Source organism: Triturus cristatus, chromosome 7, assembly GCF_964204655.1.
Source record: "Triturus cristatus chromosome 7, aTriCri1.1, whole genome shotgun sequence".
NCBI lineage: Eukaryota > Metazoa > Chordata > Amphibia > Caudata > Salamandridae > Triturus > Triturus cristatus.
The window spans coordinates 1118662793-1118734881 of record NC_140590.1 but is presented as its reverse complement, the minus strand read 5'-3'; positions in this window follow the sequence as shown (position 1 = coordinate 1118734881).

Here is a 72089-nt window from a genome sequence, read left to right as displayed (position 1 = left end):
GGAAGGTCATCGCCTCTCTTTCACAAGATGTCTCCAAGGCCACTGCAGATCGAAGGAAGAAGTTCTTGGACATGCGACCTCAATTACGGGCCCTGAATGCTAGATATGGACTACTACATCCTTGTCTCTTCAAGGTCACATTTAAAGACAGAACAACCACGTATGAAGATCCTGCAGCCTTGCAGGCGTTTCTCCAATGACAAGGTCCAGATGTTATGGATGTAGCCAGACCTGGTTGACAAGACCTGCTACTTCTTCTTGGAACTTGTTGTGTTATGAATCTGTTCTCTCCATTATCGCTGATGTTGTGAATCCCCTACTGTCTCTTCTTCCGACAGCCGTTTCACTCTCATGTGTCCCCTCTGTAGTTCAATTGTAGTTTGTATTTTCATGTTTTCCCTGTGACACGTTTTTCCCTTCAATTGTACATCTCTTTTGTTTCTACAGACATCTCCTTCCTCTCTCCTACCCTGTTGTGCCATGCTACTTTCTATATGCTGCGTTTTTGGATCCATGGTATTTGAGGTTTGTTGTCTGCTCTGGATGTTGTCATCGCTGTCTCCTGGCGCCATCACCCCATCCTCGTTCTTGAGTTTTTCGTTCCGTAAGTATGTTTTTCAGTCGTTCGTTTTGAACATGTACTGTCTTCTTGTTGGTTTTTGTTTCTGTCCTTTTTCTACACTTGTTTCTCTTGCCTTTCGCTCTTTCCCCTCTTTTTTCACTTTCTTTCAACTCCCATTTCCCCTTTTTGTTCCTTCCTTTCCTTGTATTCAGTATTATTTTCATAGTAGTTCCTTCCTTCTTTTCCTTTCCTTTTTTTCCTCTTTGCTTTCTCTCCTTCTTCCCTCTCTCCTTCATCAATTTGTTACAATTCTCTCAGTTTTCTCAAGTTATTTTTTCTGCAATAATAAGCATGTTGCTGTTAGCTTTTTTTCTTTGCTGTTCCATTCCGTGTTACATCGTGGAACGTTAAAGGTTTAAACAATCCCATTAAAAGGCAAAGGGTTTTATCATATTTAGCGATACTTAAGTCTTATGTTGCCCTCCTTCAGGAGACTCATCTCTCTGAAAGGAGGCTCTGAAAGTCAAGCGTTGTTGGGTGGGTCATGTTTTTTGCTCCCCCACAGCTTCCAAGAAAAATGGTGTTGTGATTTTATTACATAAAAAGTAAAATGTTTCCTCAATTTCTCACGAATGTGATGTTGAAGGTAGATGGGTTATTGTTACACTGCTTATAGATAATATTCCTATCACTCTTTTTAATGTGTAGGCCCCAACTGGGATTGACAGATTATTTTGGCCCTCTATTTCAACTAAGCTGTCCTCCCTGTCTGGAGATTACATACTTCTCGGGGGAGATTGCAACCAAGTTGTTGATCCCTTCCTCGATAGTCACTCCAATGTTAAATTTGTCCCCTCTGGGATGCACTCTCAATTTGTTAACACCTTTCAAAATAATGCCTTGGTGGATATCTGGAGATTATGTAATCCTGATTTTAGAGAATAGAGTTTTTACTCCCCTCCACATCAATCACAATCCCGCATTGATCATATCTTCCTTAGTAAATCCCTATCTCAACACGCTATATGCTCTGATATTGGTTCCATCCTATACTCGGACCATGCTCCGATTCATGTGGACCTTGACCTACTTCCTTTTTCCCCTCACTCTGGCAGATGGCGTTTCAACAATACTTTGCTTTTGGAACCTACTTTTTGTTCTGAATTTACTGCCTTTGCAACTGAATTTTTCCTTCTCAATCACACCCCTGATTCCTCTTTTGTTTCTGTTTGGGATTCTTTTAAAGCAGCCTCTAGGGGTTTTATTATTAACTTTGTAGCCCCACGAAAGAAACTTCGAGAAGCCAAATCCGAATGCATTTTAGCTAATATTAAGACTTTAGAGCTTGATTATCATACTTCTAAATCTGAGATTTCTCTTAAAAAGCTTATTGATGCGAAAATTTCCTTCAATAAGTTTTCAACTGATGCTGCCTCTAACCTTTTGCTAAAATGTAATTCCAGGTATTATGGGGGTAAGAACAAAATGGGGAAACTTTTGGCCAATTACTTAAAGATAAGAAAGGAGCGTACAAAGATTGAGTCTGAAGAACCAGAACCTTTTGGACCTGGCGGCGCAGGGTACGCCCTCTGTCTTCGGAGTTCACCTGCTTCGCTACACAGAGACACGGGACACTCTGTCGGCGTTAGAAGATTGGATTTATTTAGCTGCAGCTAGTACAGTTATCCTAGAAGTACACAAAGTAGGTTCTCAGGAGACTGCCACTTCACTCTGTGGCGCATCAGATTAAATAGCATACAATACATAATTATTAACAAGACATACGCCCCAAGCATAGAATAAAAGAGCCAATAGGGTAAGTGGAAAACAAAGCGGAGCCAGTAGAAAAGGTTCGAAAATAGAAAAATCAGATGACTCGAAGAGACCTCTCCTCCAACTGTGTTTGTCATCCCACCCCCGAACTAATTCATTAACAGATTATAACTAACTTGCAGGTGGTGAGATACGTTTGTGTGTATTGGAGGACAGTCATGACACAAGAGAATGCTAGCAGGAGACAGTGAAGGCCAGTCGATAAGATATGATCGGGAAAGAATAGCGTGAGCCTACAGATAGTTGAAACAGGGATTAGGAAAGCCAGACAAGGATTAGTGTACTCGGCTAGTCCAAACACCAGCTCCACAAATAAAGGCCGAGGATGTATTTCGACACCAAGCTACGGGAAAAGCAGAATAGACTTTGTTCGCCGTGCTGCCTGAGTGATGGCAACACCAAATGGCGGCGGGTTACAAAATGGCGGGTCTATTCGATCGTGATCGAAAATAGAAGTTCCTCAAGTCCATTAAGACTTCCACTGGGAACTCTTGCTTTAAAGATAAAGACATTCTTTCTGAGATTGTTAAATTCTATGACAATCTTTATACTCCCGAACACATCACGGATAATACGGATCTTCTTTCATATTTTCATTCGCTTCCCTCCCCCCCGGCTTCTCACGTTGATTTTATTGCCCTAGAATGGGACATTTCGCTTTCTGAAATCTCCCATGCTGTTTCTAAATTGCGGCACGGTAAGTCTCCAGGCCCTGATGGTTTCACTATTGAATTTTACAGCCACTTCGCCTCTCTACTTCTCCCTAAACTGTTACTATTATTCCAATCCTTCCTTGCAGCGGGCTCTTCCAGTGGTTCCTTCCAACAGGCTTTAATCTGTTTAATCCCCAAAGAAGATAAGGACCACTCGTTATGCAAAAATTACAGACCAATTTCCCTGGTCAATACGGATTATATAATTCTGGCTAAAATTTTGGCATTGCGCATGGATCCCCTTTTACCCGATCTCATTAGCCCTGAACAATCAGGTTTTGTCAAGGGCCGTCTCTCATGTGACAACTCCCGTGTTTTTCTTAATATACTTAGCAAGGCTTTCCTCTCTATTGCTTCCCTTCGCGGCTATTTCTTTAGACGCGGAGAAAGCCTTTGACAGGATTGGGTGGGATTTTATGTTTCAGGCCTTACGCTGGATCGGCTTTTCTTCCAAATTCATCTCTATTATTTCTTTACTCTATTCTAATCCCCAGGCTTCCATTTTTGTCAACTGGATGACCTCGGATTATTTCTCGTTACACAGGGTTGTCCTCTATCCCCCCTACTTTTTGTTTTAGCCTTGGAACCCTTTCTTACCAAAATTCGTCTGGACAACAGTATTTCTGGTTTTAAATTTGGTTTGCGTCAGGTTAATCTCTCGGTCTATGCTGACGATATTCTTTTTTACTGCTCTGATCCTGTTTCCTCTATTCCCTCTTTTCTCCAGCAGGTGTCTTCCTTCTCTGCAGTCTCTGGTTATGGCTTAAATGCTGATAAGTGCGAGATTCTACCTTTAAACCCTATTTGTCAAAAGCATCTTTTTTCCCAAACATGTTTCTCATGGCAACCATCTAAGATCAAATATCTGGGTGTTTGGTTCGCTCCTCTCTTGTCTGACACGCTCAAATTTAATTTTGATTATGTTCTCAAGAAAATGGACACGGCCATTCAACATTGGAATCCGCTCTTCCTGTCCTGGTGGGGTCGGCTCAATTCTATAAAAGTGATGTTATCCCCTCTTCTTCTTTATACCATTTCCATGCTTCCAGTACACATTCCAGTTTCCTTCTTTAAACGGATTGATTCCTTGTTGCTGAAATTCTTATGGAATGGCAAGCGGTCTCGGATAGTTTTGGCTTCATTGCGCAAGGATAAGGCCCAGTCTGGTGTGCGCTTTCCGGATTTCAGAGAATATCATCGAGCTTTCTCTTTGAAACAATCGACCCGTTGGTTCTCTTCTGATCTTCCGCACTATCCGCCCATCTGGTTAAGAATGGAATCTTCCTTTCTATCCCCCTTTACCTTTCGCGAGTTCTTATCCTTCACGTCTTCTTTAGTTCGCTTTCGTACGCCTGTTATTTCTCATTCCCGTACTCTCCTTCTCCCTTACATACTATCATCTTAACCCTCCCTTCTTTCCATTCACGAACAACCGATATGGCACAACTCTCTTTTCAAAATTCGTAATCGCACCATATTTTGGAAAACATGGCATTCTCGAGGATTGTGTTGGATCTCTCAATTACTTTCCCAAGATACTCCTCTCTCATTCCAGGAACTTCAATCCTCTTTCTCTCTGCCTTCTTCTGCTCGATCGCAATACCATGCCCTTCTCCCAGTCCTGATCTTATATCTTCGCTCTTTGGCACCATCTACCGATATTCCTTTGGACTGCAAAGCTACTTCTTTATTATTGGAGAAGTCTCCATCAGCCTCTGCTATTTATAACTCTTTCCGATACTCCACAGACAGACTAAAATCTAAAATTGAGAATGCATGGGAATTAGATCTTTCTCAGGAAAGGCCAATACCTTTTTGGGACAAAATATGGGCTAAGCTTCATAAAGCCTCTAGAGCTGCTAATACTACCGAAACCTTATATTTCATTTACAACAGAACTTTATGTACTCCACATGCTTTATCCCGTTTTTCACCTGACACATCCCCTATTTGTTGGTCCTGTTCCTGTCCCGTTGCAGATCTTAAACACATGTTGTTTGAATGCCCTCCTATCTCCAAGTTCTGGCACCTAGTTTGGACGCAAATACAAAAGATATTCCAACTTCAAATTCCCTTTTCTCCATCACAAGTTTTTCTACGTTCCCTATCACCGTCACTCCCGCAATCTCCTTCCCATTATCTATTACTTGACCTTCTAGTTGCTGTGGCTTTCCATACCATTACTTCTAATTGGAAGCAGGCTGCAAATGTCTCCTACCATTCTTGGTGGAATGCAGTTTGCTTCCATCATCGCCTAGATACTAATTACGTATCTCCCGTTTCCCTAGCGATTAAACGCGACCTGATTTGGCTCCCTTTGGTATCCTATCTCTCCTCCTTTGCTCCAGCGCACGCTTCTCCAAACCCTGACACAGTTGAGGTGCGTAAGCCACCATGATTTTCTTGTTTCTTTAATGACTTTTTGCTATGAGATTACGTTCTACTATATTCTATGGTATTTTTCATTCCTGTACGTAGGTTCTGTTCATGTAAACTTCATGCTTGTTATATTTGCCTTTATTGAGAGTTTCTATTGAACTGCTTATTCTTTGTATATGCTTATCATGATGATTATACCCTGTTCCCCTCCCTTCTCCTTCCCTTCTTTATTTCTTCAAGAAACTCAAACTTAAAAAAAAAGAAAGGTATATGCAGTGATGCAAAACGGATTTTGCGCAAATAGTAAAACCCCATGTACAGCGGTCTTCCTAATTGCGACTAGTCGCAAAAAAGGCATTTAAAAAATACAATTATCATCAAATCGGATCTGTTAGTAAGCAGGTGCAAACATGAAAAAGGCACTCAAAGTGCGTCAGCATCATTCCCAATGTCAGCTTTGAACATTCTGGCAAGGAGGATGAGGATTTTGGCTCAGAGGCAGAGAAGGGGAAGGAGAAATATGACCTGCTTTATTTGTGTTCATGTTTTCATAGGGGAACACCTATTACAATGCAATCTTTACCACACATGCCAATACAACTCATATTTCTACCATATTTCTGCTTGGTCCATAAAGCGACCTCTTTTTTAAATGGTGTAAATCCGTTCAGTAGTTTTGACATATTAAAGGAAAAAAATATTTATATATCTGGGCGGGATCTAACTATATAAGCACGAGCTTGGCTTTAATTGGCTGCCAACACTTCAATCCAGGAAGTGTTGGCAGCCATTTTTGTGCAATGCTTTTTAGGTCTCACCTAGCGACGCAGTGCATGCGCTGCTCACTACACAAACACCACTGCACTGCCCTAAACCCTAAAACACTATCCCTGCACGACCCCCTACACTGCACGAACACCACTGCACTGCCCTAAACACTGAAACACCACCCCAGCACAACCACCTACAGTGCCCAAACACCACTGCACTGCCCTAAACCCTGAAACACCACCCCCAGCATGACCCCCTACACTGCCCGAACACCACTGCACTGCCCTAAACCCTGAAACACTACCCCCAGCAAGGCCCCCTACACTTAAGAGGTAGTTTTAATACCCCTGCCCTATTATATACTAGGGGCTTACAGAGGAGGTCATGCTAATAACAGGGGTACCCCAACGCATAGTGTTCCCTAGTGTATGTAGGTGTTTTAACTGTATTCTAAGTGTCTTTTAGCATAGCACTGGCTCTAGGACTGGTTAGTCAGAGTCATTTACCACCAGTACCTATCTGAAAAAGTTGAGGGTACAGGATGATTTTGCAACAAAGACTCTTTCTCCTCCTCTGTTTGTTCTTTCTGCACGTCTTCCTTCTTCCGGCACTTTTCTTTGTCTTTGACGACTTCTGTAGCTTCTTTCTGCATTTCTTTTTCTTCTTTCTGTGTGTTTTTTCTTCTTTCTTCACATGTCCTATCTGTGTAAGCATAGTTAGAAATTAGCATTTAAAAAACCTTTGAAATTCACTTAAAAAAACATAGGTTTCAGGCATGCTATACTTAGGAATTAGCATTTAAAAAACCTTAGAAATTCACAGGAAAAACCATAGGTTTCAGGGGTGTTTTAGTTAGCTGGACATTTCACTCGTACAAAACCATAGAAATTCCCCCGTTATAGTTAGTTCAGCTAGTGTGTGTGAGTGTGTGCTTGTATCATTGATTGTATAAGAGCGTAAGAATCTGCTAGTATTTGTATGAGTAATTAGTTGGTGTGTGTATAACTGTATAGGTGAGTAAATGGCAGTATGATTAATTATTTGCATGACTGAGTAGGTGTGTGAGTACCTCTGTGGATGAGTGGCGGTGTGTGAGTGTCTATGTAGGTGTATGAGTGCATATGATAGTCCTGTACTGTGTGACCATAAGTATGAGTGACTGTACGGGTGAGTGGATGGGTGTGTAGACCTAAGAATCAGTAAGTGGGTATGTAGTTATTCGTGTTGGAGTGTCTATGGTTTAGAGAATGGCAGTCTGTAATTTAGAGTGGGTGTATCAAAGGTTATATTAGGGTGTGAGAAGATGCATCAAATTATCACATGGATTATGTCATCAGTGATGTCATTTGAGATATCATCAGTGATGTCACTGACCATGTCATGAGTGATGTAATATGTGACGTCATCAGCAGTGCATTGTGGGGGCGCGAGTTATAGTTAGCTGAACTAACTATAACTGGGGAATTTCTATGGTTTTGTATGAGTGAAATGTCCAGCTAACTATAACGTTCCTGAAACCTATGGTTTTTTCAGTTAATTTCTATGTTTTTTTAAATGCTAATTTCTAACTATAACGTGGCTGAAACCTATGGTTTTTTCAGTGAATTTCTATGGTTTTTTAAATGCTAATTTCTAACTATAACGTACCTGAAACCTATGGTTTTTACAGTGAATTTCCAAGGTTTTTTAAATGAAAATTTTTAATCTAATGTAACTCAATCCTATGTTTTTTTTATGGATGATGTCATCAGTGATGTCATTTGAGATGTCATCAGTGATGTCATCAGTGATGTCACTAACCATGTCATGAATGATGTAATAGGTGACGTCATCAGCAGTGCATTGCGGGGGCGCGAGTTATAGTGAGCTGAGCTAACTATAACGCTGGAATTTCTATAGTTTTGTACGAGTGAAATGTCCAACTAACCATAACGTTCCTGAAACCTATGGTTTTTTTCAATGAATATATATGTATCCCATTATTCATTTTGCTTCTTCCACCCCACATGGCCCGTGATAAATGGAAATTTTGTTTTTGTCAAGGTCCAAGTAATTACGCTCTCTCTGAACAATCCAAGTGCAAAGATTTTATTACCAGTTACGTGTTTCAAGGAACACAGTTCCCTTGCTCATATATATATATATATATATATATATATATTTATATATATATATTATCTACTGGCGGTCGCCAGTAGATAGTTATAGTTAGTACCTAGTTTCCATAGGACAAGCGCTTTTTCATTTCCCAATAACTTTGGCGCCGATGGACGAATCTTCGTAAAATTTTCAAAACTTGTGGCCTGCTCCGGTCAGCTCCTATCCTGAAAGTTTCTGAGTGATTCGCAAAGAAGGGGCTGAGAAAAAAGGGGGTTCCCAAAACGTGTTTTCTCCATGGTATTTCCCATAGAAAACTTTAAACATGACTACAGCCCGAACTGCTGAATGGAATTACACCAAATTTGGCAAAAAGGTAGCCCTTTGTTCATAAAGAGACCATTTTTTTTTAATGGTGTAAATCCGTTCAGTAGTTCCTGAGAGATTAAAAAAATAGAGGTCAAAAAATCAATTTCCCATAGGACACGAGACACGGTTACAGCTGAAACTGCTGAATGGAATTACACCAAATTTGGCAAAAAGGTAGTGCTTGGTTCATAAAGCGACCTTTTTTTAAATGGTGTAAATCCTTTCAGTAGTATTCGAGATATTAAAGGATTTGTTTTATATATCTGGGAGGGACCTAACTACACAAGCACAAGCTTGGCTCTAATTGGCTGCCAACACTTCAATCCAGGAAGTGTTGACAGCCATCTTGGTGCAATGCTTTTAATGTCCGCCTCGCGACGCAGCGCATGCGCTGACACTACACAAACACCAATGCACTGCCCTAAACCATAAAACACTACCCCAGCACGGCCCCCTACACTGCACGAACACCACTGCACTGCACTAAACCTCAAAAAACGACCCCAGCATGACCCACTACATTGCCCGAACACCACTGCATTGCCCTAAACCCTGAAACACTACCCCCAGCATGACCCTGTACACTGCCCGAACACCACTGCACTGCCCTAAACCCTGAAACACCAGCCCCAGCATAACCCTCTACACTGCCCGAACACCACTGCAGTGCCCTAAGCCCTGAAACACCAGCCCCAGCATGACCCCCTACACTGCCCGAACACAACTGCCCTGCCCTAAACCCTGAAACACCAACCCAGCACAACACCCTACACTGCCCGAACACCACTGCCCTGCTCTAAACCCTGAAACACCACCCCCAGCAGACCCTACTACACTACCCAAACACCACTGCTCTACCCTAAACCCTTAAAACACTACCCCAGCACGACCCCCTACACTACACAAACACCACTACACTACCCTAAACCCTAAAACACTACTCCCGCATGACCCTCTACACTACCCAAAGACCACTGCACTAACCTAAACCCTAAAACATGACCCATACACTACAAAAATATAGCTGCACTACCCTAAACTGTAAAACACTACCCCAGCATGACCCCCTACACTACACAAATACCACTGCTCTACCCTAAACCCTAAAACACTATTCCTATACTACACAAACATCGCTGTACTACCCTAAACCCTAAAACACTTCCCCCGCACGACCCCCTAAACTACCCAAACACCACTGCACTACCCTAAATCCTAAAACACTATCCCAGCAGTACCCCATAAACTACCCAAACACTTTTGCACTACCCTAAACCCTAAAACACTACCCTCAGCAGTACTCCTACACTACCCAAACACCATTGCACTACCCTAAACCCTAAAACACTACCCCCAGCAGTACCCCCTACACTACCCAAAGACCACTGCACTACCTTAAACCCTGAACCACTACCTCAGCATGACTACCTACACTACACACACACACCACTGCACTACCCTAAACCCTAAAACACTATCCCCAGCATGACCCCCTACACTACCCAAACACCACTGCACTACCCTAAACCCTACAACACTCCCGCCAGCACGACTCCCTACACTACCCAAACACCACTGCACTACCCTAAACCCTAAATCTACCCCCAGCACGACCCCTATACTACCCAAGTACCATTGCACTACCCTAAATCCTAAATCTACCCACAAGATGACCCCTTACACTACCCAAACACCACTGCACTAACCTAAACCCTAAAACAATACCCCCAGCACGACCCCCTACACTACCCAAACACCACTGCACTAACCCTAAACTCTAAAACACTATCCCCAGCACGACCCCTACACTACACAAACACCACTGCACTACCCTTATCCCTAAAACACTACCACCAGCATGACCCCCTACACTACACAAACATCACTGCACTACTCTAAACCCTAAAACACTACCACCATTAGACCCCCTACACTACACAAACAGCACTGCACTACCCTAAACCCTAAAACACTACCCTCAGCACGACCCCTACACTACCCAAACACCACTACAGTACCCTAAACCCTAGAAAAGTAACCACCACCCCATGCCCAATCCCCCTTACCTCTCACTCCTCGTGGTTCCTCTCTTCTCGTGGTTCCTGCTTCATGTCGTCTCTGAGGGGCGGTGCACGTCATTGTGAGGAAACGGAACAGCCTCTGTTTTTTTACAACGACATGGATCGTCTACCTTTTTTTAGAACTCATGGTACATACCATTACAACAAAAATCGTTATAAAGGCATGCGTGGTAAATAACCATGCGTTCCAGAAAAAATGCGTAGTAATGACTTTGCGATGTACAACGCATGCGCGGTAATGCATGTGTTGTAATGGTATCATGAAGTAAAAGATTTGGCACAGAGAACAGAGCAACGTACCTGTTTGTGTTTTCCATCTCTAAGCAGGAGGTGGGACTGGTCTCAACAATGAACCAATGGGATTATAATTGTGGAGGGCAAGGATCAGCGGCTCACTACGGCATAAATTTCGCCAAAGGACTGCATTATCCGGAGTGCATAGCGAGCACACGCCCAGTGGGGCGGGAGAAATCTTGAATATCACCTGAAAACGTATAAGCTGCTCCTTTCCCCCTCTAACGCCAGCCAGTGAGAAAGGAATTGACTTCCAAAACGCATATGGCAGATACGGCGCACATTGATGTTGCAAAGACTCATTCCTGCCCACTGCTGCCTTCAGAATAAAAAAGGGTAAACGAAACTTCACGTGTGGTGTCTTCAACTGGGAGAAGTTTCGATTGGCATATATACATATATATGTATAACTATATATATATATATATATATATATATATATATATATATATATATATATATATATATATATATATATATTACCTACAGGTGGTCGCCATTAGGTAGTTATAGTTAGGACCTATTATCCATAGGAAATCCGCAACATTCTATTTGGAATAACTTTAGCGCCGGTTGACGAATCTTAACGAAATTTTAAAAACTGGGCGGGCGCTCCAGTCCGCTCCTATCCTGAAAGTCTCGGGGTGATTTGTCAAGCAGGGGCTGAGAAAAAAGGGGGGGTCCCAAAACGTGTTTTCCCCATGCAATTTTTCATAGAAATCGTTAATCGCAGCTGCAGCCCGAACTGCTGAACTGAATTACACAAAATTTGGCAAAAAGGTAGCCCTTGGTTCACACTCGTGCCTTTTGGTTAAATGGTGTAAATCCGTTCAGTAGTTGCTGAGAAAATCAAAAGTAAAATCATAGATATATCTGGGCGGAGCCTAACCACACATCTCATCGTGAGATCTGATTGGCTGTCAGCACTTCATCCAACTCTTGGGAACAATATACATGATAACACCTCATGCATTGCAGTTAATAGAAAGGTTTTAAGACTTTAGTTACATTATAAATCATTTGTTGATGGTAGCATACTCATTTTAGGAATTGTGGTGTGCTCTAAGGTGATTTTACCATGTGAAAAAGCCTTCTGCTGGGATATCATGAATCATGTTTTAGAGAAAACTATTTTCTCATGCTTTTACCACAGAGGTTTGGAAGGTGATCTATAAGCTGAGAGCATATTTTCTGTAAATTCACATTATCTTTCTCAGTCATGTGAGAATGAAGTCTGACATTCTCAGTAAAACATGTACATCCAAGAAGGGCAGAGACTGTCAGTTGATTCCTTTGTGTTCTGCTACAGCTTCCCAGAGTATTCTAAAGAACAACTAGAGAGCTAACAGTCCTACTTATGACAAACGTATGACACACCTGAAGCCATCTTGATTGGAATAAAGTGGTAACTCTTACAACATTTAATTTAAAAAGGAACAAAATGAGGGGGTTCATTTTGCCATAGAAAGTATGATTAGTGCTGCCGAAAGAAAAAAATAGGGCACATTTTGAGTGACTTCTCAAATCCTCTTCTATTTCATTAAAAAATTCTGTAGTAGAGCGTAGTAGAGTGAGTAGTTGAGAGTAGTAGAGAGTGAGTAGTAGAGAGAGTAGTAGAGAGTAGTAGAGTAGTAGAGAGTGAGTAGTAGAGAGTGAGTAGTAGAGTGAGTAGTAGAGAGAGTAGAGAGTGAGTAGTAGAGAGTGAGTGGTGGAGAGTGATTATTAGAGAGCAGTAGAGAGCGAGTAGTAGAGAGTGAGTAGTAGAGAGTGAATAGTAGATTAGTAGAGAGTGAGTAGTAGAGAGAGAGTAATAGAGAGTGAGTATTAGAGAGTAGTAGAGTGAGTAGTATAGAGGGAGTAGTAGAGAGAGAGTAGTAGAGAGAGAGTAGTAGAGAGTGAGTAGTAGAGTAGTAGAGAGTGAGTGGTAGAGAGTAGTAGAGTGAGTAGTAGAGAGTAGAAGAGAGTGAGTAGTAGAGAGGAGTAGTAGAGAGTAGTAGCAAGTGAGTAATTGAGAGTGAGTAGTTTAATTTAAAAGGAACTCAATGAGGGGGTTCATTTTGCCATAGAAATTATGATTAGTGCTGAAAAAAAGAAAAATTAGGGCACATTTTGAGTGACTTCTCAAATCCTCTTCTATTTCAATACAAATTTTTGACATGCAGACTGAAACATGCACTTTCAATACCAGCAGCAGACTTCCCTGGTGAGCAGTAGCTTTAGTACAGTGATCTAATAAGCAACTAGAGTGCTAACATTCCGAATTTATGGCAAATGTGTGACATATCTGAATGCCTTTTTGATGGAATCAAAGTAAAAATCTGAAAGTATATCCTACTGAGGAGACAGTAGTAAATGAGGAAATTAGGAAACTTCATAACAAATAAGCCTCACAAGATGGCCACCAAAGACAAAAGAGCCCAAATGTTGCACAAATATCACCTAGATGTAGCCCAAGTATAACCCAATGACAGAATGTCCCAGAGTGTTATAAAGAACAACTAGAGCGCTAATAGTCTTACGTGTGACACGAGTATGGCACACCTGAAGCCATCTTGGTTGGAATAAAGTGGTAACACTTAAAACATTTAATTTGCAAAGGAACAACAAGAGGGGGTTCTTTTTGCCATAGAAATGATGATTAGTGCTGCAGAAAGAAAAATTAGGACACATTTTGACTTCTCAAATCCTCTTCTATTTCATTAAAACATTCTGATATGCAGACTGAAACATGCACTTTTAATACCAGCAGCAGACTTCCCTGGTGAGCAGTAGCTTTACTACAATTGATCTAATGAGCAACTAGAGTGCTAACATTCTGAATTTATGGCAAATGAGTGACACATCTGAATGCCTTCTTGATGGTACCAAAGTAAACAAGCATTGAAAATGCAATAGGTCTCGCCCTCGTTTAAGTTAAAGCAATTCAGTTTGTAATCTGGTGGCTTTTTAGCTTTGCTTTTATTAGTGTTTTTCAAACTTTCATGTACATAACATGCATATGTATGCATATATGTATATGTATGCATGCATTTATTTTTGTATTTATATAGATATGCAGATGATATATATGTTTCTATGTGTATGTATATATATATACACACATACATATGTATACATGCATATGCATATATATGCATATATATGTGCATATGTGTGCATGTAGAGAGAGGTAGAGAGAGATAGAGAGGTAGAGGTGTAGTGGTAGATGTGAAGATGTAGATAGGTAGAGGTAGAGAGGCAGAGGTAGAGTGGTAGACTTGTAGAGAGGTAGAGGTGTAGAGAGGTAGAGAGTAGTAGAGAGAAAGGTAGCGAGAGGTAGAGAGGTAGAGAGTAGAGAGTGAGTAGTAGAGAGTAGTAGAGAGTAGTAGAGAGAGTAGCAGAGTGTGAGTAGTAGAGAGTAGAAGAGTGAGTAGTAGAGCGTGAGTAGTAGAGAGTGAGTAGTAGAGAGTAGTAGAGAGTGAATAGTAGAGAGTGAGTAGTAGAGAGTAAGTAGTAGAGAGTAGTAGAGAGTGAGTAGCAGAGTGAGTAGTAGAGAGTGAGTAGCAGAGAGAGAGTAGTAGAGATAAGTTGAGAGTGAGAAGATGAGTGAGTAGTAGAGAGTAGTGGAGAGAGAGCAGTAGAGAGTAGTAGAGAGTAGTAGAGAGTGAGTTGTAGAGAGTGAAAAGTAGAGTGAGTAGTAGTGTGAGTAGTAGAGAGTGTTAAGTAGAGAGTAGTAGAGAGAGATTAGTAGAGAGTGAGTAGTAGAGAGTAGTAGAGAGCAAATAGTAGAGAGTTGTAGAGAGTGAGTTGTAGAGAGTGAGTAGTAGAGAGAGAGTAGTAGAGAGTAGTAGAGTAGTAGAGCGTGAGTAGTATATAGTGAGTAGTAGAGAGTAGTGGAGCAGTAGAGAGTGAGTAGTAGAGAGTAGTAGAGAGTGAGAAGTAGAGTGAGTAGTAGAGAGCAGTAGAGAGCGAGTAGTAAAGAGCAAATAGTAGAGAGTTTGTAGTAGAGAGTGCATAGTAGAGAGTAGTAGAGTGAGTAGTAGAGAGAGTAGTAGAGAGTGAGTAGTATAGTGAGTAGTAGAGAGTAGTTGAGAGTGAGTAGTAGAGAGTGAGTAGTGGAGAGTGACTAGAAGAGAGTAGTAGAGAGCAACTAGTAGAGAATGAGTAGTAGAGAGTGAGTAGTAGAGAGTGAGTGGTAGAGAGTAGTAGAGTGAGTAGTAGAGAGTGCGTAGTAGAGAGAGAGTAGTAGAGTCACAGAGAGTGAGTGGTAGAGAGAAGTAGAGAGTAGTAGAGTGAGTAGTAGAGAGTAGTAGAGAGTGAGTAGTAGAGAGAGTAGTAGAGAGTAGTAGAGTAGTAGAGAGTGAGTAGTAGAGAGTGAGTAGTAGAGAGAGTAGTAGAGAGTAGTAGAGTAGTAGAGAGCGAGTAATAGAGAGTAGTAGAGAGCGAGTAGTAGAGAGTGAATAGTAGAGTGAGTAGTAGAGTGAGTAGTAAAGAGTGAGTAGTAGAGAGTAGTAGAGAGAGAGTAGTAGAGAGTGAGTAGTAGAGAGTAGCAGAGAGCAAGTAGTAGAGTTGTAGAGAGTGAGTTGTAGAGACTGAGTAGTAGAGAGAGAGCTGTAGAGAGTAAGTAGTAGAGAGTAGTAGAGAGAGAAGTAGAGAGTGAGTAGTAGAAAGTAGCAGAGAGCAAGTAGTAGAGAGTTGTAGAGAGTGAGTTGTAGAGACTGAGTAGTAGAGAGTGAGCTGTAGAGAGTGAGTAGTAGAGAGTAGTAGAGAGTGAGTAGTAGAGAGTAGTAGAGAGTGAGTAGTATAAAGTGAGTAGTAGAGAGTAGTGGAGTAGTAGAGAGTGATTAGTAGAGAGCAGTAGAGAGGGAATAGTAGAGAGTGTGTAGTAGAGAGCGAGTAGTAGAGAGTGAGTAGATGAGAGAGATTAGTAGAGAGTGAGTAGTAGAGAGTGAATAGTAGAGTGAGTAGTAGAGTGAGTAGTAAAGAGTTAGTAGTAGAGAGTAGTAGAGAGTGAGTTGTAGAGAGTGAATAGTAGAGTGAGTAGTAGTGTGAGTAGTAGAGAGTGTTAAGTAGAGAGTAGTAGAGAGAGAGTAGTAGAGAGAGAGTAGTAGAGAGCAAGTAGTAGAGAGTTGTAGAGAGTGAGTTGTAGAGAGTGAGTAGTAGAGAGAGAGTAGTAGAGTGAGTAGTAGAGAGTAGTAGAGAGTGAGTAGTAGAGAGAGAGTAGTAGAGAGTAGTAGAGTGTGAGTAGTATATAGTGAGTAGTAGAGAGTAGTGGAGTAGTAGAGAGTGAGTAGTAGAGAGTAGTAGAGAGTGAGAAGTAGAGTGAGTAGTAGAGAGTAGTAGAGAGCGAGTAGTAGAGAGCAAATAGTAGAGAGTTTGTAGTAGAGAGTGCATAGTAGAGAGTAGTAGAGTGAGTAGTAGAGAGAGTAGTAGAGAGGGAGAAGTAGAGAGAGTAGTAGAGAGTAGCAGAGTAGTAGAGAGTGAGTAGTAGAGTGAGTAGTAGAGAGTAGTTGAGAGCGAGTAGTAGAGAGTGAGTAGTGGAGAGTGACTAGAAGAGAGTAGTAGAGAGCGACTAGTAGAGAATGAGTAGTAGAGAGTGAGTAGTAGAGAGTGAGTGGTAGAGAGTAGTAGAGTGAGTAGTAGAGAGTGAGTAGTAGAGAGAGAGTAGTAGAGTTGCAGAGAGTGACTGGTAGAGAGGAGTAGAGAGTAGTAGAGTGGGTAGTAGAGAGTAGTAGAGAGTGAGTAGTAGAGAGAGTAGTAGAGAGTAGTAGAGTAGTAGAGAGTGAGTAGTAGAGAGTGAGTAGTAGAGAGAGTAGTAGAGAGTAGTGGAGTAGTAGAGAGTGAGTAGTAGAGAGTGAGTAATAGAAAGTATTAGAGAGCGAGTAGTAGAGAGTGTGTAGTAGAGAGCGAGTAGTAGAGAGTGAGTATGTTGGAGGGAGGACCACCGGGGAGTCGGGGGGACTACTCCGGGGCACCTTCCTACCGCAAAGTTATAGCCGAGCGCCGCTGAGAAGCCTCCTAGGAGAGGTCCTTCTCCTATGATCGTACTAGGCCCAGTAACACCACCACACAGGACTCCGTATCAGTTGCTTATCTTGGTTCTTTATATAAAAAGGAGCACGTTCAATATTTACAGTGGGATCGAGTGATCCAGTAAGAGTCTCAATGTCCTTGGACGGATAGGGTAGCGGGACAGTCTTAGTACCAGCCAGGTACGGGAAGGCTCTGCGCCAGACCTTGGGTGCTGGTCTCAGAGCGGCTCGGACGTGGAGAGCCGCGACGGCGTCAGCAGGGCTCAGGTGGTAGTTCCGCTTGGGTCGAGCCGCGACACAGTCAGCAGGGCTCCGGTGGTAGGTCTGCTTCGGTCGAGCCGCGACGAGGTCAGCTGGGCTCTGATGGTACGTTTCAACAAGGTCGGGCCGCGACAGCGTCAGCAGGGCCCCAAAGGTTCGTGAAGGTCTTGTAAGCACGATGGAGCCGTGACGTCGTCAGCAGGGCTCAGAGTGTGGTTTCAGGAAGAGTCTTTCTCCGTAGGGTCAGCCGCGATCCGATCAGCAGGGCTCTTGACTCCGGGATACAACTGTCGTCTTGTTGCCGGGTCGCCCCAGATATAGGTCTGGAGCCCTTTGATGTCTGGACCCTTGCGCCCAGGAGGGCCAGACGCCCAGCAGGAGAGGCGCCAGGCCCCAGAGAGCTGTGGGGCGATCGCACCTAGGTGTGGAAGGACGGTTGGGGGTCCCATCGATACTGCCCTCCGCCGGGAGTGGGAAAAGCTCACGTGGTATCCCCCGGGCCAGGGGTTGGCGCCTCGATGTCGGGCCTTGCTGGGACCGAGGCCGGGTAGAGCAGGGTCACGGAGGTGGTCACGTGGAGTGACGTATAATCCAAAATGGAGGAGCCCCGAGGTGCATGGGACCTCGTGCGGCTTAGTGAGGGGGAACAGGACCACGCCACGAGGCCGGCTCCAACAGAGTAGCTGAGAGAGATTAGTAGAGAGTGAGTAGTAGAGAGTGAATAGTAGAGTGAGTAGTAGAGTGAGTAGTAAAGAGTGAGTAGTAGAGAGTAGTAGAGAGTAGTAGAGAAAGAGTAGTAGAGAGTGAGTAGTAGAGAGTAGCAGAGAGCAAGTAGTAGAGAGTTGTAGAGAGTGAGTTGTAGAGACTGAGTAGTAGAGAGAGAGCTGTAGAGAGTAAGTAGTAGAGAGTAGTAGAGAGAGTAGCAGAGTGTGAGTAGTAGAGAGTAGAAGAGTGAGTAGTAGAGTGTGAGTAGTAGGGAGTGAGTAGTAGAGAGTAGTAGAGAGTGAATAGCAGAGAGTGAGTAGTAGAGAGTAAGTAGTAGAGAGTAGTAGAGAGTGAGTAGCAGAGTGAGTAGTAGAGAGTGAGTAGTAGAGAGTGAGTAGCAGAGAGAGAGTAGTAGAGATAAGTTGAGAGTGAATAGATGAGTGAGTAGTAGAGAGTAGTAGAGAGAGAGCAGTAGAGAGTAGTAGAGAGTGAGTTGTAGAGAGTGAATAGTAGAGTGAGTAGTATTGTGAGTAGTAGAGAGTGTTAAGTAGAGAGTAGTAGAGAGAGAGTAGTAGAGAGTGAGTAGTAGAGAGCAGTAGAGAGTGAGTAGTAGAGAGAGAGTAGTAGAGAGTAGTAGAGTAGTAGAGCGTGAGTAGTATATAGTGAGTAGTAGAGAATAGTGGAGTAGTAGAGAGTGAGTAGTAGAGAGTAGTAGAGAGTGAGTTGTAGAGTTTGAATAGTAGAGTGAGTAGTAGAGAGTGTTAAGTAGAGAGTAGTAGAGAGAGAGTAGTAGAGAGTGAGTAGTAGAGAGTAGTAGAGAGCAAGTAGTAGAGAGTTGTAGAGAGTGAGTTGTAGAGAGTGAGTAGTAGAGAGAGAGTAGTAGAGTGAGTAGTAGAGAGTAGTAGAGAGTGAGTATTAGAGAGAGAGTAGTAGAGAGTAGTAGAGTAGTAGAGCGTGAGTAGTATATAGTGAGTAGTAGAGAGTAGTGGAGTAGTAGAGAGTGAGTAGTAGAGAGTAGTAGAGAGTGAGAAGTAGAGTGAGTAGTAGAGAGTAGTAGAGAGCGAGCAGTAGAGAGCAAATAGTAGAGAGTTTGTAGTAGAGAGTGCATAGTAGAGAGTAGTAGAGTGAGTAGTAGAGAGAGTAGTAGAGAGGGAGAAGTAGAGAGAGTAGTAGAGAGTAGCAGAGTAGTAGAGAGTGAGTAGTAGAGTGAGTAGTAGAGAGTAGTTGAGAGCGAGTAGTAGAGAGTGAGTAGTGGAGAGTGACTAGAAGAGAGTAGTAGAGAGCGACTAGTAGAGAATGAGTAGTAGAGAGTGAGTAGTAGAGAGTGAGTGGTAGAGAGTAGTAGAGTGAGTAGTAGAGAGTGAGTAGTAGAGAGAGAGTAGTAGAGTTGCAGAGAGTGAGTCGTAGAGAGTAGTAGAGAGGGAATAGTAGAGAGTGTGTAGTAGAGAGCGAGTAGTAGAGAGTGAGTAGATGAGAGAGATTAGTAGAGAGTGAGTAGTAGAGAGTGAATAGTAGAGTGAGTAGTAGAGTGAGTAGTAAAGAGTTAGTAATAGAGAGTAGTAGAGAGTGAGTTGTATAGTTTGAATAGTAGAGTGAGTAGTAGAGAGTGTTAAGTAGAGAGTAGTAGAGAGAGAGTAGTAGAGAGTGAGTAGTAGAGAGTAGTAGAGAGCAAGTAGTAGAGAGTTGTAGAGAGTGAGTTGTAGAGAGTGAGTAGTAGAGAGAGAGTAGTAGAGTGAGTAGTAGAGAGTAGTAGAGAGTGAGTATTAGAGAGAGAGTAGTAGAGAGTAGTAGAGTAGTAGAGCGTGAGTAGTATATAGTGAGTAGTAGAGAGTAGTGGAGTAGTAGAGAGTGAGTAGTAGAGAGTAGTAGAGAGTGAGAAGTAGAGTGAGTAGTAGAGAGTAGTAGAGAGCGAGCAGTAGAGAGCAAATAGTAGAGAGTTTGTAGTAGAGAGTGCATAGTAGAGAGTAGTAGAGTGAGTAGTAGAGAGAGTAGTAGAGAGGGAGAAGTAGAGAGAGTAGTAGAGAGTAGCAGAGTAGTAGAGAGTGAGTAGTAGAGTGAGTAGTAGAGAGTAGTTGAGAGCGAGTAGTAGAGAGTGAGTAGTGGAGAGTGACTAGAAGAGAGTAGTAGAGAGCGACTAGTAGAGAATGAGTAGTAGAGAGTGAGTAGTAGAGAGTGAGTGGTAGAGAGTAGTAGAGTGAGTAGTAGAGAGTGAGTAGTAGAGAGAGAGTAGTAGAGTTGCAGAGAGTGAGTGGTAGAGAGAAGTAGAGAGTAGTAGAGTGGGTAGTAGAGAGTAGTAGAGAGTGAGTAGTAGAGAGAGTAGTAGAGAGTAGTAGAGTAGTAGAGAGTGAGTAGTAGAGAGTGAGTAGTAGAGAGAGTAGTAGAGAGTAGTGGAGTAGTAGAGAGTGAGTAGTAGAGAGTGAGTAATAGAAAGTAGTAGAGAGCGAGTACTAGAGAGTGTGTAGTAGAGAGCGAGTAGTAGAGAGTGAGTATGTTGGAGGGAGGACCACCGGGGAGTCAGGGGGACTACTCCGGGGCACCTTCCTACCGCAAAGTTATAGCTGAGCGCCGCTGAGAAGCCTCCTAGGAGAGGTCCTTCTCCTATGATCGTACTAGGCCCAGTAACACCACCACACAGGACTCCGTATCAGTTGCTTATCTTGGTTCTTTATATAAAAAGGAGCACGTTCAATATTTACAGTGGGATCGAGTGATCCAGTAAGAGTCTCAATGTCCTTGGAGGGATAGGGTAGCGGGACAGTCTTAGTACCAGCCAGGTACGGGAAGGCTCTGCGTCAGACCTTGGGTGCTGGTCTCAGAGCGGCTCGGACGTGGAGAGCCGCAACGGCGTCAGCAGGGCTCGGGTGGTAGTTCCGCTTGGGTCGAGCCGCGACACAGTCAGCAGGGCTCCGGTGGTAGGTCCGCTTCGGTCGAGCCGCGACGAGGTCAGCTGGGCTCTGATGGTACGTTTCAACAAGGTCGGGCCGCGACAGCGTCAGCAGGGCCCCAAAGGTTCGTGAAGGTCTTGTAAGCACGATGGAGCCGCGACGTCATCAGCAGGGCTCAGAGTGTGGTTTCAGGAAGAGTCTTTCTCCGTAGGGTCAGCCGCGATCCGATCAGCAGGGCTCTTGACTCCGGGATACAACTGTCGTCTTGTTGCCGGGTCGCCCCAGATATAGGTCTGGAGCCCTTTGATGTCCGGACCCTTGCGCCCAGGAGGGCGGAGAGGCCGGGTAGGGCGCGGCCAGACGCCCAGCAGGAGAGGCGCCAGGCCCCAGAGAGTTGTGGGGCGATCGCACCTAGGTGTGGAAGGACGGTTGGGGGTCCCATCGATACTGCCCTCCGCCGGGAGTGGGAAGGGCTCACGTGGTATCCCCGGGCCAGGGGTTGGCCCCTCGATGTCGGGCCTCGCTGGGACCGAGGCCGTGTAGAGCAGGGTCATGGAGGTGGTCACGTGGAGTGACGTATAATCCAAAATGGAGGAGCCCCAAGGTGCATGAGACCTCGTGCGGCTTAGCGAGGGGGAACAGGACCACGCCACGAGGCCGGCTCCAACAGAGTAGCTAAGAGAGAGTAGTGGAGAGTGAGTAGTAGAGAGTGAATAGTAGAGTGAGTAGTAGAGTGAGTAGTAAAGAGTGAGTAGTACAGAGTAGTAGAGAGTAGTAGAGAGAGAGTAGTAGAGAGTGAGTATTAGAGAGTAGCAGAGAGCAAGTTGTAGAGAGTTGTAGAGAGTGAGTTGTAGAGACTGAGTAGTAGAGAGAGAGCTGTAGAGAGTAAGTAGTAGAGAGTAGTAGAGAGAGTAGCAGAGTGTGAGTAGTAGAGAGTAGAAGAGTGAGTATTAGAGTGTGAGTAGTAGGGAGTGAGTAGTAGAGAGTAGTAGAGAGTGAATAGTAGAGAGTGAGTAGTAGAGAGTAAGTAGTAGAGAGTAGTAGAGAGTGAGTAGCAGAGTGAGTAGTAGAGAGTGAGTAGTAGAGAGTGAGTAGCAGAGAGAGAATAGTAGAGATAAGTTGAGAGTGAATAGATGAGTGAGTAGTAGAGAGTAGTAGAGAGAGAGCAGTAGAGAGTAGTAGAGAGTGAGTTGTAGAGAGTGAATAGTAGAGTGAGTAGTAGTGTGAGTAGTAGAGAGTGTTAAGTAGAGAGTAGTAGAGAGAGAGTAGTAGAGAGTGAGTAGTAGAGAGTAGTAGAGAGTGAGTAGTAGAGAGAGAGTAGTAGAGAGTAGTAGAGTAGTAGAGTGTGAGTAGTATATAGTGAGTAGTAGAGAGTAGTGGAGTAGTAGAGAGTGAGTAGTAGAGAGTAGTAGAGAGTGAGAAGTAGAGTGAGTAGTAGAGAGTAGTAGAGAGCGAGTTGTAGAGAGCACATAGTAGAGAGTTTGTAGTAGAGAGTGCGTAGTAGAGAGTAGTTGAGAGCGAGTAGTAGAGAGTGAGTAGTAGAGAGCGACTAGTAGAGAATGAGTACTAGAGAGTGAGTAGTAGAGAGTGAGTGGTACAGAGTAGTAGAGTGAGTAGTAGAGAGTGAGTAGTAGAGAGAGAGTAGTAGAGTCACAGAGAGTGAGTGGTAGAGAGAAGTAGAGAGTAGTAGAGTGAGTAGTAGAGAGTTGTAGAGAGTGAGTAGTAGAGAAAGTAGTAGAGAGTAGTAGAGTAGTAGAGAGTGAGTAGTAGAGAGTGAGTAGCAGAGAGAGTAGTAGAGAGTAGTAGAGTAGTAGAGAGTGAGTAGTAGAGAGTGAGTAATTGAGAGTAGTAGAGAGCGAGTAGTAGAGTGAATAGTAGAGTGAGTAGTAGAGTGAGTAGTAAAGAGTGAGTAGTAGAGAGTAGTAGAGAGAGAGTAGTAGAGAGTGAGTAGTAGAGAGTAGCAGAGAGCAAGTAGTATAGTTGTAGAGAGTGAGTTGTAGAGACTGAGTAGTAGAGAGAGAGCTGTAGAGAGTGAGTAGTAAAGAGTAGTAGAGAAAGAGTAGTAGAGAGTAGTAGAGAGTGAGTAGTATATAGTGAGTAGTAGAGAGTAGTGGAGTAGTAGAGAGAGATTAGTAGAGAGTAGAAGAGAGGGAGTAGTAGAGAGTGTGTAGTAGAGAGCGAGTAGTAGAGAGTGAGTAGATGAGAGAGATTAGTAGAGAGTGAGTAGTAGAGAGTGAATAGTAGAGTGAGTAGTAACGAGTGAGTAGTAGAGAGTAGTAGAGAGTAGTAGAGAGTGAGTTGTACAGAGTGAATAGTAGAGTGAGTAGTAGTGTGAGTAGTAGAGAGTGTTAAGTAGAGAGTAGTAGAGAGAGAGTAGTAGAGAGTGAGTAGTAGAGAGCAAGTAGTAGAGAGTTGTAGAGAGTGAGTTGTAGAGAGTGAGTAGTAGAGAGAGAGTAGTAAAGATTGAGTAATAGAGAGTAGTAGAGAGTGAGTAGTAGAGAGAGAGTAGTAGAGAGTAGTAGAGTAGTAGAGCATGAGTAGTACATAGTGAGTAGTAGAGAGCAGTGGAGTAGTAGAGAGTGAGTAGTAGAGAGTAGTAGAGAGTGAGAAGTAGAGTGAGTAGTAGAGTGTAGTAGAGTGAGTAGTAGAGAGAGTAGTAGAGAGGGAGAAGTAGTAGAGAGGGAGAAGTAGAGAGAGTAGTAGAGAGTAGCAGAGTAGTAGAGAGTGAGTAGTAGAGTGAGTAGTAGAGATTAGTTGAGAGTGAGTAGTAGAGAGTGAGTAGAGGAGAGTGACTAGAACAGAGTAGTAGTGAGCGACTAGTAGAGAATGAGTAGTAGAGAGTGAGTGGTAGAGAGTAGTAGAGTGAGTAGTAGAGAGTGAGTAGTAGAGAGAGAGTAGTAGAGTTGCAGAGAGTGAGTGGTAGAGAGAAGTAGAGAGTAGTAGAGTGAGTAGTAGAGAGGGAGAAGTAGTAGAGAGGGAGAAGTAGAGAGAGTAGTAGAGAGTAGCAGAGTAGTAGAGAGTGAGTAGTAGAGTGAGTAGTAGAGATTAGTTGAGAGTGAGTAGTAGAGAGTGAGTAGAGGAGAGTGACTAGAACAGAGTAGTAGTGAGCGACTAGTAGAGAATGAGTAGTAGAGAGTGAGTGGTAGAGAGTAGTAGAGTGAGTAGTAGAGAGTGAGTAGTAGAGAGAGAGTAGTAGAGTTGCAGAGAGTGAGTGGTAGAGAGAAGTAGAGAGTAGTAGAGTGAGTAGTAGAGAGTAGAAGAGAGTGAGTAGTAGAGAGAGTAGTAGAGAGTAGTAGAGTAGTAGAGAGTGAGTAGTAGAGAGTGAGTAGTAGAGAGAGTAGCAGAGAGTAGTAGAGTAGTAGAGAGTGAGTAGTAGAGAGTGAGTAATAGAGAGTATTAGAGAGCGAGTAGTAGAGAGTGTGTAGTAGAGAGCGAGTAGTAGAGAGTGAGTAGCTGAGAGAGAGTAGTAGAGAGTGAGTAGTAGAGAGTGAATAGTAGAGTGAGTAGTAGAGTGAGTAGTAAAGAGTGAGTAGTAGAGAGTAGTAGAGAGTAGTAGAAAGTGAGTAGTAGAGAGTAGCAGAGAGCAAGTAGTAGAGAGTTGTAGAGAGTGAGTTGTAGAGACTGAGTAGTAGAGAGAGAGCTGTAGAGAGTGAGTAGTAGAGAGTAGTAGAGAGAGAGAAGTAGAGAGTGAGTAGTAGAGAGTAGCAGAGAGCAAGTAGTAGAGAGTTGTAGAGAGTGAGTTGTAGAGACTGAGTAGTAGAGAGAGAGCTGTAGAGAGTGAGTAGTAGAGAGTAGTAGAGAGTGAGTAGTAGAGAGTAGTAGAGAGTGAGTAGTATATAGTGAGTAGTAGAGAGTAGTGGAGTAGTAGAGAGTGATTAGTAGAGAGTAGTAGAGAGTGTGTAGTAGAGAGCGAGTAGTAGAGAGTGAGTAGCTGAGAGAGAGTAGTAGAGAGTGAGTAGTAGAGAGTGAATAGTAGAGTGAGTAGTAGAGTGAGTAGTAAAGAGTGAGAAGTAGAGAGTAGTAGAGAGTAGTAGAGAGAGAGTAGTAGAGAGTGAGTAGTAGAGAGTAGCAGAGAGCAAGTAGAAGAGAGTTGTAGAGAGTGAGTTGTAGAAACTGAGTAGTAGAGAGAGAGCTGTAGAGAGTGAGTAGTAGAGAGTAGGGGTGGCGGAATTTGCAAAATTAACTTTCGCAAATTATGGCGATATTGTTAAAAATCTCCGCAAAAACGCGGAAATATCGCGAAGATGCAGAAGTTTTTTTCCCGCCCGTTCGCGGTATGTTCTGCGTGGTCTCGGCTCGCCAACTTACCCATGCGGTTGCTCGCGGGCGCGGCCATCTTGTTTTCACTTGTCTCGCGGTGCATGATCGCGAGAAGAAAGACTTGATCGCATGACGAATGATGTTACTGCGGGCGCGAACTGTCGCGAGACAGCGCAAATATCTACCAACAATCCAACATCTCGTGGAGAACGCGACCGGATCGAGAAAACTTGTCGGCGAACGCGGGGATTCAGGTAAGGCGATCACGCGCACGCAAGAATGTATTATTTTACAGTGCGAGCAAGCAAAAAATTTCCGGTAGAATGCGTATTGTGGAAATTTTGACATGTTCGCGCTCTCCGCAGAACGCGAACATGTCAAATTATCACAATTTCCACGAGCGGAACGGATTTTTAGCCCAGGCCTAGTATAGAGTAGTAGAGAGTGAGCAGTAGCGAGTAGTTGAGAGTGAGTAGTATATAGTGAGTAGTAGACAGTAGTAGAGTAGTAGAGAGTGAGTAGTATATAGTGAGTAGTAGAGAGTAGTAGAGAGTGTGTAGTAGAGTGAGTAGTAGAGAGTGAGTAGTAGAGAGCAAGTAGTAGAGAGTGTGTAGTAGAGAGTGAGTAGTAGAGAGTAGTAGAGTGAGTAGTAGAGAGAGTAGTAGAGAGTGAGAAGTAGAGAGAGTAGTAGAGAGTAGTAGAGTAGTAGAGAGTGGGTAGTAGAGAGTAGTTGAGAGTGAGTAGTAGAGAGTGAGTAGTAGAGAGTAGCAGAGAGCAAGTAGTAGAGAGTTGTAGAGAGTGAGTTGTAGAGAGTAGTATAGAGTGAGTAGTAGAGAGTGAGTAGTAGAGAGCAAGTAGTAGAGAGTGTGAGTAGTAGATAGTAGTAGAGTGAGTAGTAGAGAGAGTAGTAGAGAGTGAGAAGTAGAGAGAGTAGTAGAGAGTAGTAGAGTAGTAGAGAGTGAGTACTAGAGTGAGTAGTAGAGAGTAGTTGAGAGTGAGTAGTAGAGAGTGAGTATTAGAGAGTGAGTAGAGGAGAGTGACTAGAACAGAGTAGTAGTGAGCGACTAGTAGAGAATGAGTAGTAGAGAGTGAGTGGTAGAGATTAGTAGAGTGAGTAGTAGAGAGTGAGTAGTAGAGAGAGAGTAGTAGAGTTGCAGAGAGTGAGTGGTAGAGAGAAGTAGAGAGTAGTAGAGTGAGTAGTAGAGAGTAGTAGAGAGTGAGTAGTAGAGAGAGTAGTAGAGAGTAGTAGAGTAGTAGAGAGTGAGTAGTAGAGAGTGAGTAGTAGAGAGAGTAGCAGAGAGTAGTAGAGTAGTAGAGAGTGAGTAGTAGAGAGTGAGTAATAGAGAGTAGTAGAGAGCGAGTAGTAGAGAGTGTGTAGTAGAGAGCGAGTAGTAGAGAGTGAGTAGCTGAGAGAGAGTAGTAGAGAGTGAGTAGTAGAGAGTGAATAGTAGAGTGAGTAGTAGAGTGAGTAGTAAAGAGTGAGTAGTAGAGAGTAGTAGAGAGTAGTAGAGAGTGAGTAGTAGAGAGTAGCAGAGAGCAAGTAGTAGAGAGTTGTAGAGAGTGAGTTGTAGAGACTGAGTAGTAGAGAGAGAGCTGTAGAGAGTGAGTAGTAGAGAGTAGTAGAGAGAGAGTAGTAGAGAGTGAGTAGTAGAGAGTAGCAGAGAGCAAGTAGTAGAGAGTTGTAGAGAGTGAGTTGTAGAGACTGAGTAGTAGAGAGAGAGCTGTAGAGAGTGAGTGGTAGAGAGTAGTAGAGAGTGAGTAGTAGAGAGTAGTAGAGAGTGAGTAGTATATAGTGAGTAGTAGAGAGTAGTGGAGTAGTAGAGAGTGATTAGTAGAGAGTAGTAGAGAGTGTGTAGTAGAGAGCGAGTAGTAGAGAGTGAGTAGCTGAGAGAGAGTAGTAGAGAGTGAGTAGTAGAGAGTGAATAGTAGAGTGAGTAGTAGAGTGAGTAGTAAAGAGTGAGAAGTAGAGAGTAGTAGAGAGTAGTAGAGAGAGAGTAGTAGAGAGTGAGTAGTAGAGAGTAGCAGAGAGCAAGTAGAAGAGAGTTGTAGAGAGTGAGTTGTAGAAACTGAGTAGTAGAGAGAGAGCTGTAGAGAGTGAGTAGTAGAGAGTAGGGGTGGCGGAATTTGCAAAATTCACTTTCGCAAATTATGGCGATATTGTTAAAAATCTCCGCAAAAACGCGGAAATATCGCGAAGATGCAGAAGTTTTTTTCCCGCCCGTTCGCGGTATGTTCTGCGTGGTCGCGGCTCGCCAACTTACCCATGTGGTTGCTCGCGGGCGCGGCCATCTTGTTTTCACTTGTCTTGCAGTGCATGATTGCGAGAAGAAAGACGTGATCCTGCGACGAATGATGTTACTGCGGGCGCGAACTGTCACGAGACAGCGCAAATAGCTACCAACAATCCAACATCTCGTGGAGAACGCTACCGGATCGAGAAAACTTGTCGGCGAACGCGGGGATTCAGGTAAGGCGATCACGCGCACGCAAGAATGTATTATTTTACAGTGCGAGCAAGCAAAAAATTTCCGGTAGAATGCGTATTCTGGAAATTTTGACATTTTCGCGCTCTCCGCAGAACGCGAACATGTCAAATTATCACAATTTCCACGAGCGGAACGGATTTTTAGCCCAGGCCTAGTATAGAGTAGTAGAGAGTGAGCAGTAGAGAGTAGTTGAGAGTGAGTAGTATATAGTGAGTAGTAGACAGTAGTAGAGTAGTAGAGAGTGAGTAGTATATAGTGAGTAGTAGAGAGTAGTAGAGAGTGTGTAGTAGAGTGAGTAGTAGAGAGTGAGTAGTAGAGAGCAAGTAGTAGAGAGTGTGTAGTAGAGAGTGAGTAGTAGAGAGTAGTAGAGTGAGTAGTAGAGAGAGTAGTAGAGAGTGAGAAGTAGAGAGAGTAGTAGAGAGTAGTAGAGTAGTAGAGAGTGGGTAGTAGAGAGTAGTTGAGAGTGAGTAGTAGAGAGTGAGTAGTAGAGAGTAGCAGAGAGCAAGTAGTAGAGAGTTGTAGAGAGTGAGTTGTAGAGAGTAGTATAGAGTGAGTAGTAGAGAGTGAGTAGTAGAGAGCAAGTAGTAGAGAGTGTGAGTAGTAGATAGTAGTAGAGTGAGTAGTAGAGAGAGTAGTAGAGAGTGAGAAGTAGAGAGAGTAGTAGAGAGTAGTAGAGTAGTAGAGAGTGAGTACTAGAGTGAGTAGTAGAGAGTAGTTGAGAGTGAGTAGTAGAGAGTGAGTAGTAGAGAGTAGCAGAGAGCAAGTAGTAGAGAGTTGTAGAGAGTGAGTTGTAGAGACTGAGTAGTAGAGAGAGAGCTCTAGAGAGTGAGTAGTAGAAAGTAGTAGAGAGTGTGTAGTAGAGAGTAGTAGAGAGTGAGTAGTATATAGAGAGTAGTAGAGAGTAGTGGAGTAGTAGAGAGTGAGTAGTAGAGAGTAGTAGAGAGTGAGTAGTAGAGAGTGTGAAGTAGAAAGCGAGTAGTAGAGAGTGAGTAGCTGAGAGAGAGTAGTATAGAGTGAGTAGTAGAGAGTGAATAGTAGAGTGAGTAGTAGGGTGAGTAGTAAAGAGTGAGTAGTAGAGAGTAGTAGAGAGTAGTAGAGAGAGAGTAGTAGAGAGTGAGTAGTAGAGAGTAGCAGAGTGCAAGTAGTAGAGAGTTGTAGAGAGTGAGTTGTAGAGACTGAGTAGTAGAGAGAGAGCTGTAGAGAGTGAGTAGTAAAGAGTAGGGGTGGGAGGAATTTGCGAAATTCCCTTTCGCAAATTATCGCGAAATTGTTAAAAATCTCCGCATACACGCGGAAATATCGCGAAGATGCAGAAGTTTTTTTCCCGCCCGTTCGCGGTATGTTCTGCGTGGTCGTGGCTCGCCAACTTACCCATGCGGTTGCTTGCGGGCACAGCCATCTTGTTTTCACTTGTCTTGCAGTGCATGATTGCGAGAAGAAAGACGTGATCCTGCGACAGAGAGGTTACTGTGGGCGCGAACTGTCGCGAGACAGCGCAAATGGCTACCAACAATCCAACATCTCGTGGAGAACGCGAACGGATTGGGAAAACTTGTCGGCGAACGTGGGGATTCAAGTAAGGCGATCGCACGCACGGAAGATTTTATTATTTTACAGCGCGAGCAAGTAAAACATTTCCGGTAAAATGCGGATTGTAGAAATTTGGACTTTTTCGCGCTCTCCGCGGAACGTGAAAATGTCAAATTATCGCAATTTCAGATTTTTAGCCCAGGCCTAGTAGAGAGTAGTAGAGAGTGAGTAGTATATAGTGAGTAGTAGGCAGTAATAGAGTAGTAGAGAGTGAGTAGTAGAGAGTAGTAGAGAGTGAGAAGTAGAATGAGTAGTAGAGAGTGAGTAGTAGAGAGCAAGTAGTAGAGAGTGTGTAGTAGAGAGTGAGTAGTAGAGAGTAGTAGAGTGAGTAGTAGAGAGAGTAGTAGAGAGTGAGAAGTAGAGAGAGTAGTAGAGAGTAGTAGAGTAGTAGAGAGTGAGTAGTAGAGTGAATAGTAGAGAGTAGTTGAGAGCGAGTAGTAGAGAGTGAGTAGTGGAGAGTGAGTAGAAGAGAGTAGTAGAGAGCGAGTAGTAGAGAATGAGTAATAGAGAGTGAGTAGTAGAGAGTGAGTAGTAGAGAGCAATAGAGAAAGAGTAGAAGAGAGTGAGTAGATGAGAGTAGTAGACTGAGTAGTAGAGAGTGAGTAGTAGATAGAGAGTAGCAGAGTAGTAGATAGTGAGTGGTAGAGAGAAGTAGAGAGTAGTAGAGTGAGTAGTAGAGAGTATTAGAGAATGAGTAGTAGAGAGAGTAGTAGAGAGTAGTAGAGTAGTAGAGAGTGAGTAGTAGAGAGTGAGTAGTAGAGAGAGTAGTAGAGAGTTGTAGATTAGTAGAGTAGTAGAGAGTGAGTAGTAGAGAGTGAGTTGGAGAGAGTAGTAGAGAGCGAGTATTGGAGAGTGAGTAGTGGAGAGTGAGTAGTAGAGAGTAGTAGAGAGAGTGTAGTAGAGAGTGAGTAGTAGAGAGTGAATAGTAGAGAGTGTGTAGTAGAGAGAGAGTAATAGAGAGTGAGTAGTAGAGAGTAGCAGAGTGAGTAGTAAAGAGAGAGTAGTAGATAGTAGTAGAGTAGTAGATAGTGAGTAGTATATAGTGAGTAGTAGAGAGTAGTGGAGTAGTAGAGAATGAGTAGTAGAGCGTAGTAGAGAGTGAGTAGTAGAGTAAGTAGAAGAGAATGAGTAGTAGAGAGTGAGTAGTATAGAGTAGTAGAGTGAGCACTAGAGAGAGTAGTAGAGAGTGAGAAGTAGAGAGTAGTAGAGAGTAGTAGAGTAGTAGAGAGTGAGTAGTAGAGTTAGTAGTAGAGAGTAGTTGAGAGCGAGTAGTAGAGAGTGAGTAGTGGAGAGTGAGTAGAAGAGAGTAGTAGAGAGCAAGTAGTAGAGAATGAGAAATAGAGAGTGAGTAGTAGAGAGTAGTAGAGAGAGAGTATTGGAAAGTGAGTAGTGGAGAGTGAGAAGTAGGGAGTAGTAGAGAGAGAGTAGTAGAGAGTGAGTAGTAGAGAGTGAGTAGTAGAGAGTGAATAGTAGAGAGTGTGTAGTAGAGAGTGAGTAGTAGAGAGTGAGTAGTAGAGAGTAGCAGAGTGAGTAGTAGAGAGTGAGTAGTAGAGAGAGAGTAGTAGAGAGTAGTAGTGAGTGAGTAGTAGAGTAGTAGAGAGTGAGTGGTAGAGAGTAGTAGAGAATAGTAGAGTGAGCAGTAGAGAGTCGTAGAGACGGAGTAGTAGAGAGTAGTAGTAGAGAGTAGTAGAGAGTAGTGGAGAGTAGTATTGAGTGAGTAGTAGAGAGTAGTAGCGAGTGAGTAGTAGAGAGTGAGTAGTAGAGAGTGAGTAGTAGAGAGAGAGAGTAGTAGAGAGTAGTAGAGAGTGAGTAGTAGAGAGTGAATCGTAGAGAGTAGTAGAGAGTGAGTAGTAGAGAGTGAGTAGTAGAGAGTAGTAGAGAGTGAGTATTAGAGAGTGATTAGTAGAGAGTAGTAGAGTAGTAGAGAGTGAGTAGTAGAGAGTAGTAGAGAGTGAGTAGTAGAGTGAGTAGTAGAGAGAGAGTAGTAGAGAGTAGTAGAGAGTGAGTAGTAGAGTAGTAGAGAGTAGTCACTCAGTGCCAGTCTGTGTCAGTTAGTGTCAGTCAGTCAGTCAGTGTCAGTCAGTCAGTGTCAGTCAGTCAGTCAGTGTCAGTCAATCAGTGTCAGTCAGTGTCAGTCAATCAGTGTCAGTCAGTCAATCAGTGTGTAGCGCTCACCCGTGGAGCGACTGCGTGACAGGCACTACTGTGCCCCAAAAAGGTTTAGAGGACTTAGAGGAATATGGCGGATGGTGCTCCCCGCCGGATACCAGCGGGAAGCATATGCAGCATCTCTCCAGTCGTCTGAGCCCGGCCAGCGCTTTACAGTGAAGCGACCTTCTGTGCGATGCGAAGAAACCATAGGTTTTCAGTGGAGAGTAGTATTGAGTGAGTAGTAGAGAGTAGTAGCGAGTGAGTAGTAGAGAGTGAGTAGTAGAGAGTGAGTAGTAGAGAGAGTGAGTAGTGGAGAGTAGTATTGAGTGAGTAGTAGAGAGTAGTAGCGAGTGAGTAGTAGAGAGTGAGTAGTAGAGAGTGAGTAGTAGAGAGAGAGAGTAGTAGAGAGTAGTAGAGAGTGAGTAGTAGAGAGTGAATCGTAGAGAGTAGTAGTGGAGAGTAGTATTGAGTGAGTAGTAGAGAGTAGTAGCGAGTGAGTAGTAGAGAGTGAGTAGTAGAGAGTGAGTAGTAGAGAGAGAGAGTAGTAGAGAGTAGTAGAGAGTGAGTAGTAGAGAGTGAATCGTAGAGAGTAGTAGAGAGTGAGTAGTAGAGAGTGAGTAGTAGAGAGTAGTAGAGAGTGAGTAGTAGAGAGTGATTAGTAGAGAGTAGTAGAGTAGTAGAGAGTGAGTAGTAGAGAGTAGTAGAGAGTGAGTAGTAGAGTGAGTAGTAGAGAGAGAGTAGTAGAGAGTAGTAGAGAGTGAGTAGTAGAGTAGTAGAGAGTAGTCACTCAGTGCCAGTCTGTGTCAGTTAGTGTCAGTCAGTCAGTCAGTGTCAGTCAGTCAGTGTCAGTCAGTCAGTCAGTGTCAGTCAATCAGTGTCAGTCAGTGTCAGTCAATCAGTGTCAGTCAGTCAATCAGTGTGTAGCGCTCACCCGTGGAGCGACTGCGTGACAGGCACTACTGTGCCCCAAAAAGGTTTAGAGGACTTAGAGGAATATGGCGGATGGTGCTCCCCGCCGGATACCAGCGGGAAGCATATGCAGCATCTCTCCAGTCGTCTGAGCCCGACCAGCGCTTTACAGGGAAGCGACCTTCTGTGCGATGCGAAGAAACCATAGGTTTTCCGGAGGTAGCGCCGATGCGCTGCGTTCACAGTTTCCTCCACCGCGGTAGCGAACCGCATTCAAGCTTCAAAGGAACCCAGGGGTTCAATTGAGACCATGACAACAGACTTAACTCTCACGGAACGCAGCGGACGAACGCGTGAGAGCCATCGTGTCCTTTCTCCGCCCCGCCTCGCGGATTTCCTTGTCCGCCTTCAGCTGAGGGAAATTAGTGAACTTGCACTGAAGCATAGTTGCAACTTTCCGGGTAATAGCAAAGCGGTGAATGCAAACGCTCATTAGTTACCGGAGAGTTGTCATTCGTATTCACTTTGAACCTTCCGTGTTCTTAAAGGGGCAGTACCCGTTTTCGAGGAGAGTTATCCTATTTCAGTTTGCTGTGCTCTGAACTAAGAGTGGCCTTCGCACCCTGTTACTTTTCCATTTCTTGGATGACATTCTGTGTTGAATAGACTATTGGTTTTACATACATCATCTGGCTTTAGTTCTACCATCAGAGGAATCTGTTTATGTGCTCCTTTCATCGCGCATTAACAGGTTCACAGCCAGGAGTTGCTTTCAGGTCCTGGTGAGTTGGGAGATCGAATATATATTTATATATATATATATATATATATATATATATATGAACAGCACTCCTCTCAAAACAAAAGGACACGACGCTGTGTCTTTGACAAATCCAGCCAGGGTTTATTCAGTGGCTCTGTCGGACGCGTTTCGCCTGAACCAGCAGGCTTGTTCACCAACAAAGTTTTGCCAAACTATTTCCACCATTTATGCTGTGCACGTGATACGATCATGTGAGGACTACAAGTTAAATGTGCAAGAAAAAAGACTCGTAGTTTTTACCCGTTACGATTGATAAATCGAGAACAGGATACAAACAACTTTAAGTAAAGTATAATACATTCAAATATGACCCACATTAATAGATCTCTATTTACAATTATATTATACCATTTTTGTAAAACACGGTCCATTTTCTAAAAAGCGCCATGTATCCAGTGGCAATTACAAATATCCAATTCACCCGTGTGGGTTTGACATATTATTTTGACACTTTCCTCTAATTCAGCCCCAGTGGGCAAACTTGATTGTTCTGGCTCATCTGATTACTAAATGCCTCACATGAATGAAAATTAAAGTGATATGAATCAGCTAATTAATTCCTACTTAACAAAACTAATAATCCATACATTTATAATTAATACACTATAATGTTCAAAATTGAATAAAAACGGAAATTCCAGAAAGGGTATTTAAAGCTCTGTAAAGGCCCTATAAGTGTGTATACAAATCTTCTTCAATGTTAAGGCCCATTGGTGCTTTACTATTTAGTTCCACAATGTAACGTGATTCTAGTTTTCTTAAAGCTTTCTGTCTATCACCACCTCTCACATTGGGTGGAATCGCATCAATGACAAAGTACGATAAGCCTGTCACATTACTGTCATGGCAAACCGCGAAGTGGCGTGCTACCGGGTATGTTTTATCCACGTTTTTGATGGCACTTAGATGCTGAAGTATTCTTTTATGAACAGGGAGAATTGTACTGCCCACGTACCGAAGATTGCATGGGCAGCTCAGCACGTAGACGGCAAAATCCGTTTTACAATCAAACTGCCCTCTGATGTTTTTCTCAATTTTTGAGCAGCCTGTTGTAAACTTCTTGGTATTCATACCATGCTGACATGCCTTGCACTTCACACATCTAAGGAATCCATCTTGGCGTTTTAACCATGAAGTTTTAGGGGGTTGTTTGCTAGATTTCGGTGCCATATTACTCACTAGCATTTGTTTGAATGATTTGGCTCTTCTGAACGTTATTAAGGGTTTATTTGATACAATTTGGCCTAAAATAGGGTCATTGCGTATCAAATGCCAATGTTTCGACAAAATACTATGTACTTGCCCATGTTGTTTGTTGAATGAAGTCACCAATCTACACTCATTTGAGTCTTGTGATTGTTTCTGTTTGCGTTTATTTGTTTCTGAGGGCTGAAATTAAATTTCTTCTCTTGTTTTGAGCTTGACCTTGTTGCGTAAGCTTTGGAAATCATGTCAGCAGAACAACGGTGTGCGGTATTGCGGCAAGGTTGTGTAGGCTCTGGAAATCCCGTCGGAAAAAGTATTAACCGTATTGCGTTAAGAAGTGTGTAGGCTGCACACAGAAGTGTTGTGAATGTTGCGTAGGCCGTAGAAATCACGTCCCTAAAACAACGATGCGCGGTATAGCAGCAATGTTCAGTAGGCTATGGAAATCATATAGGGAAAACAACAATGCGCCGTATTGCTGCCTTCCTTTAATATAATGAGCAGTAATGTTTACTTATAATGCGGTGTTCACTTGTTTCACGGATAGTGTCACTTTGTTAGAGAAAATTTAATATTAGGTGGGAGGGCGTGTCCTGTCCCTGTGCGTGGCACAAAATTAACATTTAATTGGTTGAGGCATTCCAAGAACGAGCTTAATGTTCATTGCTGCGAACCATTGAAAGTAGAAGTGTTGCCAGCCATTCCCTCCCCCTCTGCGGAACACCATGGAATTTTATTGGCTAAAGTGTTCTGAGTACAAGTTTGCTCCTTATTGTCTGGGAACGGTTCACTGTTGTCAGCCATTTTGTGACGCACTTCAAAGGAGTACGGGAAAAAAGTAGTAAAGGGGAGGGTAGGAACCCTATTAACTCTGTAGAGTGGTCACAAGGTGGTGGTCAGGGACTGTGAAGGTAAAAATTGTTTTTTATATATTTTAGGGGCCATTTATATAATTAGCATGGAGCCTACAAATCACGTTGGGAAAATAACAAAGTGTGTTGCGGTCTTCTTTTTATTAAGTCAGCGGATGGGATACTTCCCAGGAGCCCTATTTACTTATAATGTGGCGTTTACTTTTGTGACGGGGAGCGCTATTACTTTGGAGCAAATATAATATGGAGGAGAGGGTTGAAAAAACAAAGCACGCTGTTGCGTTCTTCATTTAAATAAGGTTCTGAGTAGGTTACTTCTCGGGAGCAATATTTACGTATAATGTATAGTTATAGTGCGGTGCTTACTTCTGTCATGGGGAGTGCTACTTCCTTGCAGCAAAATAGTAGGTGTGGTCAGTCTAGGTTTGAAACAGTTTTAATCAAGCAATCACAAATATACTTTCTTAGGAACACAATTCATAAAATATTCCTTAAGCGTGGCCACACCCTCCCTTTTTTTTGTCGCCTATAGTTTGTAAAAGTGTTGTCCCATATTCTTGTTAGTATAAGAGGGCCTCAGTTACCTTTAGATAAAGTAGAAAAGAAGTGCTACAAGAAACACTCCTGCACTACATCATCTCAGGTCACAACAACAATAACAAGTAAAAAACAGTTAAAAACAAATGACGTCATATTACATAGAGATGTACGCTTCATCAAAACACTAAATGAAGCATTATGTATACAACTTTTTTTAGCAACTACTATTTTATAAAATATTAGCAGTGTTAAAAACTGTGAAGTAGTAAGTTATCAACGGAAATACCTGTAGATAGATCTCCAACCCCTTTGAAGTACTATAAACTCACAGTATTAAAATATACAGGGTGAGTTTATTTATTTTTAAAGTTTTATATAGTGCTTCAAGACCCGGGGGTAGCAGAGCGCTTTACATGAGCATTAAGATTTCAGTCAGTTTAGTAGATTCATCGGGATCAAAAAAAATGACTGACATTGCACATTTAACAAAAAACACTTCTTAAATAAGCAAATAGACTAACAGTTATGGCCATGAGTAGAACGAAAATGACGCTACAGACAATTAACAAAGGAACAATAAAAAGGCAAGGGAGCTAAAGAAACCCGGGACAAGGCTTTCGTTTAAGCAGTTAAATGGGATAGGGCTGATCAAATATACATTGTCCGAAACGTGCAGCTCAGCTCAAATTAGGAAAGGGGGGAGAGGGAGAGATCGGGGTTGTTAAGTGAGGAAGGTAAGAAAAATCGAGTTAAATAGGGTGGGAGGGAGCAAAAGAGAGGAGAAGGGAGCAATAAGTTTGGGGGAGAAATTGAGGAGGAGCTAAAAGTAAGTGTTAAAAGGAGGGAGGGAAGCATTAGAGTGGAGAAAAAAAAAGTCAAGGAGGGAGAGAGAGGAAAGAAGAGTCGGACAGAAAAAGACTGTCAGGGGGAATGAATAACGGGGGATGAATAAAGGGTTGAATACAGTGATTACGGACCCCAGTATTTGCAGAGAAGGTGGGATTTGAGGTATTTTTTAAAGCTGTGGTATGAGGGGTTGCAGCGCAGGTCTCTGGGGAGGGCAGTCCAGATGATCGGGGCGTTCCCCAAGAAGGAGCGGGATTGTGTGGAGCTCCTATTTTATAGGGGGGGACGAGAAGTAGAGCATTTGAGCTTCTTGTCTGCCGGGAGCAGCCCGCTTTCTCAAGTTTGTCAGAGAGATATAGCGGGGTTTGTTGGTAGAGGGCTTTGTGTGTAATGCAGGCAGTCTTGTATGCAGATCTTCCCTCAATGGGTAGCCAGTTTAGGGCTTTGAAGGCTGGGGGGATGTGGTCGAAACGTTTACAGTCAGTGATTAGCCTGGCGGCGGAGTTAAGCACAGATCTGAGGGGGGCAAGGTGTGTTTTGGGGATTCCGGTGAGGATAGCATTACCATAGTCTATTTTGGAGAGGACTAGGGATTTGACAACCCATTTAAAGTTGTCAGAAGGAATGAAGGGTTTGAGTTTTTTTAGATGCCGGAGAGTGCAGAGAGCTCCTTTAGCCTCATTCTTAATGTGGTTGTTAAGAGTGAATTTATTGTTGATATTGAAGCCAAGTGATTTTGCTGAGTTAGATAAGGAGAGAGAGCAGTTCAGGGCATTGAGGTCAGAGAGCCAGCCTTGGATGGGGAGCTTGTTGGTTAAGTTTGAGGTGATTGTAGAAGAACCAGGATTGGATCATACTCAGGGCATTGTTAAGGTGGAGAATATCGGAGTGGGATTTGATCTTCTAGTACAGTTGGGTGTCGTCTGCGTAGAGATGGTAGTTAATTCCTGCTTGTTTCAGAATGAGGGTAAGGGGTTCCATAAAGAGGTGGAAGTGGGAGGGAGAGGAATGGAGCCCTGGGGTATGCCAAGGGAGACCGGCATGGGGTTGGAGAGACAGTCCTTGATTTTGATTTGTTGTGTTCTGTGTTGGAGACAGGAGGAGACCATTTGAGGGCTAGACCGTTGATGCCAAAACGGGTTTTGAGTGAGTTAAGTAGCGAGGCATGGTTAACTGTATCGAAGGCAGCGGGGAGGGTAAGGAGAATGAGAAGGCAGGACCTCCCATTGTTGAGGAACTGGTGGAGGTCGTCGACAATCCATTTCTGAAACCGGATTGCAACGGGTCAAGTAGGTGGAAATTGTCGATGTGATTGTGAAATTGTCGGAGAGCACATTTTCCCAGGACTTTAGATAGCAGTGGGAGGTTCAAAATGGGGCGAAAGTTGTTAGGGTCATTCAGGTCGACAGATGGGTTTTTAAGGATGGGAGTGATTTGAGCTGGAGAGAGTCAGGGACACACCCCGTGGCAAAGGAGCAGTTAATGATTGAAGTCTGGGGGAAGGGGATCTTTGGAGTGCGAAGAAGGCTTAAGTTTGGAGATGATGTTAAGGACTTCCTGTTTAGTGACAGGATGGAAATTTTGCCAGGAGGTATTACTTGTCAGCTGTAAGATGGAGGGGAAGGAATCAGGAGAGTTAGAAACAGGAATATGTGTTGGAGTGCTGGGATGATGGGGCGGGTTCGACTTGGTCAGGAGGATTGAAAAGATATCACCCGCAGGTAGAAGGGAAGGTGAGGCTGGGGTAGTGAGGAAAGATTGTTTCGATTTTGGTGATTTTCTCAGAGAAGAAGTTGGCAATTTCTGCACATCTCTCTGAGGAGGTGATCAGCTCCGGGGGGGCGGATGATGTTTGTTTTCTAACAATATTAAACAGTTCTCTGTGCCTATTTTTGGCACGATCAAGCTGTGAACAAAAAAACTAGCCTTTTCCTTGAAGATGTGTTTCTTGTATTTCGATCTTGCTGATCTGAGGAGTGCTAGATGGGAGGGAGAAGGGTGTTGTCTCCATGTTCTTTCAGTCTGTCTAAGAGAACGTCTTTCATTATTCAGATCGGAGTTGAACCAAGAGTTGGATGGGATGTTTCTTTATTTTCTTAGTTTGGTAGGGGCTAAGTGATCCAGCACCTCATTGACTGTCTTGTTAAAATTCTCAATGAGCTCGTTGGCATTGTGGGAGAGAGGGGTGAGCAGGAGCTGGGCTTAGAGTTCAGATTCAAGTACGTCTGAGGGAATTTGACTAAGGTTCCTGGTCCATTTTACGGGTTTGGAGATTTTTGTTAGTTGAGCGGGATTAGTTACGAACTTAAAAAGAATGAGGTGATAGTCCGACCAGTCAGTGGGAGTGATGCTGGTAAGGGACGTAAGGTCGCTGTCAGAAATGATAGCGTCAAGAGTTGCTCCTTTGATGTGGGTTGGATGTTGACATATTGGTTTGAGATCATTACTCTCTAGGAGATTACTGAGGCGCATGACTATGGGATCCTCTATGTTGTTCCAATGGATGGTAAAATCTTCTAGGACGAGATTTTTGGAGTTTGAAAGAGGATAGTGAGATGAAGTCAGACAGTTCTTCGGCAAAGAGAAGCGGTTCACCCGGCGGGTGGTAGATGTTGTGCAGTTGGATGGGGGCGCGCCCTTTATCAAGAGTTCAACACTGAGGTATCCAAAGGTTTGGTGGTCAGATTCTTTTAGAAGGGGAGATTAAGGACGTTTTTATATATAATGGCTAGACCGCCACCTTTCTTAACGGGCCTATCTTTCCTGAGAATAGAGAAACCAGGTAGAATGATTAGGTCCAGAAAAGCCATTGAATGGTCCTTGAACCAGGTTTCTGTCAGGAAGGCGGTGTCAATGTCTTCGCTGAGTATAGTTTCAGATAATTCGGTTGCATGTCGGACCGCCGAGCGGCAGTTCACCAGCATGCAACAGAGGGGATTTGGGCTATCTGATGTAGTATTGCATTGGATGGTGGTGAGTTGAACAGGGGGTCGGGGGAAGGGAGTGCGGATGTGATTCTGTTGATACCCATGATCACGGGAATATTGGCATGTTGGGGGGGGAATGTCGTGATCCGACAGATTAGGGAGGAAGGAATTACAGAGGTCCCTGAGGTCAGAGGAAGATAAGTCGCTCACAGTGTGCAGAGCCCTACGATCTCGGTCCCAGGAGTGTGTAGTCCTCCACTTATTGGGAAGGTGCATGCCTCAGGCGCAGGCACAGGGGACCTCCTTGTAGTTAGGGAGGACCAGGGATTTGAGGGAGTTGTTGTCCTTTCTGAGCCTTGAAAGTTCAGAGGTCACAATGGAGAGATATCGCTCGATGTTGGTAAGCGTCTGTGTTAGTAGAATAGGTGAGGGTTCAGTTGAAAGGGTGTGTGGGGATGCAGTAGGTTCCGTTCTTGTCATGGGAGGACATCTAGTGTGTGGAGGAGGAGGGGGATCCGGAGGTGCCGTTGGAAAGACCTTCCGGCTGTTTTGCAAGATGTTAGGCGTGTATGGAGAACGGTTAGTAGTAGAGTCAATCAGGGCAGAGGAAGGTGGTAAGTGGGAATCTTCTGAATGAGAGGGGGAGTCATTCAGGGAGGGAGAGATTAGCAGCGGGAGTGGTGGGGCAGAAGTTATGAGTTGTAGGGGATGGGTGAGAGGAGTGAGGTTAGAGGAGGGGAGATGGGTAGGTGACGGTTAGCCGTGGGTGAGAGGGAGAGTAGGCATGATAGTCTGTACTGGGTTGATGTGTAGGGGTTGGAGAGGGAGATCTAGTGGGGGAGGGGACCGAATGTGGTCGTCGGGTAGTTGTGTCTGGATGGGGATTGGAGAAGCTAGAGAGAGTTGGTACGTCAAGGTACTAAAGTGTTTCTCAAAGAGGGTGAGGTGGTGGTCTGAGGCTTGTATGATGATGTTGCCAGTTTTGAAGATGAAAATGTCAATTTCACCGGGAAAGAATGGGGATGGGGATTAAAACTGTAAGGAATGTTAGTGGAATTAGAGATTTGAAGGTGGCAGAGGAAGGTGCTTTTCCATTTAGAGGGGCGTTTGGTAAAGAAAATGAAATTCGATTTAATGGGAGAGGTGAGACTAAGATAGGTATCGGCTATTAATGTTTCTGTGAGACGACTAAGTAATTTATGCTTGAAGTTTTTCTTGGCGTTTTTTGAAAGGTTGGAGGGGTATAGGATGTTCCATGAGTTGGGGCCATGTCTAGAGAGTGCAGTGTCAGGAGGAGAGAGGGGGGTGTGGGGATGGTATGGCTGGGACAGGGGAGGTTATGGGGTGAGGTTGGGGGGAATGAAGAGTGGTAAGAGTGACTAGGGGAGGCCCTGTTAAAGACCAGCGAGTGGGAAAATAGGCCTGAGCGAGGGGGGAGAGATTAAGATTGCGAGGAGACCGAGAGATATGCAGGATCACAATGATTTTTTTTCCACGAGAAGTTAGGGGTCTGGCCCATGGGAAAGAGGTGGATAGTATGGAGCTAATTAGGGTGACAGAGTGGTTCAACGTTCAAGGCAATTAAAATCAAGATGAGGAAGAACAGTTTGGGAGCATGAAGCGCAATGGGTTAAAAACATCTAGTCACCATTCCAAATAGAATGTAGATAGCAGCGGGCTAAGAACAATTTGAAATAAGAAACCAAGATGAGGTAGATTACTTTGGGTGCACGTAGCATATTAGGTTAACAATACAGGTAGACCTAGCAGCAGGCAAAAAAGAAAAACATCAAAATGAGGTAGATTACTTTGGGTGCACATAGCATAATTAGGGTTAGATGGCCTAGCAGCAGACAAGGAAACATTTGAAATAAAAAAACATACAATGAGGAGGATCAATTTGGAAGCACATACTGCATTAGGTTAAAGACCAGCAGCAAGTCTGAAAAATAAAATTACAGCTTGTCTAACAGCGGGTAAGGACCCATATAAAATATTAAAATATCACAGTGAGGTAGATACTTTTGGGGGTACATAGTGCATAAAGTTAAAAAAAATCTTGGAGCATTTCCAGCTAAAGTACAGATTATCAAGCAGCTAATAAAGAAACGACCCGTAATAAAGTTAGGAGGGTACAAAAATTATTAAGCAAGGTGGTGTATGAGTATCATGAACATCCGAGAAATAATGTAAAATAGGGTGAGGTGGGGTAGCTAGGATGGATCAGGATTATAGGAGTATCATGAACATCAGAGAAATAATGTAAAACAGGGTGAGGTGGGGTAGCTAGGATGGACACAAAGATTGCATTTTGGAATTTCAAGCAGCGATTCAGCCTCACCTACTGGGGTAGACATTAAGAGTGAGGAAGGGCAAGATGGGTAGCTAATGGAGCTCAAAAACCATGGCCGCCCGTGCATGCGCATTTGTGAGGAAGAAGTCAGCGAGAGAAGGAAGAGGGAGCCCCAGTACGCCGCAGCTCAGGTAAGTTATTTAAATTACTTTAAGCTTGTTTTTTAAAAGTTTAGGATCATTCTCACTGCATTTTAAAAGCAGGCGGGAGGGAGGCGGGTGGCGCGTAGTGGGGCTACGCGGAGTGTGTGGGTGTGCGTAAATTTACCCCCACTCTGTGATGCTCCGCTTAGCCCCTCTACGCCCAGGGTTACTAGAGAGTATCAGCATACATTATTGAGGGCCAAAAAGATGCACGCAATTTATGTAAATATAATGATTCAGTGAAACAGTTCAATAAAAAAGTAAAATACATTCTCTCTGTCACAAATGCCTTCATGTAGTTTAACTGGGAGTAGTATTCTGGCAAAGTTATGGGCGTGGAGCAAGAAGGAGGCTTAATCATGGTTAACTTGGTTTAGGATTATTTGTCTAGTAGATGTAGGAAAAAGGGCCAGAAGATGGCGCTAATGCCTCATTATTATTCTTGCTTTGTTATTACAACAGTGTGCAATGCTTTCAAAGCCTGGGGGCCAGATGTTAGATGCTGGGTACACTGATTAATGAAGGATGAGTCTCACAATTGGCAGACCTGTCGTTTACGAGATGCTCAGTGAATATGTTTTTTCAGCGCAGGGTGTACTATTTTTATAGCACTATGCAGTTGCCACGTAGACTACCGTTTCGGGAGAGGTGAAGCCCAGTTGGGATCTGGGCTTTTCACCCAAATGTGAAGCTGAGCCCATTGCTTCCATGGGGGGCTCCAGCACAGCAGCCATTTTCAAATAGATTATTTTAAATTACCAACCACCTTTGTAGTCTCAGCTGAATCAGAGTTCAGGGCTAAATGAAGTTATCCAAGGGGAAAGGGTCACTTTCATAATATTATGATATGGAGAAGTGACTAGAGGCGGAGCTAGCGGCTCAGGGGAGAGGTCCAAGTAAAGGATGTTGACCCCCACCAAATGTGCCGCTTTTCCGGCTCTCCCCTCCGTAGTCCAGTAGACATCCAGAAATCATCGGATGTGCACCAGTATGCCACCTTACCCAACCGCAGGCTCTTCCCTCCATGGTCCAGTAATCATCAGCTGAGGCAGGTGGGCAGCACCAACCCCCAACGTGAAAGTCCCGGGACCGCACTACATAGATCTGGGTGAAAGCTGAGCAGAGTGGTGGTCGGCCCCAGACACCGACTTGATCCGCAGGTCAATAAGGAGGCACCAAAGTGATGTTCAGCCCCACAAGCCTACCTCACAGGACCGGAGCCGCTCTGCGTTCTCCTTTAGAAGTGGGCTCAATAGCTGTGGGGTGTGGTGGGCGGGGCAGCTGTAGGGGCGCGGCGGGTGGGGGGAGATGGATCACTTGCGGTCCCTCAGGGTCAATTCGACGATCTGTGCAGGCTCAGGAGCTACGCTCGGCAGCAGGGAGACTCACCGAGCAAAGCCTGCAGCGGGACTCTGCCACCCCATGACAAGCCCCAGGAGACTCCGAAATCCTCTTGCGACCAGGGCCGATTCAGGGAGGCAATTCAATGGAGCAAGTCTTCAGGTGAGAATTGCGGACAAAATCTTTTCTTTCAGCAGATGAGGCGGGGTTCATTGCAGTGCCGCCACTCTTTTTTATTTATTTCCGTCGAGTTGAAGGGTGGGTGGGGGTCATGAGCAGGGATTTTCACCCTGAGAAAAAAAGTTCTTGTAAGAACTAACTTTCCTGGTTTAAAAAAAAAGCTACATTTCTTTGTTAGTGTTAGTTTAGATGAATGTTTGTGTAGAATGTAATTGACTGAATGAATGCATTAGTAGCGTATGGTGAATGTTTAAGTGCAGAACTATGAGGAAGTGCTGCAGCATCACACAGTAACCTCTTTAACTGCAGTGTGCTGTAGTACTTCCGAAGCACAGGGATGCAACATATGTACATAAATATGTTGCAAATCTATGCTTCTCTCTGCACGGCTGCTTAAACTGCAGCCATGTGGTGACACAGGCACGCTTGCACCATAGTGCAAGGATATCTGTGTCATGTGCTGTTTGTTTTTCTGCAGGAAGACACACCTTCCTGCACAAAAACCATGAGAAAATGCATTTTTCTTCTTCAATGTATGCTGAACATTTCAGCATGCATTGAAGATATAAAAATGTGGAGAAACAATTATCCTTGTTGTGCTTTCCTACACCAATTTTAGAATGGTGCAGCATTCACACACATATCGAGATTTATGATTTCTGATAAATCTAGACATGTGTCTTGTTCTATGAATATTAAGTGCAATCATGCACAACAACACTTATAGAACACCCTTTCAACACAAAGTGGTGTGCATGATGAGGTTATATTTACATGGAGTATAAAAAGTGCACAGAGTGCCTTTTCCTCTCTTTGTAACTATAAAAGAGTATCTTGCACAATAACTATGTTACAAAAAGTGACATATTTCCATTTTTAAATTTCCTTGCGAATGATAGAAGGTAAGCACAGAGTTTTGTCTGCAAAGATGTTCAAAGAAGAATGATTGAAATGATTGCGGTCCTTCAACAGCTAAAAAGGTGAAATATTATGAACCCCTCAAATCTCTTTTTTTGCAGGTCACATGATGTCTGATTATGGTCAGATTTCAAAACTACATAAACAGAGTGTTTTTAGAAATGTGTTTCAACTTTGTAGCTTCTTGCAGGCCTCTTCATTCCGCATATTGAGAATTAGTTAAACTTACCTTCACAGTAATAGGAATAAAAAATGGTATACATTTTTTTCTGTTTTTCATTCAAATATAAATTCATATAAATTGCTTATTTTAAAATTTGGATCTGTGAAAGATACATTTTATACAACACCGCATAATTTCCACAATGTAATTTTTTTGCTGTTCTCAGAATATATTAAAAATATACTAAAACTAGTGATTTCAATCGTACTCATCACTTAACAGTGGGCAAAAAAAACACAATCTCAAAGATTGTCAAAAAAAAAACAACATGCCATTCTCAAAATACAAATCACAGAAATATAAAATGCACACAGCTAACAAAATATTTTAACTTTAACTTACAAAAACTGTAAATGATGTCGCTATAAAATATTCACCAAATCTAAAGTTGAATTTTTGGAGGATGCACCACGCCCACAAAGTTTTCCTTCAGTGATGTAGAAATGTTCTACTTTTCTCGAGGGGCAAACAAAGACCAATACCACCTTTCTCATGCACAAGATTTTCAAAAGAGTTCTGTTACGAGAGGATCCTAACAAAAAATACTTATGCGGCACAGCAAGTATGATGAAACACCTAAGGACCCTTCATCCAAACAATCTTGCACAAGAAGAGTGCAAACAGATGAGAAAGACTCCTGTTCTGTATCTGTAAAAAAGAATCACAAATAAATGTATATTAATAACTTTTAAAATTATACTATTCCATTACTGTACAAACATATTTTATATAAATACTGACTAAGAAACTATGTCCCTGAACCACAAGTGTGACGATGGTTAAAACACTACATGCATAGTGCATACTACTTTGAAGCAGTTCATGCCCTAAAGCCTACCTCACTAAAACTCTACATGCTAACTGACTAAATGATTACAGTACTATAAGGAGACACACTGGGTGAGTGACAGGGTGTTTGCTAGAAGAGTATGAATACTAACCAGGGAATTGAAGGTGTCAAACACAACTGTGAAGCCGATTAGAGGACTGCATCCATACTGCATAGGCATTTAAAGCAGTCCATGTGCTAAGGCCTGGCTCACTGTATGACAACTTGGGTACTGACTGAATGACTAGAGTACAGCAAGGAGAGTGCCTAGGTGAATTTATAAGTGCTAGGCTTTTCGCACAGGGAATGGATTAGTACTTGGTACTGAATGGGTCACTAGAGGAGTGCAAAGGCAGTGACAAGATGTTTGCTGGACTGTATGGATACTGACTAGGAAATTGAAAGTGTGAAAGACAAGTGTTTAGGTGGTTAGAAGTCTGCATTCATAGTGCATAGGGGTTTCAAGCAGCCCATGTGCTAAGGCCTGGCTCCGTGCAAAAATACTTACGCAGTGACTGAATTATTAGAGTACTGGAAAGAGAGTGTCTTGGTGAATTTATAAGTGTTTGGGTTTTGGCACAGTGAATGGATTAGTACATGCTGTTGAATGGGTCTCTAGAGGACTCCAAAGGGAGTGACAGGGTGTTTCCTGGAAGTGTTTGGATACTGACTAGGTAATTGAAGGTGTAAAAGACAATTGTATAGTATGTTAGAACACTACATGCATACTGCATAGACATTTGAAGCAATCTATTTGGTACTTAGAAACTGACTAAATAATCAGACTACTTGTAGGACAGTGCTTAGGTAAAACTTTAAAATTTTCAGTTCTGCCACAGTGAACAGAATAGTACATGGTGCTGCACCTTAGTGTCAAACCCTGACTCATTTTATCAATGCATAAGCAAAGACTAGCTTCTAATGCTACTAAAACTTGACAACATGACAGTTATCTGCTAAAAAATACACGATGTTACCAAACGCTTCTCTCACAGTGGTTCCCAAATGCACACAGACTCACAGTGTGATTCTAGACAACAACCACTATACCTAGGAGTTTACCAAAAATCATTCACTACTGTGGAAGTGGTAAGGGAACTGCACACAATCTTCATATTTCAGGACTGCACTTTTGTGTCAAAGCCTGACTCATTTAATCAAAGCATAAGCAAAGACTGGCTTCTAATGCTACTAAAACTTGACAACATGACCGGTTTTAAAACAGTTATCTGTCAGCAAATACACAATGTTACCATATGCTTCTCTCACAATCCTTACCCAAATGCACACAGACTCACAGTGTGATTTTAGACAATCAGCACTATCCTAGGAGTTTACCAAAACTCATTCACTAGTCTAGAAGAGTTAATGGTACTGAACACAATCTACATATTTAAGTACAGCACATCTGTGTCAAAGCATGACTCATTTAATCAACGCATAAGCAAAGACTGGATTCTAATGCTACTAAAACTTCACAACATGACAGGTTTAAAAAAAGTTATCGGTCATCAAATACATGATGTCACCAAATGCTTCTCTCACACTGATCCCAAATACACACTAACTCACACTGTGATTCTAAACAAGCACCACTATCCCTAGGAGTTTACCAAAACTCATTCACTACAGTGCAAGTGGTAAGGGAACTGCACACAATCTACATATTTCAGGACTGCACTTTTCTGTCAAAGCCTGACTCATTTAATCAAATCATAAGCCATAACTGTCTTCTAATGCTGCTAAAACTTCACAACATGACAGGTTAAAACAATTATCTGTCAGCAAATACACAATGTTACCAAATGCTTCTCTCACAGTGGTTCCCAAATGCACACAGACTCACTGTGTGATTCTAGACAAGCAACACTATCCCTTGCACTATACCAAAACACATTTATTCATCTAGAAGTAGTACTACATTTTAGTATAGAAATATAACATAACTCATTTCACAAATTCATAAACAATGACTGGTTTCTAATTCAACCAAAATATAAAAACAGCACAATGATCTGTCTGCAAACACATGAAAAACACAAATGCTTATCATAGAATGGTTTCTACATGCACACTGTCAATAAGATTGTAGAGAAAAAAAGTACTCCCTACACTTTAGCAGGAGAAATACATTAGTCTGATTAAAATCAAAATAGTCTGCATACATCCCCTCACAATTAAATAACTCATCTTTCAAGTTCTTTTGTAGATTAAGAAGTATATCAGTCACTCACCATGTTTTCTTTACAGAATCTCTGCACTGTGCACCTCTCAGCAAAAACAAAGAATGGAAAAGTTTCCCTTTCATTTTCCACACATATACATTTAAACATCAAATCACAATCCTTCACACATAAACTCAAAAGCAAACTCACATTTCCATTGGTTAAACATTTCAACCCTTTCCAACTGAAAGACATTTCAACCCTTCCCCCAATCTGCCTTCTGCCTGTTACCATAGAAAGAGGTCATGGAACACTGCACTAAGCACACAGGTCAGAAGTTCAGCACACAATGTTCCTACACAAGAGAGGAAGTGTGCTTCACTTTTCAACATATCAGCTAATCATATATAATGTTCCTTACAATCTGTTTTTGTTAACCAATAAGAATCATACCTTTAAATAACAGAAATATACACCCTACCTTTCAGTGTACAAAGTAGTCATACAACCAATGATTTCTTGTCTTTTTTTAAAAAAAATCCATGGTTCCACATACCCAACGCGATAGGATGCGCGCACTGTGCGCATTTCGCTGTTTTTTTTTTAAAGGGGACCCCAGGGGGTCCTTCTGGGACCCCCTAAGCACCTCTAGAGGGTCAGAGTATTTCCACTCTGCCCCCTTTATATGTTTTACACACTCATTCCCCTTGCTTCTTCAGCCTCGCTTCTACCGAGGCAGAAAATGGCCGCCAACAGTTCCTGGTTTCGAATGTAGAGAGATACTCGACAGCCAATTAGCATTCAGTGCACGATCAGGAGGGTGCACTCGGTTCGGGGAGGGTGCGCGTACTGTGCGTGTATGGTCCGCGGATCCTCCGCGGCCATAGATATTTATGTACTTTTATCTCTAATTTTGTCAGGAACAATTGAACGGATTCACACCATTTAGGCAAAAGACACGAGTCTGAACTGAGGACTACCTCTTTGCCAAATTTGGTGTCATTCCGTTCAGCGGTTCGGGCTGTAGCTGCGACAACAGATCCCATGGGAAATTGGATGGGGAAAACGCGTTTTGGGACCCTCCTTTTTTCTCAACCCCCGCTTGATGAATCACCACAAAACTTTCAGGGTAGGAGCGGAGCAGAGCTGGCCAAAAGTTTGAAAAATTTTGCGAGGATTCATCAACCGGCGCCAGACTTATTGGGAATAGAATGTTGCGAATTTCCTATGGAAAATAGGTCCTAACTATAACTACCTACTGGCGACCGCCAGTAGGTAATATCTATATCTATATTCACAGAAAAAACATAGGTTTCAGGCACGTTATAGTTAGGAATTAGCATTTAAAAAACCTCAGAAATTCACTGAAAAAACCATAGGTTTCAGGGGTGTTATAGTTAGCTGGACTTTTCACTTGTACAAAACCATTGAAATTCCCCCGTTATAGTTAGTTCAGCTAACTATAACTCGCGCGCCCGCAATGCACTGCTGATGACGTCACATATTACATCACTCATGACATGGTCAGTGACATCACTCATGACATCACTGATGACATCTCAAATGACATCACTGATGACATCACTGATGACATCATCCAGTGAATGTGTGTTTTTCTGAAAATTAAATATGTTTTATATATGTATATCTCAAGGTCGATGGAAGAATAACTGGGTATATAAGTGTCTAAATGGATGATTTGTTTTTGAAAAATTGATTGTGTAACTGACTGATTAAGTGTATCATAGTGAATACATGGCTTAGTGAGTAATGTTTAAATATGTATATATCTGTATCAGTCTCTCACTTTGTGTATAAGTGGCTGCATGGGTTGGTGAGTAGCTACATGGGTGTCTATATAGGTTATTAGTTGTTTTTTTGAGTATCAGTCTGAGTGTCTGCATGGTTCGGTGGGGGTATTACGTAGTGCATAGGTGCATGAATGAGTGACTCACTGTTTGTATGTGTTGAAGACAGCATGTGTGCAGGACTGTATGGGTGGATGAGTGTGTGTATGGGTGTGTTAGTGAGTGAATGACTGTCTCAATAGTGTCTTTATGAGTAACTACATATGTTTTAAACTAGTATATGTGACTATTGGTGTATATAAGTGAGTATCTGTGAGAGTGAGAGATTGAAAGAGTTCCTGTATGAATAAGTATGTGTTTCTATAAGTGATTGTTTAAAAGACTAAGTATGTGTAAGTTTCCGCAGAAGTAAGTGTGGTGGTGTGTGTATAACTGTATATGCAAGTAAATGTATGTTTGATTCTTTATTAGCATGAGTGACTATGTGTGTGAGTAACTCTATGGATGAGTGGCATTGTGTAACAGGATGTATAGGTGTATGAGTACATATGATGAGTGAGTACATGTATGAGTGACTGTATAGGACTGTTGGTGAATGAGTGGATGTGAATGTGGATCTTAGAATTACAGAAGAGGTTGTTGTTGTAACTGGTATTGGTACGTCCATTGTTTTTAAAATTTTAGTCTCTATTTTTGAATGTGTGTATCAAAGGTTATATTAGGGTGAGAGGAGGTCTGCCACTCTACCACAAGGATGATGTCATCAGTGATGTCATAAGTGATGTCATTTGAGATGTCATCAGTGATGTCATCAGTGATGTCACTGAGCATGTCATGAGTGATGTAATACGTGACATCATCAGCAGTGCATTGCGGGCGCGCGAGTTATAGTTAGCTGAACTAACTATAACGGGGGAATTTCAATGGTTTTGTACAAGTGAAAAGTCCAGCTAACTATAACACCCCGGAAACCTATGGTTTTTTCAGTGAATTTCTGAGGTTTTTTAAATGCTAATTCCTAACTATAACGTGCCTGAAACCTAAGGTTTTTTCTGTGAATTTCAAAGGTTTTTTAAAGGCTAATTTCTAACTATGCCTACAGAGATAGGACATATGAAGAAAGAAGAAAAAATGCACAGAAAGAAAAAAAAGAAGTGCAGAAAGAAGCAACAGAAGTCCTCAAAGACGAAGAAAAGTGCAGGCAGAAGGATAACGTGCAGAAAGAACAAAAAGAAGAGCAGAAAGAAGCCTTGTTGCAAAATCATCCTGTACCCTCAACTTTTTCAGATGGATACTGGTGGTAACTGAGTCTGACTAACCAGTCCTAGAGCCAGTGCTATGTTAAAAGACACTTAGAATACAGTGAAAACACCTACATACACTAGGGAACATTATGCGTTGGGGTCCCCCTGTGATTAGCATGACCTCCTCTGTAAGCCCCTAGTATATAATAGGGCAGGGGTTTAAAATTACCTCTTAAAACTCACCACTGTGTAAACACGCCCTGTGTCCGATTAAGTTCATTTGAATCCTGAGGGTCCCTAGGGTCCAACTAGCCCACTAGGTACCTCCAGTAAGTGACACAGAGCTGCGTTGCAGAGAGGTGTAAAAAGTGGCACGACCTGGACCACCTCTCTGCAATGCAGCTCAGTGGCGCTTTCTGGAAGCACTTGGTGGGCTAGTTAGCCCCCAGGGGCCCTCAGTATTGAAGAGAAATTATATCCCCAATTTAAAACGTGCCATAGTGTGTGTTTGCACACGTCACCTCAGGCCCCGTCCCCTCCCTTCACCACTGTGTAAACGCGCCCTGTGGCTGTTCTAAGTTGAGAGATTAAGTCCCCTTGAATCCTAAGGGTCCCTAGGGTCAAACTAGACCACTAGGTACCTCCAGTAAGCACCACAAAGCTGCGTTGCAGAGAGGTGTAAAAAGGGGCTTGGCCTCAGAACACCTGTCTGCAGCGCAGCTCCCTGGTGCATACTGGAGATGCCTGTTGGGCTAGTTGGCCCTCAGGGACCCTCAGTATTGAAGAGGAATTAATTCCCCAACTTACAACTCGCCAGGGTTGCAAGGAGGGGACGTGGCCTCCGGCACGATGCCAGTCTTTTATTTATTTAAATTTTTTAAGAAGGGGGGATGTGTGGTTCCCCTTCTTATTCTAATTTATTGGCCCTGATGACCCCATGCCCCAGGGCCTGTCTCCTAATTATATTTTTTTGACCCCAATCCCCAGGGCCGGCCACTGTTTTTTATTATTTTTAAAAAATATATATTTATAGACACACCTAGGACATGCTGGACAAACCGTACGTACCTATCACCATGACGATTTGCGTGATATTCATTAAAAGGCGACTATGCATACAATGAATCCACGTGGAATGTATTTACACCACTAGTGAAGCTCTGACATGTCTGATGCCCTACCGTGCCTAATCCCGGTAGACACCCTTGTCGTTTATTTATAGACACATGGGTAGCTATTGATGGGCACATTTAATACACATGCACACCAAGCCATTCAAAGGGGATTCGACAAAAATTCGACCAAAACTATGCAAGAAACCCCCCTCACGGTTATTAAAACACACATCCACTGCCGGATGTGTAATACTTTTTATTTTACTCTCTGGAAAGGGGACGAACATCACTTGAGAGTCACAGCGCGCTCCTGGCAGAGCCCAATGCTGTGTTACACCCACCATTGCCTGCTGAGTGCCACACACCTCTGTGTTGTATTCAACCAGCTAGTGCATATGCTATGACACTCTCTAGCCCGTGTGCACTGTAACACCACCCCGTGAATATGTCATGCCACACTTGTCTTCGCACGGGTTATATTGCCCCATCTAACGTGCCTTCCTCGATGCCTATGTTATAACGCACAGTGCTATGCCATACATATTACAATCTGGGATCCATATCTTTGTCACAGTGCATATGCAACATTACACTCCCCAGCACATATTTTATATTACAACTTTAGAGACTAGTTAGGTTACACAACACTGCCCTGTGCATATTACACTCCAAGGCGCATATCGCATAGCACGCGCTAGTGCCTGTGCTATCTCGCGCTCTCCAATGAATCTGTCATTGCGCACAATGTATTGCATATTATATTTCACGCCCGGTTCATCTTATATCACACTTTTTGGTGCATAGTTTATACCATACACTATATCTAGTTTTCATTTTCAATCGTGCTCTCAGGACTATGTTCTATATAACACTATCTTCACCTTCCCTTTTCACGGGCATTACATTTTGCGATAGGGTGTGGAGGGTCAGGGGGTGTTTCTGCCAAGTGAGCCCGGAGTCACAGTCACAAACGTCCTCTTCTTCCTGAATAAAAGTGAGATTATGCTGAATACTTGTTCATATTTTAAGTAGTTCGCACAGACACACGTTTTAAAAACAATAAAGTTCCTAATACCCGCCTTCTCTGAACAGTTAGCTTGCTGCCCCATCCCCCTCCTCCCTATCCTCTGTTGTGTGAATCCATGGACTAGCCTCCTCCCTCCTGCCATGCATGGTCTGATGTGCTGCCACTGCCCTGTATTTAGTATGATGTACCAGTCCACTCCTCCTGCCCTCCATTGCCCAATTCTATGCCCCATCATTGATCTCCTGCTTAAACTCTGTGCTTAGCTTGCTGCCCCTATTCTCCTTCCCCCTGCCCTCCGATGTCTTTGTGCATGCCCCTGCTCCATCCTTTTTGCCCACCATGTTCCATGGACCTGTCACTCCTATCTACTCTGAGTGTTCTGTTGAGCTGCCACTCCCCTCCCACCTGCCTAGCATTGTCAGATGACTGTAACCTGTCCCTGCCACCTCCACCCTGCCTGTCCACATGCCATGACCCTAGCCTCTTCCTCCTGTCCTACATGGTGCATTGTACTGCCACACCCTTCTGCCCTCCCTGGTCTGTTGTGCTGCAACTGCTCCTCCTGCCTGCCCCGTGCGGTCTGTTGTGAGGCCCCTTCCCCTGAACTTTCTTGTCTGTGCACAGGTCCTGACCCTCCCTTCTCTCCTCCATCGTCCTTTGTGCATGCCCCTGCACCCTCCTTCTTGCCCATCATAGCCATTGTGCTGCCACTAACCCTCCCACTTGCCATGCATGGTCTTCTGTGCTGCCATGGCCCCTCCCACCTTCCCTGTGGGTTACGTTAGCTGCCCCTGACCCCCTCCCACCTTCCCTCCATGGTCTGTGTGTATTCCATCACAGTCTCACTGTTGCTCTTCATGGTGTGTCTTGCTTCTAGTGCCCATCCTGCCTGACCTCCATGGCTATCTTGCTGCTCCTGCCCTGCCCCCTTGCCCCCAGCCCTCTGTTTACATGTGCAGACCCCTACTCCCTCCCTCCTGGCTTGTCTGTTCCTTTGTAATGCCCCTGATCCGTCCCTCCTGCCCTTTATGGTCTGTTATGCTGCAGCTTTCTCTCCTGTCTGTCCCTTATGGTCAGCTAGCTACCATTGCCTCTTGCCCCTCTGTTCTCTGATGTCCATGTGCATGGTCCTGTCCCCTCCCTCTTGCTTTCTATGGATTGTTGTGCTGCACTCCCGTCCCGCATGCCCTGTGTGGTGTATTGGGCTGCTGCAAACCCTGATGCCTGCCCTGCAGGGTCAGTTTGGTGCACCTCTCCATGTCCCTCCTGTCCTCTGTTATCCAAGTCCATGTCCCTACCCCATTTCCTTCCATGATCCAATGTACCATACTTGCGAACATTTTGAACTTGGTAAGAGGGAGATTTTGAAAAAAAACTGGGGTATTGATTTTCCCCTTTGAGTTACATTGAAAAGGAGGAGATTGTAGACAGGAGACAGATCAAATAAAGCCCATTTGAGCTTAAAAACATTGGACGTTTCCTGGCTGAATCGGGTCTGTTGGCATGTATGGTTGTACTACCATTGCCTCTTCCTTCTGCCCACAATGGTCTATTACATTGCCACAGCCTCTCTTGCAAGTCCTGTATTGTTGGTTTGTTGCCCCTACCCCCCTTTCCACTGCCCTCCATAGTCTGTTGTGCTGCCACGGCCCTTCCTGCCTGCTCAGTGTGGTTAAATTGTTGCCTTTGCACCCTCCTACCTGCATTCAATTTTCAGAGTCCGTGCCCCTGGCCTCTGCCTCTCAACAGTGTCCTAATAAACAAATAGATTGCTAACATTCTATATTTATTATAAAAGTGTGGAACGCCTGACGTCATCTTGATGTAATCCAAACTGTAATACCTAGAGCATTTCCTTTAGAAATTACATATATGAGAGCGTCTTATTGGCATCAAAATTATGGTTAGTGCTCTAAAAGACTAAAATAAGGACATATTTTCTGAGTTTTCAAATAGCGACAAAGCACTTTTAAATTATTTGTTATCTTTATGTTTTTTTATCCAGTTGACCACTTGATTAAATGTTGCACTTAGGGGAGAGGATGTGGTGTTACTTCCAGAACTGCAGACTTTGCAACTGGGGAACCAGGTTGGAGTTTCTGCTTCAGCTCGACATTCTGTGATTCTGGTCAAATCACTTAGTCTCCCCATGTCTACAACCAAAATGAATTTGTTCTTGTGTGATGTAACCAATGTCATGTAAAGCACTCCAATACCTGACAAGTCTGCACTATATAACACTGCAAAAACACAAAATAATAAGTGTTTTGCACACTTCTGTCATTGGGCTATATTTGGGCTACATCTGGGTGATTTTGGGCTACATTTGGGCTCTTTTGTCTCCGGTGGCCATCTTGGGAGATTTATTTGTTATGAAGTTTCCTAATTTCCTCATGTACTGCAGTCTCCTCAGTAGGAAATGCTTACAGTTTTTTACTTTGATTCCATCATGAAGGTATTCAGATATGTCACACATTTGCCATAAATTCTGAATGTTAGCACTCTAGTTGCTCATTAGATCACTGTAGAAATACTACTGTTAACCATGGAAGTCTGCTCCTGGTATTAAAAGTGCATGTTTCAGTCTGCATGTCAGAATTTTTTAATGAAATAGAAGAGCATTTGAGAAGTCACTCAAAATGTGCCCTCGTTTTCTTTCTTCAGCATTAATCATAATTTCTATGGCAAAATGAACCCCTTCATTGTGTTCCTTTTTAAATTAAATGTTTTAAGTGTTACCAGTTTATTCCAATCAAGATGGCTTCAGGTGTGCCATACTTTTGTCATAATGAAGACAGTAAGCGCTCTAGTTGTTTTTAAGAACACTCTGGGACATTCTGTCATTGGGCTATACTTGGGCTACATCTTGGTGATGTTTGGGCTACATTTGGGCTCTTTTGTCCCTGGAGGCCATCTTGGGAGACTTATTTGTTATGAAGTTACCTAATTTCCTCATTTACTGCAGTCTCCTCAGTAGGAAATACTTTCAGTTTTTTACTTTGATTCCATCAAGAAGGCATTCAGATGTGTCACACATGTGCCATAAATTCAGAATGTTACCGCTCTTTTTGCTCATTAGATCACTGTAGTAAAGCTACTGCTCACCAGGGAAAACTGCTGCTGGTATTGAAAGTGCATGTTTCAGTCTGCATGTCAGAATTTTTTAATGAAATAGAAGAGGATTTGAGAAGTCACTCAAAATGTGCCCTAATTTTTATTTCTGCAGCACTAATCATACTTTTTATGGAAAAATGAACCCCCTCATTTTGTTCCTTTTTAAATTAAATGTTTTAAGAGTTACAACTTTAATCCAAGCAAGATGGCTTCAGGTGTGCCATACGTTTATCATAAGTAGGACTGTTAGCGCTCTAGTTGTTCTTTGGAACACTCTGGGAAGCTGCAGTAGAACATAAAGGAATCAACTGACAGTCTCTGCCCTTGTTGGATGTACATGTTTTGCTGAGAATGTCAGACTTCATTCTCACATGACCGAGAAAGATAATGTGAATTTACAGAAAATAAGCTCTCAGTTTAGCTTATAGATCACCTTCCAAACCTCTGTGGGAAAAGCATGAGAAAATATTTTTCTCTCAATCATGCTATCCCAGCAGAAGGCTTTTTGACATGGTGAAATCACCTTAGAACATACCACAATTCCTAAAATGAGTATGGTACCACCAACAAATGATTTATAATGTAACTAAAGTCTTAAAACCTTCTATTAACTGCAATGATTTTTAATGAGGTGCTATCATGTATATTGGTCCCGAGATGGCTGCCAACACTTCTTGGATGAAGTGCTGACAGCCAATCAGATCTCAGGATGAGATGTGTGGTTAGGCTCCGCCCACATATATATATGATTTTACTTTTGATTTTCCCAGGAACAACTGAACAGTTTGACTCCATATATGCAAAAGGCACTTCCCTGACCTGAGGACTACCTCTCTGCCAAATTTCAAGTAATTCTGTTCAGCCGTTCGGGCTGTACCTTGGACTAAAGGTCCCTATGGAAAATTGCATGGGGAAAACACGTTTTGGGAACCCCCTTTTTTCTCAGCCACCGCTTGACGAATCACCCCGCGACTTTCAGGGTAGGAGCGGAGCGGAGCGCCCCACCTATTTTGAATATTTCGCGAGGATTCGTCAACCGGCGCCAAAGTTATTCCAAATAGAATGTTGCGGATTTCCTATGGAAACACGGTCCTAACTATAACTATCTACTGGCGACCGCCAGTAGATAATATCTATATATATACATATCTATATTCACTGAAAAAAGCATAGGTTTCAGGTACGGTATAGTTAGAAATTAGCATTTAAAAAACCTTTGAAATTCGCCGAAAAAAACATAGTTTTCAGGGATGTTATAGTTAGCTGGACATTTCACTCTTACAAAACCATAGAAATTCCTCCGTTATAGGCAGTTTAGCTAACTATAACTCACGCACCCGCAATGCACTGCTCATGAAGTCACATATTACATCATTCATGACATGGTCAGTGACATCACTGATGACATAACTGATGACATCTCAAATGACATCACTGATGACTTCATCCAGTGAATGTGTTTTTCTTTAAAATGTAAATATCTATTATATATATTCCAAGCTCAATTGAGGAATGAGTGGATGTATAAGTGTCTGGATGGAGGATTTAGTAGGTGTGTGACTCACTTTTTAAGTGAGTGATTAAATGTGTCTTACTGAATACATGGGTTAGTGACTAAACTGTGTGAATGTTTATATCAGTCAGTCTGTTGTTATAAAACCTGCTTCATCAGTTGGTCAGTAGCTCCACGGGTGTCTTTATAGGTTATTGATTAGTTGCCTGAGTAATTGTATGGGAGACTGATTGTGTGTGGTTGGATGGGGTGTGTGACTCTGTGCAGAGATGTGTGAGTGGTTAATTGACTGGTTGTATGGCTTTAAGAGTGCATGTGGAAACAGTTATATGGGTGCGTAGGTGTGTGTATGGATGTGTTGGTGAGTGACTGGATGTCTCAGTGGTAGATGTCCAAGTAAGTATAAAAGTAAAAGGCAGTGTATGTGAGAGTGGAGTATATAAATGACTATATGTGAGAGTCAGTGATTGTGAGAGTGGCTGTATGGATGAGTGTATACTTGTATTAGTGATTATATAAGAGAGTAAGTATGAGTTAGTATCTGTATGAATAAATGAGGTGGTGTGTGTATAACTGTGTAGGTGAGTAAATGGAACTGTGATTGATTCTCTGCATGACTGACTAGGATGAGTGCATGACTGACTAGGATGAGTGGTGGTATGTGAATGTCTGTATAGGTGTATGAGTGCATATGATAGTGTTGTATTGATCAATAACTACATGAATGAATGGTTGTATGGGTGAATGAGTGGATGTGTGTGTAGACCTAGGAATCAGTGAGTGCATTTGTAGTAACTGGTAATGGTGTCGATGGTTTTGAAAATGGTAGTCCGTGTTTTGCAGGGGGTGTATCAAAGGTTATATTAGGGTGTGAGGAGGTGTATCAGATTTTCATGTGGATGATGTCATCAGTGATGTCATCAATGATGTCATTTGAGATGTCATCAGTGATGTCATCAGTTATGTCACTGACCATGTCATGAATGATGTAATATGTGACGTCATCAGCAGTGCATTGCGGGGGCGCAAGTTATAGTTAGCTCAACTAACTATAATGGCAGAATTTCTATGGTTTTGTATGAGTGAAATGTCCAACTAACTATAACGTCCCTGAAACCTATAGTTTTTTCAGTGAATTTCAAAGGTTTTTTAAATGCTAGTTTCTAACTATATCCTCACTGAAAGCTACTATTAATAATAATAGCGGATACTTGTGTAAGTAACTAGTCCATTCCATCAGTACATGACTAGTAACTGGAATAATTACAGAGCTGCAAACAGAGTGCATGGTGAATTTATAAGTGCTTACGTATTGCCTGGATGGGTGATTGGAGAAGTGTATTGGACTCACAGGAGGATTTCTACACTGCATGGGTAATAACTTCGTACTTAGAGGAGTTTACTAATAGTATATAGGTGGTTAGAGATCTGCATGGATATTGTACAGAACATTGTAGCTGTACTTGTATTAGTAATTAGGCCATTCTATAAGTACGTGACTAGTAACTAGATGATTATAGTGTTGTAAAGAGAATGCATTGTGTATTTATAAGTGCTTGGGAATTAGTGGACAGATTGCATTAGTATATAGTACTGGCTGGGTGACTGGAGATGGGCATGGGGAATGACAGTGTCTTTGATAGACTGCAAGGGGAGTACCTGGGTGAATTAATCTTACCTGTTTTCAAGTAGATGTCAAATTAATAGTAAATAATATTCACTTCTTTTTTTTAATGCAAATTTAAAATATTGTAATCTTTAATATTAAGGTCAGTAAAAGAGAAGAAAAAATCATGTTATTACATATAATTTTATAGTTTTTGCAACAAAACATAAGTATACAATTACATCACATATTCAATTTGCCTTTTTTGCTGTCTTCAGATTGTATTGAATTTCACCATAAACAGTGATTTCAAAGTTAATCATCAGATGACAGCTGGCCAAAAAACTACAATCAACAAGATTGTTAAAAAAAAATATTTCTCTTCAAAATATCTACAACAAACGCAGCTTGGTATTTACATTTTCTCAAATGAACATCCTTAATAACATAGGATATAATACAAAGATCAAATATATGACCACCTTCTTTCGAACACGATTTTCCAAATGCAATATGAAAGAACAGAATCAATAATTGAATCCGTAATTACCAACATCTTCCCAATTGGCCAAATGATGTTTCTGAAAATATTTCCAATAAGTATATTGAAAATACATTTTTGAATTCATATACACACCTTCCCAATAGGCCGAATGATGTTTCTGAAAACATTTGCAAAGAGGATATCCAAGATAGACTTCTAAAATCATATTCACATGTTTCTAATAGGGGGAACGATGTATCTAAAATCATTTGTAGTGGAAATATCCAAAATAAAGTCAGTAATTCATGTTGATATCTTCTCAGAATTTTGGCATCAAAAATATTAAATATGAGTTTGGTAATTCATCAAGTAATCAAAATGTTTATTCTAAATGTCCATAATTACATAGTGTCCACCCTTTATTGCATTTTAAATATACAGTATAGTGTCCAGATGTTGAAGTAGTTCCATCGAGGAAAACAATTGCCACTGTTTTAAAAGTTCTTCCTGAAATTGAAACTTGACTGGCCACAACAATTTTCATTTTGGTTTCCAATTTTGTTCCATCAGCTCTACAACGTTGCAGCATTAAAATATTATATTGTCCACATTTTTGTATAAATAATGTTGACAAAATTTCTGATTTACACTGAATACATTCCATATGTTGATTAGCTGATTTTATTAAATCATTGAAAGAAACTGTTTTCAAATCTGGCATTGTCAAATATATGAATCGTTCAGTGTCTATTTTAGTAGTAGATGAAAATGAACAGCTGTCTCATGTATGAACCCATCTGTAAGGTAGTCCAAACAGATTTTCAATTTGTATACTTTCATCTTCTAATACTGCAAGCATAAAAATAAGAAATTCCTGAGCATCTTGCTGTACATTCTGTGTAAATTGTTAAGATCCAGATCATATAGCCAGAAGATTTCGCACATCAGAAGCAGTATGGATTTTCGTTTTATCAGTTTTCAACTTCTCAAAAATATAATGTAACAAAAAAACAAATCTTTTTTCTTGATTTTCCATAATTGCATGCTGTAGATTTAAAAAAAAAAACACAACGTTGACGATTACATTAGCATAGCAGTTGATGCCTGAACTATTTTCAAACTGATTACTTACAATATTAGCAATCGTGTTCCCTACTATTTTCTTTCAAGACTCATCATTCTTTTCAATTCTTTTTTTCTTTGCAACCTCAGTAAAATCTTTCATTTTTTCGTTTTGGACGTAATAAACGTTCTTCATAAATAGGATATTCACCTAAGCTAGAAGCATAGAGCCTTCTTAACATATTGTACTCTTTTACACAATTTACATCTGCACTTATCTTTTCTTCATCAAAATCAATCAAATACAATCCGGATAACATTCTTACTTGAGATAATGCAACACATGCCATACCCTCCTTAAACACAGAACTTCCAATATTTACCAACGCACTGTCTACACTTAAACCTTGAGATTTATGAATAGTCACTGCATATGCTAAACAAACAGGAAACTGTTTTCTACGAACATAAAAATCTTTTACAAGCAGGAAACGAAAAGAACAGCGTCCAATCTGTTTCACCTCTTCAATCTGATCAAATTTAATCTTCAAAAATTCAATTCCATCTCTATTTGCATAACTAACAAAGTTAACAACTTTCTCCATTGCTCCATTTACTAATCCTTTCTCAACATCTAAATTATGCCGTAAAATTACCCAGCAGTTTAGACATACATATAAGGTCTTTTCCAAACCAGCAGTCTTAGATATTGATTTTTCCAAACAGTCTAATTTTAACTGCAATTTCTCTGACAAAAGAATAGTTACTCTTTCATGTTCTATTTTATCAATAGCTACCATTTTCATTATTGGTTCATTCTCGAGTTTCAACAGTTCTTCATTGAATGTAGAGCATTCTTTCAGTGTTGGCATAAGGCAAATTATAGATTTCTTTTCTGCAATTCTTCAGTAGATTGTTTCGGCTTCAATATTTTCTTTTGGAAACAAGTTTCTTAGTAGCCAACTTTCTAAAGCATTTTTTCCATCCTTTGATAAGACACCAATTCTAATATTTTGAAGAATATTTTCATAATCTTCATCATTTGCTTGTCGCATGTTCTTGATAAGTTCCTTACAAAATAACTCCAAATGTTCACATTTCCAATACTTTCCAATTATTTTTTAGTGTCTTCATGAAGAAGGGTTTTAAAAATTGGTTTGCCTTTCACAGGTGTGAGTTGTAGTAGATCACCAAATACAATTACATGTTTTCTTCCAAATAAAACATCGTAATTTGTTTTTAAAATTTGCTGCATCCTCAAATGTACAAACACAAGCATTAAGTTTGAGACCATGCTTACTTCATCAATTACCAGAAGTTTCATTTACTTCAGTACTCTTGAAACTTCGAAACAAGCTTCTCCAGATAGATTGTGGTATTCCAACTTATTTTCATGTTCTACTGGTAACATAAGTAGACGATGTAATGTAATCCCTTTAATGTTGTGTGCTGCTTACCCAGTTGGAGCAGTTACGACAAAAGATAATTGTGAATCCGTTGTTTTCTGTAGATAACTTGACAAACATTTAATCAAGAAACTTTTCCCCATTCCTGCTTGTCCACTGATGTACATAAGAATAGGTCTAAATGAAGTACATTGGCAATCATTATTTTCATGCAGTAATACATGTTGTAGCTGTTGTGTAATTTGGTGATATGTTTCTTTCTGTTCAGTATTCAAACGTTCCTCCAAATTCTGCAAATCAATATTCTCCTGTTGTGCTTGCTGCATCACCGTTTCCACATCAGTCATTGCTATTGCCGCTTCATTTTCAAGTATGGCTTCTCCTAGTGGATCTTGACTTAGTGGAGCAGAACTCTGACTATCTTGAGAAGTATCTCTAGCAATTTAAGCTGCAATAGTTCTTTCTTGATTAATCTCTTCATTTAACATTTGTAGATAATATGGAAAAATTGTACAAGAGCTAAATAGAATAACTCTCTTTTATCTGGAATATCACAACTTAATTTCCTGTGATTAATCAACTTTCCTTTGTCATGCTTTATCAAACATCCTTCAGATCCAATTACAGCGTATTTTCCTTCATTTATTTTTTCTGTAAATTTTTTTTTAAAACTGTAATGTTGTAGTATTCCATATAGACATATGTTTTCCAGGTTTGGACTTCTATTTGGATAGTATGTATCCAACATATTTGATTTCAGAATATTTGTACTTTCTGGTTCATTCAGTTCCAAGTATTCAATTTCTTGTACAGATTTCAAAACTCGATGTCATGCTGTAGCAAGGCCTAGACTTATCCAGATGATTCCTCTTGACTTTGAATATAAACTAGCAGATGTCAATCGATCTGAACATTCGTAGGATCCAATTACTCGATGTGAAAGTATCTTCATCTTCAAGCTGAAGTTGTACAATTTTTGGCTAAGTGTCTTCTCCTGTGAAATTTCCTCCCACATTTCTTTCAATTCTGACTTCTCAGATTTCATAATATATGACGTGACATAGCGAGCAACAGCAACATCGTATATGTCGCTATTTGCATTCCACATCTTTAAAATCACTGGATTGTAATCATTGATGGATTTCAATTCTTCTGTTCTTTTTATTTTATAAGTATTTGTGGGTGATTTTCAAGTGATAGCATGCCTCACTGCAGACACAAAACTGTTCACTCTTCCTTTGAAAATTAGTGGACGTGATAAACCAAATCGACATTTTATGTAAAACTTTTCCTTTGACTTGTATTTCCGTTGACAATATTTTCCACATCGATGGCTTTGAAATCGTAAAACTTGCTGTCTAAAGATATTTTCTCCTTCTGTTTTCAGAATCGCACAGGTAACATGATCTTCAATAAAAGATAAAACAGTCTCATCCGAATTATTTCCAAATTTGGGTGCATCCTTGATCCATAAAGCATATGTATATGAGGAGCACCTCTAGCTCGGTATTCCTTTCTCCAAAAGAAATCAGTAACTTCACCAATAGGTGGATTCTTTTTATTACAGATAAAAGACATCATATCTTCAAATCTATGATTAAAATATCTGCAGACATTTACAGGATCTAGGGAACTCAGTTCTCCAGGTGTCTTCAATTCAATATTTTCTATATTTGAATTTGCTTCTCGTAGAAAATCCAGTAAATCATCCCATGCGTACTCAGCACAGCTAAGTGTAACAAACAACGTAGGGGTTCCTAAGTTTCTTAACAAACATTTTAGTTCCCCATGACATTGATACCAATATTCATTAGTGTCACGTTGCTATGTCATCAAATTAATTAACTGTGATTCTAAATGTTTGTCTCTTTCTCAACTTTGTCCATAAATTGCTTTGTACAAACATGTGAAAGATGCATTGCAGTTTTTAATATATGGTTGACTGCTTCTGAAAGTGCAGACAGATCACTCTCAAATAAAAGATGAAACAAGTATTAGTTCTATTTACAATTCTTTTCCTTTTACATTTGTCCTTCTTACGCTGCATTATTGTATTTAAAGTCTTCAATCTTTTTATAATTAAGATAAATATTTACTTTTCAATTCAAAGGCGTTTTCAATTTCACTAGGAATCTCCTTTTTTGTCTGTAAAATGCGTGTCTCTTTTTATTTTTTTTTGAATTTTTTAGTAATTTTTGGAGTACTCTACTTTTATAGATTCTTTTTCGAATTTCTGAAATTTTTTTTTACTGCTTCCAATATAATTCTTTTCCTGATAATCCAATTTTCCACTTTTTTGTACATTTTTCTTTTCCTTTTGTTTCACTGTCCTTGTTGTATCTGTCTGTTTTTTTTATTTTTAAAATTAAAAACTGTTAAAAAGTTTAAAAAAAAATCTTTACTTCTCTTACCAGAACACTTTTTCTTTAACCCCTTCGATGCTGCGCAGATTCCGCCGCTGTGCTGACGGAATCTTGCGCGGGCGTGGTCATGACGGAATGGTTCCGTCATGAGCACAGCTCAACCGTGGGTCATGACGGAACCATTCCGTCATGAGCACCGAAGGGGTTAAGAATTCGTGTTGTAGTTGATCTAATTCCTCTTTTCCTTTTTGTTTTAAATAAACCTCTTTTCTTTGTTCTCTTTTTCTTTGCTCTTTTCTTGTCATTCTTACTCTTTATTAAACATTATGCAAAATATCTGTAAAATAAGAAAAGTTTTGAAAACAATTTAATATAATTAAAATAATTATATATAAATATTCAGATATATAATTATAAAAATACATAGAAAGAAACTGGCTTAATGATTTCAGCAATGGAACAGTGATACCTGCATAATTGGAGTAGCGTGAAAGATGCTAGAGCACAGTATTAATAGTACACATCTAATTATGAAACTGCATGGTAACAAGTTACAACCTCTATCATTCCATGAATACATGGCTAGTGACTAAAAGATTACAATACTACAAGGAGAGTGCATGAGTGCATTTATAAGTGATTAGACATTGGCGGAGTGATAGGATAAGTAGATAGTGCTGCATGGGTGAATGGAGAAGTGTATAAGACTGACTCGAGGATTCCTACACTGCATAGGTACTAACTGGATATTTATAGAACTGTACCAATAGTATGTAGCTGGTTAAAGCTCTGCATGGATAGTGCACAGAATATTCTGGTTCTACTTGTATTAGTGGCTAAGCCATTCCATAAGTACATGACTAGTAACTGGAATGATTACAGTGCCTCAAAAAGAGTGCTTAGTGAATTTATAAGTGCTTAGGTATTCGCAAAGTGATAGGATAAATAGATTGTGCTGGATGGTTGATTGAAGAAGTGCATGGGACTGACAAGAGGATTGCTACACTGCATAGGTACTAACTGGGTATTTACAAAACTACATCAATAGCTGGTACCTAGTTAGACATCTGCATGCATAGTGCACAGAATATTGTATCTATAGTAGTGTTAATGGCAAGGCCATTCCATAAATACATGCCTACTAATTGGAATGATTACAGTGTTGTAAACAAACTGCATGTTGAAATTACAGGTACTTAGGTTTTGGTGCAGTGATAGGATAACTAGATAATGCTGGATGGGTGATTAGAAAAGTGCATGGGACTGACAGCATGATTCCTACCCTACACAGGTATTAACAGTGTATTTATAGCACTGTACCAATAGTATGTAGCTAGTTAAAGGTGTGCATAGATAGTGCACAGAATATTGTAGCTGTACTTGTCTAGCTACCCAATTTCATAAGTAAATAGCTACTAACTAGAATGATTACACTGCTGCATACAGAGTGGATGGTGAATTTATAAGTGCTTCCATATTACCGGAGTAATAAGATAAGTATATAGTGCCGGAAGGGTGATTAGAAAAGTGCATGGGACTGACAGCATGATTCCTAGACTGCATGGGTACTAACTGGTTATATATAGGAGTGTACCAATAGTATGTAGCTGGTTAGAGGTGTGGATAGATACTGCACAGAATATTATAGCTATACTTGTCTTAGTGGCTAGGCCATTCCATAAGTACATAACTGTATTAGATTATTTTTACAAACAGTACCGCTGGGAGCACAAAATGGTGGTGGGAGCTGGACAGAATAAATAAATGTGTAATTTGCAAACTTTTTATGTATCGTCCCTTTACTATACGTATATTAACAGCTTTAAAAGGAAAATAAAATTTGGCAACTGTGTTAAATGAGTGGCAGAGAGCAGCAGCGACAAGACCTGGACCACTTAAAGGCCTGCGTATATTCAGCAGACAAACACACTCGGACAATTACCTTCACTAATAATCACATTTACTTTAGCGCTCTGAACAAAATCGTACTGAAAATATACACAGAATATTTTCATTTATTTTTTATCTCGCACATATTTACATATTTAAATGTCTTCTGAAGAAACGCTCCCAAACAAATTCCATTTGATAACAACATCAGAATCCAAAGCCTCCCAGTGATGCACCTGTCTTCACTGATATTGAAATCTACCTATCAGTATAAAAAATGAGACCACAAATTGTACACATAACATTTCTGGTTTTTGTTCCATCTCTGTAAAGTTAATAACACATGAATTTTCTGCTCTTACCCCTTCCCCATTATTTCCACACTAAGCATAATTTAACTTATGTTCATAGTTGGTTTGCAGAATCCAAATGTCACAAACGCATGTAATTCTTTCTTTGTCAAACAGTACATGTAATGCACATGTAATTAGGCCTGGGCGAAAATTTCGTTCCGTTCGCAGAAATTGCGATAATTTGACATTTTCGCGTTCCGCGGAGAGCGCGAAAATGTCAAAATTTCCGGTTTCCACAGCTTGCCGATAATTTGTTTCTTGCTCGCGCTGTAAAAAAAGACATTCTCGCGCGCGCGCGATTGCCTTACCTGAATCCCTGCGTTCGCCGACAAGTTTTCTTGATCCGGTCGCGTTCTCCATGAGATGTTGTATTGTTTTTAGCCATTTGCGCTGTCTCGCGACAGTTCGCGCCCGCAGTGACGTCATGCGTCGCGCGATCACGTCTTTCTTCTCGCGATCAGGCACCGCGAGACAACTCAAAGCAAGATGGCCACGCCCGCAAGCAACCACATGGGTAAGTTGGCGACCCGCAACCAAGCAGAAAATCTCGCGAACATGCGGGGAAAAAAACTTCCGCATCTTCGCGATATTTCCGCTTGTTTGCGATAATTTTAACCATTTTCGCGATAATTTGCGAAAGTTAATTTCGCAAATTCCGCCCACCCCTACATGTAATGCACTGCTCTCATCAAGAATGGAACCAGTAATGACACAATCTCCCTGTTGCTCCACACATAAATACATGTAAAGAAAAAATCAGAATAGTTCCTTGATTTTTTCATATTGCAAAACTTCTCTCAATAGTTTTTTTTTCAACTTTCCATATAAACAGTTTCTTAAAAAATGTAACAACACATACAGATGAGACGTTGAACGTATTCTATCAACAAACTTTCTAGAACATTCTACAATACCTGCAGGTTAAAAGTTCATAATTTTTTCAAAGCTACCGATATTTGTTTGCAACATTTTCTCGAACATTTAACGCACCTGCATGTTACAAGTTCACCATTGTTTTAAGTTCGAACAGTGCCTTCCAAATGCAAGTAGCAGGTGTGGTTGAACTGAGCAAACTTTATCCTATCATATGTACTCCACGTTGGAACTGCTTTTTATTAACCAATGACAAAGATGCTTTTCGACAACTAATATGCACCCTACTTTTTAGTAAACAATACTTTTAATCACCCAATCAGTTATCCTTTTGTATGAGACTAAAAATTAGTTCTGCATCTTTAAACATATCTCTTATTCTATGAAGGAACTGCATGAGCTACGGACATCTATCCATATCTTCCAGCTATACTTTCAAAATGCTAGTGTGGATCGTAGGACAAAGCTATGTTTCCTTGTGCAAGAGGTATGCAGAACAGATACGTATTGACTTAGACCTAGGTTTACAAAATGTGGACATTAAATGGTTTGGACAAAGAGGATTAAAGTGCCACCAATTGCTCCCTTTGGTTAAAACCTGTTCGCATCTCCAACACCTTGACCTCCTGATTGTGCACTGTGGTGGTAACGACCTAGGCACATTGATTGGGGTAGGTTTGGAAATGCCAATGAAGGACACCTTTAGACAATTGATGTTGCTTTTGCCTCAAACTGTCTTTGTATATTCCAATATACGCCAAAGACAGAAGTGGAATTGGTCAAACCAATTTTGTCCTCAGATTGAAAAATCTAAGAAGAAAGTCAAATAAGCTGTCTCTGCTTACCTCAGAGACCAAAGAATGGGATCGATCTACAACAACAACATACGTTTTCATATGGCTGATATCTACAGAAGTGATGGAGTACACTTCACAAATCAGGGAAATTGAGTTTTTCTGAATAACCTGAAGCTGTGCATCCACACTCGTATGTAGCTCCAACTAATAAACACAAAGGCTATTTTTAGAGCTGCCTTATATTCCCAATATCGGTCCGCAGAGTGACAGCTGCGATCTGGCTACCACAGGGAGTCCTACAGGCTGTTGAGCAGCCTCGCAGACGGACACCTGCGGCCCGTTGGCTTGGCTCTCACAGAGAGAGCTACGGGCCATCGGCTCCCAAATGCAAAGTTGTGAACCGACAGACTGCTAGGTCTTTCTGGTTTAGGGTAGTGCAGTGGTGTTTGGGTAGTGTAGAGGGTCGAGCTGGGGGTAGATTTAGGGTTTACAGCAGTACAGTGGTGTTTCTGTGGTATAGGGGATCAGCCTGTGGTTACTGTTTTAGGGTTTAGGATGGTGCAATGGTATTTGGGTAGTGTAAGGGGTCGCGCTGGGGATAGCGTTTTACGGCTTAGGGTAGTGCAGTGGGGTTTGTGTAGTGTAGGAGATCATGCTGAGGGTAGAGTTTTAGAGTTTGCGGCAGTGAAGAGGTGTTTGGGTAGTGTAAGAGGTCATGCTGGAAGTAGTGCTTTAGGATAGTGCAGTGGTATAGGAGGTCGTGCTGGGAGTAGTTTTAGTGTTTAAGGGAGTGCACTGATGTTTGGGTAGTGTAGGGGTCATGCCTACGGACTGACTCACAGAGCTCCAAGCCGACGGACTGGCTTCAAACGGCATAGCCGTGACCTGGTGATGTTGGTAGAGGTAGAGTGAAAGGGTTATCTCACACAGACACAGGGGCCAGTGTTTCCTCGCAGAGGTAAAACTACAGACCCAATGGCTTCTACATGGAAAGATAAGAGCTGACAGACTAAGTCACAAAATGACTGCCAACACTTCCTAGTTTCAACCATTCACAGCCAAGGAGCAGCAAGCTTGTGCTCGTAACGCCTCAGCCAATCAGATATCAGAATTCTCAAATGTCGATATCTGTAAAATTTGATATTTCTCAAAAACTATTGAACGAATTTACACAATTTGAACACAAGCGCGCTTTCTGGACCACAACCTTTCTCCCTGCCAAATGTGGCGTAATTCCGTTCAGCAGTTTGACCTGTAGCCTTGTCTAAAGTTTCCTATGGAAAATGCATAGAGAAAACACATTTTGGGACTCCTCTTTTTTCTCAGCCCCCCCTTGACCAATCACCCCTAAACTTTCAAGATAGGAGCTGATCAAAAAAGAGAAACTTTTCGGAAAAATTTCGTAAAGAATCGTCAAACGACGCCAAAGTTATAAGCAGATGGAGGGCTCCAGGAGGGGTGCCATGCAACCCCCCTCCCAACATGAGTGGGCACCCGCAGCCCCAGCGTGCCCCCGCTAATATTTTTTAAGAAATGCCCGCGGGACCTAGCCCACCCCAGAGTCTCCTAAACAAAAAATCCGGGAACCTGCGAACCCCAGCGCGAATTGCGCCGATTTAAAAAAAAATGTTTTTTTAGGCCCTGGGAGTCCTTCTGGGTCCCACTGAGCAGGCCTAGGGGGTCAGGGTGTTTCTACCCTGCCCCCCTCTATTGTTTTAAACCTTTGTTTCTTTGGTTTCTAGTGACTTGCTTCTACCGAGTCACAAGATGGCTGCCTACGCTTCCTGGTTTGGAGTGTTGACAGCCAATCACAGTGAAGCTCATGCACGGGACTTAGGCTCCGCCTAGATATTAAAACTTTTATTTTTCTAATTTCTCAGCAACTACTGAATGGATTTACACCATAAAAAAAAGGTCGCTTTTTAATCCAAGCACTACCTTTTTGCCAAATTTGGGGTAATTCCATTCATTAGTTTCGGCTCTAGCCTTGCACAAAGTTTCCTATGGCAAATTAATTTTTTGACTCTTACCTTTTGAATTTCTCAAAAACTACTGAACAGATTTACACCATTTAAAAAAAGGTCGCTTTCTGAAGCAAGCTCTACTTCTCTGCCAAATTTCAGGTAATTCCGTTCAGCAGTTCGGGCTGTAGCTCGTCGCAAAATGTCCTATGAAATTAACATGGGGAAAACGCGTTTTGGGACCCCCTTTTTTCTCAGCCCCCGCTTGATGAATCACTCCCACAATTGGAGCTAACCTAAAAGGTGCAACTTTTTGGAAAATGTCAGAAAGGTTCGTCAAACAGCGCCAAAGTTATTAGCAAATCAAAAAATGCTTTTCCTATGGAAACTAGGTTGTAACTATAACTACCTATGGTAGGTAATATATATATGTGTATATAAATGATGAAGGAGTGGGCAGAGGCCAACTTGGATTCGTCCCACAGGCTCGTACTTATACTTGTGAAATATGCAGAAAAAGACCGGGCTAGGCTGCTGGTGGAGATTAACACACTGAATGAGGAGATTGCCAACATGGAACAAAAAGATGAAAACATAAAATTGAGGGAAGAAATGACCAAGAGGTTAAAAAAAGAGGAGGAAATTATCAGCTAGAGAAAAGCTTTTAAGTTTCACAGGGATCGTAATGATGACGAAAGTAGTCGTATTTTCACATTTGCCAGAAAGTACGATTCCCTTAAGGTCTCCAAATATGGAGGAGGGCAAACAGAGAAACAGGTGCCTGCCACAAAATCCAAGATGACAGCTGCCGCATCATACTCAGATTTAAGTTCAGCCCCAGAAAGCGAAACGGAAACGGAGACCCGCAATCTAATTTTAAAACAGATCCCAACCAACCTGTCACTGGCCGATGAAGTAGATTTTTAGTAGAAGAGCGCAGGCAGACCCTGCGCCCAAGACCAAAGTCAAAAGTCGAACAACAAAATGCTGTGAAAGAAGGCAGGCCAGGAGGTGAAACTACAGGCGACAAACCTCAACAAAAGAAACAACAGAAAAGAAACTGGAGACGGTAACAACGGGTGAAGCCAATAATAATAATCTTACTGTCTTGAATCTTACTGATGTGGTCCTAAACAAAGCAGAACAACAACTCCTCTCTCTAGGACTACCTTACTGTCCGGTCAGTTCCTTTAGTTATGCTACCACCAGGTTTGACATTTACAAAGGGATACGTAAGTTGAAGTTAAAAAAGTATTTTTTACAATTTTTACAAAATAAACAACAGGATCCTACAAAGAAAATGGAGATAACCCAGCAAGATACAACGAATCGACAAGAAGACAATGCAAGTATGCTCACTCCACAGACCTAAGATTACTCACTGACTTACAGGAACTTATGTTGGCAAATCAGACCCCCAATATCATTACAGCAAGGGCTGAAAATGAGGACAATGAAATATTACAAATAAATACTAAGACCCCTTTCAAGCCCCATTTGACATTCAACCCATTGATGATAAAGGATTCCATCAATAGTTTTCATGAGAACGTAATTGGCGGACTCAAGGATTTAAACTACAAAATGTTGAACCCTATTAAACATAAAACAAATAGACAGGAAATTCAATTCAATGCATTAATGTCAAAACTCAAGAGAAACCCAGATATTGTCATCCGCAATGCAGACAAGGGGGGAAATGTAGTCCTGTGGAAAAAAGATGACTATGTCAGTGAAGCTATGACACAAC